The sequence below is a fragment of the Haliotis rubra genome, unplaced genomic scaffold (assembly GCF_003918875.1).
Source record: "Haliotis rubra isolate DU_JTF1 unplaced genomic scaffold, ASM391887v1 Scf1251, whole genome shotgun sequence".
In the NCBI taxonomy this organism is placed as follows: domain Eukaryota; kingdom Metazoa; phylum Mollusca; class Gastropoda; order Lepetellida; family Haliotidae; genus Haliotis; species Haliotis rubra.
The window spans coordinates 16,137-77,084 of NW_025765172.1; the positions used below are offsets into that span (position 1 = coordinate 16,137).

The window sequence follows — 60,948 nt, forward strand, 5'->3', positions numbered from 1 at the left end:
GGACATGAACATTGTTGTGTCGCCTGCAAAATGCTTTGTCATATATTTGTAAGTAATGCAACGTACATCTGGCTGGGAAATGTACAGTCGTTGTCTCATGACCTTGCGTGATATCAACTCGATGTTAAAGATTTTTTACCTTCCAGACGTTGCACATCTGCCATGTCAACATGGAGTTGAGCAAATATATCATGATATTGCATTTTGAATAAACGACAGTCAGCCTTCCCTTGTAAGCTCAGCTTTTACGTAGTGTATACAGAATTATTCAGGTTTTCAGTCAGTTGCAGCTTAAGTATTATATTTCAGTAACATCTGTATGGATTCAGAAAAAAATATGGTTCCATGGTTTGCTATGACTGAATATGAGTTCCCATTTCGAGAAGAACATATTCTTTTAAACCTATCACAACATAGTCATGTAGCATATCAAACGGCAGTTTATGATGCATGATGTAGAGATAATCACAAAATATGCTTCTAATTTCAATTTGGTGACATAAAATATGACATAATCATATAAATTAATCAAATATTTTCTTTCCTTCTTCGGACACCAACATCCTAAGCATTGGCCTATGTTAATGTAAACCGTGTATTCAATCAATGCATTCTCCCATTTCAAAGTATATACTACCATGACACACTTATGTAGCAATAATAGTCACATTAACCTTACCCGGGTAGGATCATATAGGCGTGCACAAGTGTCAAATCAAGACTACTAATTACAGTCAAGAATTGACACCTGACCACTCGTAATAAAATGACACAAATGACATAGAAGGCCAAATCTGCAGTCAATACAAACTGAATGTATTAATACAGGAGAGACAAAATTATATCACAGTAAACAGATAACTACATATTACAAGTAGGATATGACATTTCCAATATATAATGTGCACTAATGCTATTTTATTTAAACTTTTACATTGGTATAACTTGCATAGTCTCAATCAATCTGTCATTAAATCTTGAAGGAAAAAAATATGCTATTGAAATACAAGCTTCGGAAATCATTTGACATACAAAACACAAGCATTCATTCTACGCATGTTGTTTCTTAATTTAGAACCTAGAAGGGCTCTCGTTAGAGAACATGCCTCTGCCTTGCACAGCAATCTCCTTTCACTATTACAGTACCACTGTGTACTTGTAATTGATAAACGATTGATTTTGAATGTTTTGTCGATCATGATTGTCATGATGAGCTTGACTGTTATGGAACACAACTAAAACACCGCAATCATTGCTTTCCATGTGCAAAGCATGAGTACAACCCTATGTGACTATCAAAGACTTAAAATGCATCTCGCAAATTCATCCATGACCCTTGCAGTAAATACTAGATGAGAAAATGGGAAGTCCTCAACTGTGCCCACTGGAAGATATTACCGCTGGACAATTTACAAGCTGGCGAATCCAAGAAGAGTGTCGGGGCCAGGACCTTCAGCTAACAATAACTCTGTTCGTGGGATCGTTTTGTGCATTCCATTTCGACAAATGACCACCTTTAAGACCAGGAAAACCGTGAGTCACCACACCAGCCCAAGATTGCTACATCGGGGTAACCCACCTACGAGAGACTGCTATCGGTGCATCGTACATCAAACAATCCATACATCCTCCTTCCACACATGCGTTGGATACAGACACCTGTGATCGGCACATCTTTTTACATAAAATAGTCAACATCAAACACTCCACATCCTCCACCCATACATGCGTTGATAAAGACACCTGTGATCGGCACATCTGACATCGAACAGTCCACATCCTCCTTCCACACATGCGTTGGATACAAACACCTGTGATCGGGCACATCTTTACATCAAACAGTCCACATCCTCCCTTGCACACACATGCATTGAATACAGACACCTCGTGATCAGGCACATCTTACATAGAAACATCTTTACATCAAACAGTCCACATCTTCCACACCCACACATGCGTTGGATACGGACAACGCGTGATCGGAACATCTTACATCAAACTGTCCACATCGTCCACCCACACTTCTGCGCTCGAACACAGACACCTGTGATCGGGCACATCTGACATCAAACTGTCACATCCATCACTCCACACACGCGTTGGAATACAGACACTGGCTAAGATCGGTACATCTGACATCAAACAGTCCACATCCTCCTTCCACACGTGAGTTGATACAGACACCTGTGATCGGCACATCTTTACATCAAACTGTCCCGCATCCTCCACTCCACACACACGTTGGAATATGCCACGAACACCTAAGATCGGCACACATCTGCTGACATCAAACTGTCCACATCTTCCACTCCTTCCATAACACGCGTTGAACACAGACACCTAAGTGATCGGCAAGGCCATCTGACATCAAACAGTCCACATCCTCCTTCCACACGTGAGTTGGATACAGACACCTGTGATCGGCACATCTTACATCAAAACTCGTCCACATCCTCTTAATTCACACACACGTTGAATACAGACACCTAAGATCGGCACATCTGACATCAAACTGTCCACATCCTCCACTCCACACACGCGTTGAACAATAGGTGACACCTATGATCGGCACATCTTACATCAAACTGTCCACATCCTCCACTCATTAATAATGCACACGCGTTGAACACAGACACCTATGATCGGCAGCCATCTTACATCAAACTGTCCACATCCTCCACTCACACACGCGCTAAAGGAACACAGACACCTATGATCGGCAAATCTTACATCAAACTGTCCACATCCTCCACTCACACACACGCGTTGAAAACAGACACCCATGATCGGCAATATCTTACACATCAAACTGTCCACATCCTCCACCACTCACACACACGTTGAACACAGACACCTATGATCGGCACATCTTACATCAAACAGTCCACATCCTTCACTACCTACACACACGTTGAACACAGAACACCTATGATCGGCACATCTTACATCAAACAGTCCACATCCTCCACCCAAACACGCGTCTAATACAGACACCTATGATCGGCACATCTTACAGTTGTGATCAAACAGTTCACATTCCACTTGGACCAGTGAAGCATCATACATACTGATGTTAGAAATAAACGAATTTTTGTTTGCACAGCATATATACGAGGAAACAAAGCCCAGACTTTCACACCTATTACTCTAGTCCTGCCATGTCTTTCCTTCCCTGACTCAACAGACGTTATTGAAGGTCAATGGCTTAGTATCCACTTCCGTGATAAAATTCATCAATAGTTTGTCCTGGTTAGAGTGGTGTCAACACAAGGTTCAAAAGATATTGCTCATGAGGTCAAAAGTCTGCAATCCGTACATAACGCCAACAGTGTATTTTGATCCCCTTTCAAAATATTTCCTTCAACAAGGCACGTTAACAGTACTTAAAAGTGATGTTACGCTGGCTAAATGTGAATGAACAGGAAAACGAAAATGAATCACAGATATAAAGTGAAGTGCACAAATGAAACAAGAGACAACAGAGTTATCGTGCTATGTGTTTCCTGTTCATGCTGTCATGTATGTGAGTGTGCAGGAATAAGTTACAAAATGTGGTAAATGTTCCCGAATAATTTAACGCATCAGTGAGTACCTTCCACCAAGGTAAATTTACCATATCCAAACTTCTAACGAACAATGTATTCCTCTCATACACTGTTTCGTCAACAAAGAGGAATATAAAGAACGGATCTCCTTGTGACTTGATTCAGCGTATTGCACATCAGAATATAACGGTCAGCAGGTACCTATCTTCAGCTGGCGTTGTGATGCATGGACGTCCACTTTTTGGTCTGCCTACGGTGATACCAGTCTTTCTGTAGCGCTGAATAAGTTTCATAACCGTGATGCGGTGGCATCCGAGTGCGTTGGCAACGCATTGTATGTCGACTCCATCTGCAGCATCCCAATGGCTCTTTCTCTCTCTTCAGCTGTTAATGGTGGCATATTTCGCGTACTTGTATATCATATCATGCTTTCTAGGCCCTCTTTATACGCTACAGAATCATTCTACACGAGGAATTTATGCAAATACTACTTAAAAATAGAAAAATGTTACTTTGCAAGCATAAATGAGAACAAAGATAATTTTAGGTGTTCCTTAACACTTTTTCACATCAAAGACACGTTTTACTTGTTTACACTAATGCAAATCAGCAGAAAAGAATTAAAAGACTGAAATCATAGGAATAATTATTTTTTAATTTTATACACTCTACAACAGTTGTTTCTCGTTATAATAGTTGAAAAATGGTGACTTTAAATGATTTGTCCTTGTCTCAACGAAGAATATTATTTCAGCCTTTTCTTTTGGACATCTAAATCACTGATATTGGTTAATGTCGTCATGGTAGAAAATAGGACAATTTAACTCTTGAGAATAATATCCATTTCAACTAAATATGAAACTCAATGCATTTGACATTATCTTTTCCTGATTTGCATAAAGCTGTGTTCTTGAGCTTTCTTAATAATAATATTTCCTGCTCAGGACCAGTCACTTCCCACTCGTAATCGCCAAAATGTGATTCTTAAAGAAAATATCAATATGAAATGTCGACTGTGTAGTGAATTTACAGAGACTAACACCTTGTCAGTGGATGCCCTTCCTTGGCTCAAACAGCATATCTTAAGAGACATGATGGCATGGCTCGCTGCTTTTACTACCGTCTTCGCCATGCCTGTGGCGTTCACTCTGAGGTCCATCCATGGTACGACCCTGAACATATCCAGGGCGTCATGGAAAATGATGCTTTCAAACTTCTGTGGAATAGGCTCAGAAGATACAGCATTTTTCACCTGTAATCTGTAAAATAATAATAATTAATAAGGGCCTGGTGATGTACGCCTCTTTGTGGTGGGCCTAGATAGGGGAATTTTATTCCCTGAAATGAACGTACATCAGCCAGTTAGGGCTGACACCCCGAAGCTGGTTTTCTTACTGGGTTACAGACAAACAAGGAGCATACCATCTTGAACTCTGCAGCCCTGTCATCCTTCCTCGGGTAGTCAAACCAACCACACTTGAGGCACAGTACCCGACTAAGAATATCTTGGTCGAACCATCTGAAAGCCATACACCTAGAGTGTGCAAGAGCGACAGGATGGCCTGCAAATCAGCGAATAAACGGTAAGTCGCTTAAGCTGCATTGGGACAATGCCATGCCCATGTATGCTTTCCTGACGGAAGAAAATCTGCGAGATCAATTCCGGCGGCTTAAAAATCTCATGCCCCGTGAGCCAGTTCAACCCACAACTGGAGCAATACCACCCTCGTTCCTCTCTCAATCGTTTATACATGCCAATCAATTCTGGAGGTTGGGGTTTGAATAATGTGGAGGCTCTTTATGACAGAATTTTATTGTGTACTTTTGCACATATTTATTTATCGGATGATCCTCTGGTGATGCATGTCAAGACTCATGATGAAAACAAGGAATTCCACAGCTATTTTAAGCGTTTCATGGGAGTAAACCAGGTGAGGACATTCACCAAGTCTACCCAGAGTCTGTGTTTTGTGGAGAAGCTTTCTGAGAACCATTGCATCGTGTGTACATGCGGTGTGTTGAACAGAATAGCAATCCCACCGACTCCTTCGCCTGGATGAAGTCGGCTCATCTTAAATGTGAAACTGAGGGCCTCCTTTTTGCTGCTCAGGACCAGTCACTTCCCACTCGCAATCGCCAAAATGTGATTCTTCAAGAAATGAAATGCCGACTGTGTAATGAATTTACAGAGACTGTCCAACACCTTGTCAGTGGATGCCCTTCCTTGGCACAAACAGCATATCTTAAGAAACATGATGGCATGGTTCGTTGCTTTTATTATTGTCTTCGCCATGCCTGTGGCTTTGACTCCGAGGTCCATCCATGGTACGACCCTGAACATATCCAGGGCGTCATGGAAAATGATGCTTTCAAACTTCTGTGGAATGAAATGCCGACTGTGTAATGAATTTACAGAGACTGTCCAACACCTTGTCAGTTTCTTTTGGCGTTTAGTGTATGAATAAAATTGTTTCCCATATGCTTTTCTAGATCACGCCTATTTACACGAAATGTGTGAGTGCTTGCAAAGTACAAATTGGTTGTGTTCTAAATTAAAGCCTTCTGTGTGGGGTTGGAGAAATTGATCAATGGGTATGCATGAGTGTACCTTTGTCAGAATTTGTCAGTGAGAATGATATCGTTAACTCAAAACTATTGCATTTGTGTTGAATGTTTCATGAATAAAAATAAACACTGTCATCGTCTTCAGTGCCTGTTTCATTCTTAAGTAGTGTAGGTGAAACCAGGGATTATTTATATTTCGTGTGTAATTGAGTTTTCCTTTCAAAAATAAACGAAACCTATTTTCCACCAGGTGACGAGCAACTAAACCCGACGGTCTCACGTGTCGGACTTGTCTTGATCGCTTTCATTTGGTAACCATCCTCACTCATACTAGAATTACTTTCATTTAATCCAATCCACACAATTCATTTGCTGTATAAATTAGTTATGAATGAAGTTACTACAGATATAATACCATGAACCACACAGTTTCGCTATCTACGACAAATGATACATCATGGTTCTTATGGGTATGAAGCACCCTCCTATAATAGTATTTTAATGTATAATGTGAAGTGTGGACAAATGAAATCATTTATACCACACCCCCTTTTTTGTGCCTGAGCTATCGTCATGCATTTGTGACAAGGACGTTCAGTTGAGGGTCAACAATTCATCTTGCCAAAAAAGATTAATAAAAAATCGGTAGGTGTCATGAGTGGTGATCGATAGGACAATCATCCATGATTATGCTTACATCTCGATTACATGCGATGGTAGTGTAGCGATCGGAAACATATGGGTGGAGTGCGGCAGAAGTGTCCCTCCTTGTCATTATTTATTGTGCTGTTAAGCATTTCTAATTTGGGATTATCTGATATATTATTTTAAACTTTAATCCTCGCAAAGACACGAAGCCATGTGATGGCCAGTTGTGGAAGTGTCCAAGGCCTGATTTGACAATGACGTCGATCATCCTGTAGGTTTTCTAACGGGTTTAGATCTGGTGATCAGGAAGGCCATGGCAAGACATTGAGGTTAGAATTGGCAAGGAAGCGGACCGTAACGCGTGCTGTGAAGTAGCGATGTCTAGAGCAAGTCGGTCCGTCTGTCGGTCCATAATTGGAAGCATGTAACGTGCAGAGACTTCGTTAATGTACCGATTTGTTCTCACATTCCCCTGTATCACCATTAAATCAGAACTGTGTGTATTGGGTATCACACCCCACACCATGACACCATCTCCACCGAATCTGTCGACCTGTCGAATGCAATTAGGGGCCACACGTTCATTTCTCCGACGGTAAACGCACTGTCTGCCGGACTCTCTGGCTCCACCACAAGCAACTGCACCGATGGAAGTCTCACAAAACAGGGGTGAAAACTTGCCACCTTGGTCGAATCCCCACGCAATCGATTCCTAACACTTATGTCGGACATTCTCTCAAAATTCTTGGCAAGACGATGTGAGCATCCCGGATGTAGCAGTCCTTGGCTTAGGTAAACCTCGCACGGCCGCTTCTAGGCGATCTTGGGCACAATTGGTCCACAGGAAGCAATCCTGAAGGCGAGATATGGTGCTCCGATGAACGTTGAAATGTCAGGCAACTGCAGACAGCGACTCCCCCCAGCTTCAATGCGGTCTATGACGATGTTGCCATTGGCGGCACTCAATCGTCGTATTTCCTCTTTTTCAGGGCGAATGAAAAATCACAGTTAAACAGTCTGCCTTTCTATAGTAATCGATACCGCATGCATTTCCGCTTACTTGCACGTGCTTTACATGTTTTTTGTTGACGTTTTTGGCGAATGTTTCTTCAAATGCTTCTAAAACAAGGATCAAAACTATTAAAATTGCTGCTGATGCTGTTTACAATCACACACATATGACGTTTTGAAAAGACATAGTATATCTGTATTGTTTTGTCCACAGCCACATGTGTCCAATATTCTCAACATCATCTTTGGGTTATTGTAAGAGTGTATTAATTCAGTATACTACAGAATATCCTGGAACGTTTTTAGGGCTCTAAAACTGGGCGAGCGCCTGCCTCTTGAGTTTTACATCAGCATCAAGATATGTATACAAATCGTTATTTTATACCGAATGTGTTGATTCAAGGCCCACAGTACATTTCAAGGCGTCATAATCGGGAATACGTAACAGATGTCGTGTAAGAGGTTCAGGTGGTATCGTCGCCGACCAAGACGGTAGTTGCCGTTCTTGTAGCCAGTGGGATTTCACCTCGCATATAAACCTTAACAACCTGTCAATCTTTCCTGACTGTCGTGACAGTGATGACCCTGGTTTTACCGGTCACTAGTACTTCCCAGTTCCTACTGCGGCACACGCTTGTAATGTCACTGTGGTTAAATTCAGACCTTCGTATGAACATGTGTGCTGTATTGTTTCAAGGAAGACGTTGGCCCAGATATATATTGTCTTGCAGAACAGTTAAATCACAAGATTTTCATTTGAATCATCTTGTCCGAGTCAATAGGCATACTTAAGATTAGGTTCGTACTCTAAGACTGTTGAATGTATTTACTTGTAGTTACTGACTGATCCTAAAATGTTTCACCAGCGTTTCAGTGATCGTGGAAAAATATACCAGCGCCTTGAGCATGTACTAGTTGCCTCGATATGTGCGCTATATAAATATCCTATAATTATACAATAATCGTGTGTAATCATTCTGGAACTGTAATAATATTTACATGGAACGTAAAAGACTAGATGGTAAGGTTGCAGGGATAGGGTATTGTTCAGGGTTAATGACCCTTGAAGAGACAAGAAGTGACCACTGCATTCTCTCATTGTATTGGATAGGCTTATGATTCTGTATCTAACGGATGGATTCTGAGGTCACTTCAATGTATTGACCTTCCAGGGCGATTACATGTCTTACACCAGTCGTTAATGATTTGCTGATCGATTCAACTAGCAAGGGACGGTGAGTTCAGTACTTTTTAGAGGAACAATTCAGAGCGAATCTTTCAATGTTCTGTTTTTCTGTTTGTCACTAAATCTGTGATTTAGGTTCAACAAAGAGGAGGTATGTGACCCTGGACCTTCAAGACATCTAATCACCTTTAAAAGATGAGGATTCAGTTTGTCGGGTCCTTTTCAAAATGAGGCATCTATCTTGCTGAAAGATCAGACATACACTAAACGTCAACAGAAACGCTACCCATAACTATCAAAGATATGCTAGAATGTGTTAGTATACAAAAAAGTTTGACAACACAGTTTTATGCAAACCACGAAAATATATTCTCAGATGCATCCATTTTTAGGTGAAATGCATCGTTTTCTCAAGAGTTAAATTGCCCTATTTCGACCATGATGACATAACCAATAACAGTGATTTAGATGTCCAAGAGAAAGGATGAAATACAACTCTGCTTAGAGACAAAGACAGACCATTTAGAGTCACCATTTTTCAACTATTAAAACAAGAAACGTCTGTGTTAGAGTGTGTAAAATGGTAAAAGTCTTTTAAAACATTTTCTGCTGATTTGCATTCGTGCAAACAAGTACAATGTTTCTTTGACATTGAGAAAAGTTTTTAAGAACATCTAAAATGATCTTTGTTAACATTTTTTCCATTTTCTGTTTACACATAGCAATATCAATCGCCAAAACGAAGCAATATTCAAGCAGTATGTGCATCCATTTCACGTGTAAAATGATTCTGTAGAGCCTAGAATACATGATACGATACACAAGTACGAGAAATATGCCATGATGAACAGCTGATGAGAGGTAGAAAGAGCCATTGGGATGGTGCAGATGGAGTTGACATACAATGCTGTTGCCAACGCCCTCGGATGCCCCCGTATCACGATTACAAAACTCATTCAGGGCTTCAGACAGTCTGGGGTCACCGTAGGCAGACCAAACAGTGGACGTCCACGCATCACAACGTCAGCTGAAGATAGGTACCTCCGTCATTAATGTTTTGTATTGCGCTGGCGTGGATTAACAACATGACACGATAGTTAGCTCCTCTCAACTGTATTCAACTTCGGCGGCATAACCACATGGCGAGATACACACACACTGCGCATGCGTGCTTCCAAAAAATTATACAGGCAAATTCTTATGAACTGTTATTAAATGTTGGAGTTTAACCGAAACGAATATCTTACATGCCCTCTTTTTTATAAGCTCAGCCACTAACCAAAGAACAAATTATAGAAGTCCATTCTGTTATGGCTCAAAGCAGCTGACTGTTAAACATTGTCTTAACTACAAATAAAAAGTCACTTCAATGAAACAAAGTTCTTGCAGGTATACTGCCTCAGTTTTTTTAAAGTCATTCAAATCTTGATGGCTAAAGATTGCCCGTCCTCTGGATGAATAGGCAATTGGTTGTCGAAGGTCCACTGGGACCATAGGCTGAACTCTTGACTGTGGTGTGTTGTCCACATGTGTTGACTCGGTTGGACTATCGTTGCTTTTAGTAGCCAGATGATCTCCTGGTACATTGGAGATAATCTCATTGGTGGAATGCAAGTCTCTCTCGTTGCGACGGTACTCTGCACCATCATCAGTCTTGACATGGTATGAACGAGGTGTGTTTGCGTAACCCGTCACGGCACCTGGTATCCAATCCTTGCCTTGCCTCACTCTCACACTGTCATGTGTACTTAATGCAGGCCTCGGATGTGAAGATCTGTTATAGTAACACTTTTGACGCATTTTAGAATCCACCATTGCCTCATGCACACTTTTACAGCTGATGACTTTTGGCTTCAGTAAATCTGGATGACTGGGTAAGTCAGTTCTGAGACGTCTTGACATAAGTAGCTGGGCAGGAGAAGATCCCATCTCACTTAATGGGGTCGTCTTGACATAAGTAGCTGGGCAGGAGAAGATCCCATCTCACTTAATGGGGTGTTGCGATAAGCAAGTAGAGACCAATAAGGATCACCACCACTCTGCTTAGCTTTAAGCAGTAGTCGTTTCACAGTCTGTACAGACTTTTCAGCTAGACCATTTGCTTGTGGATACAAGGGTGAGGAGGTAATATGTTCAATGTTCCACTTTTGAACAACTTCTCTGAATTCCTCTGATGCATACTGTGGCCCATTATCAGAGACAATTCTACTCGGTACACCATGCTGTGCAAACATCGACTTCATGTGAGTGATCACAGTCTTCGACTTCGTGTTTGACAGCAAAGCAATCTCTATATATCGACTGTAGTAATCAACTACAAGCAGATAGTCAAGTCCATTCAACTGGAACAAATCAGTTGCTACGAACTGCCATGGCAACTTAGGAACTTCACTGGTTATCATCGGTTCCTTGCACTGTTTCATCCTGTTCTGCTGACAAGTGCCACAATTCTGAACAGTTCTCTCAATGTCAGCTGTCATACGCGGCCAGAATATGACATCACAAGCTCTTTCTTTGCACTTGACAATTCCCATATGGCCTGTATGTATCTTCTCTAACGTCTCCTTTCTCATGGAAATTGGAATAACAATTTTGTCACCCTTGTAGACAATTCCATCTATAACTGTCAATTCATCACGGAAATTCCAAAATTCTTTGATACTGCTTGGACAATCATGCATATTCTGAGGCCATCCGTTCATGATTATCTTCATAGGCATCAAATGTTGACTATCCTCACTACTTTCCTTTCTGATCTCTTCCATCGTCTTGTCAGATACTGGTAAGCTGCTTGTCACCATGTGTACATATGACTGGATATCTTCATCAAGAGACAGGTCATCTTTGTTTGACAAAGACTCTATGAAATACCGAGACAGCATGTCTGCTACAAGAACATCCTTCCCAGGTGTGAACTCTACATCTGCATCATAGATCTGAAGTCTCATTCTCATGCATTGAAGTCTCAGGGGAATAGCATGTAATGGCTTCTTGAAAACAACTTCTAGTGGTTTATGATCGGTTCTGACTTTGAAATTTCTCCCAAACAGATAGTAGTGAAATTTTTCACAACCAAACAGAATGGAAAGCATCTCCTTTTCTATTTGGGCATAGTTCCTCTGCGAGTTAGTCATTGCCTTCGATGCGAAAGCAACTGGTCCCTTATCCTGAAATATGACTGCCCCTAGACCATTCTGTGATGCGTCAGTCTCAAGAGTCACTGACTTCTTTTGGTCAAAGTACTGTAAAATAGGCCCTGGTGACTTAGTGATCATATTCTTGATTTCTTGAAATGTTGCTTCATGTTCCGGTGTCCAACAGAACAAAGTATCTTGCTTTGTTAGTTCACTTAGTATGTGTGTCTTCTCTGACAAACTTGGAGCGAATTGTGTCAGATAGGTAAACATGCCAAAGTACCCTTCCAATTCCTTCTTGCAAGTTGGAGTGTTCATGTCTCTCACAGCCTGAACTTTATCAGGATCTGGTTTCATCCCGTCAGATGTAAGAATTTCACCAAAGAATTTCACCTCTTGTTGACAAAGCTGAGTTTTATCTGGATTCAGCTTAATACCCTTCTCCTTGGCTCTCTGGAGTGTTTGTCTGAGACGACTATCATGTTCAGCTGAGATCAAAATGTCATCAACATTAGGTTGAGTATGCTCCAAACCCTCAAAAGCACTATCCATTCTCTTTTGAAAGATCTCGCTTGCACTTTTGATGCCAAAAGGTAATCTCATAAATCGATATCGTCCGAATGGAGTATTGAATATTGTCAGTAGGGACAACTGGGAGTCTAGTGGTATTTGCCAGAAAGATGACTTGGCATCCAACACTGTAAAATACTTCTGTCCAACCAACTTTGGTGTAATGTCTTGCAGAGTTGGCATTCTATAATGTTCACGCTTCACCACTTTATTCAAGTCAGTAGGATCCAAGCAAAGTCTAATTTCACCATTTGACTCAGGTGCAACCACCATTGAGTTTACCCAACTGGTTGGTTCATCTACCTTACATATCACACCTAAATCCTCCATTCTTTGTAATTCTTTCTGAATTTTTGTATCCAAAGCTAAAGGACCCTTTCGTACAGCATGTACAACTGGTACTGCATTTTCCTCAATCTGTATGCAATATTCATCTTCGATACATCCAATCACTTGGAATACATCCTTGAATTCCTTAAGAATCTCCCTTAAAGCTGATTCACAATCTGGAGAGTTTGTGATTGTCAACACAACCTGTATCAAGCCCATCTCTCGACAAGCTTTGAGTCCCAATACTGGAGGTGAGTGTACATCGTCATGATCCACCACGATGAAATCAAAGCTCTTTGACACTTCCTTGTATTGACATTGCAATGTTGTCAGTCCTAAGATCCTCAGTGGAACACCACCATAACCAAATAGTCTTGTGAGTTGGACGCAGCGGACCTGCTCTGCTACGAACTCTGTGAAACTCATCATCTGGTAAGACATTCACTTGGGCACCTGAATCAAGCTTCATGTTTATTTCCGCACTGCCATTTACAGTCATTGGCACATAAATCTCATCATTATTTACGTCTTTACCTTTCTCGACAGACCCAATAAAGAAATCCTCAGTAGACTGTTCAATTCCATGAACTCTGTTTGTTGGAGCATTTCCACTATTTCTGTGACCTTGGAATCTTCCATGACTATGTCTGGAGCGAAAATTTCCTCCCTTTGGAGAATGCCTATTGTCACTTTTACAGACTGATGCAAAATGTCCTATTTTATGACATTGCAAACATGCCCTCCCCACCAGCTGGACATGATTCCTGACATGAATGAAATTTTCCACACATTTGACAAGTCTGATTCTGATACACGTTACCTTTATCATGTTTGTCGTTGCCATGGTTAACAAAACTGTGTTTGTTAAATCTCTGAACACCATGTACATCGCACTGCATCTCCTTCATCTGTTCTTTACTCATTTCGAAACTTCTTGCTACGTCTCTTGCCTTTTGCAGTGTTAAATCTGCCTCTTGCAGCAGTCGTTCTGGAACCTGTTTATCCTTCGTTCCGCATACTATCCGATCTCGAATCATCTCATTCTCAATTTCACCAAAAGCACAGTGTCTTGCTAAATTCTTCAGTTCTGTCACATACTGATCTACACCTTCGCTCTGCTGTTGATTACTTGAATAAAAACGGAATCTCATAACTGTTGTGTTTTGTTGCGGTACGCAATGTTGCTCAAACTTGGCAAACAACACATCATTTTGTCAGTTCCGTCCGCGGTCAAGGTCCACGTATTGAATATATCTCTTCCTGTTTGTCCAATATGCAATAAAAAATACGCACACTTCTGCTTGTCATTCTTGCCTGACAGTGGTCCTGTCAACAACAACTTCATCGTCTGCTGCCATCGCCGCCATGCCTCGCCGACATTCACCGACTCGAAGTCCATCGGGGGAATTTCGATCTTCGCCAACATTTTTTGACTGAACTACTATTCCACAGGACGTGAAACAATGTCTAGTATTCGTGAGCCTTCACTTCTCACACCATATTTTGTATTGCGCTGGCGTGGATTAACAACATGACACGATAGTGAGCTCCTCTCAACCCTTTTCAACTTCGGCGGCATAACCCACATGGCGAGTTACACATATACTGCGCATGCGTGCTTCCAAAAACTTATACAGGCAAATTCTTACGAACTGTAATCAAATGTAGGAGTTTAACCGAAACGAATATCTTACAATTAAGAAGGAGGGTACCGTTTCTTTTGGCGCTTAGTGTATAAGGATCGAACGCTACAAACAGTGAACCACAAACGTGTTTGACTCCCCATTGTTCTTGGTGCCTACCAATCTGACATTGGGTACCTGGGGTTGCTGCCAGTAACACAGCCCTTCTGACATTCTGGTAAGATGCAAAGGATGCAATATTACTGAAACTGTGAACAGCAAAATAAATTGACCGTGTGTAATTCCATTTATAAACCTCACCCCAATGAAAATAACAAATATGCTGACGGTCGTATGAAACCACTATCGGCAAGCGACGTTCACAAAATAACGTACCAGGATATTAGGGAGGAAACGTTCGGGTATCGTATTTGCCTACGTATCTTACGTCAAATATAAATGTCGTTTTCTGATTGGCTGAGCCATAAATGTACCCCGCTTACAAGCGAGTAACATGTTCTATGTTATCCGCTGGAAATGCCGAATTGTGGGAATTCGTTTGGCACTTCGTGTTAGTAGTGTTTGGGCTGTTGCCTAACTCCGGTACTCCTTATTATGATCCAATGCCCGTCCTTCAGACAGTTCAAAATTAACATTGAGGTGTTCGGTAAGATCAATAATAAAAATAATAATAATGCATTTCTATAGCACCTGATATCCAACTGAAAGCTGCTCAGCGGTGCTTCACATAATTACAAACATGAAATAACACAGAAGTTAAAAGTTGTTCACTGGTCCCTCGTTGCCCATCGGTTGATGTACCCATGTCCCCCCTCGTGACCAGTAAACAACTCACAGTGTGACATGTAAGTAATCAGAAATCATTGTAACTAGGGTTAATAGTCAGACATAATTGTTAGCTGTTAAAATTATTGAAATTATTGTGAACTGTTAACGTTGTCCCTGATTTACCCATGGCGTCACGCTTGACGGAAATACTTATAACTTGTGCGCAATGGAATGTACCAAATCACTGAATACATTCATTTTTATTTCCTTATAATTCTTGCTACGACACTGTTACTTTGAATAAAAGTATATAACTAAGGAACACGTGTATGAAACTGAAACAGCCGGATCTATCTCAATATTAGAAAAGGCACTCAGTGTAAAATCTGAACTTTCATTTGCTTTCGAGAATTCATTTCAAACAAGTGCTGTTTTCTTAGCACTGTTTTTGTATACGTGTTTCCCGCGATTTCACCTTTACACTCGATATTGCTGACAAAGAACGGTGGTCATTTTATAGTAAAGGGTTGAAGAGGCTGGACATATATTTTACGATTCATGTAGTAGCAATCCTAGAATAAAGGCAAATTCACCATGTTCGTTTTTGGAAAGAGTTTCTGGATGGGTATCAAGTTTAATATTAGAAAATCTGGTTAGACTGTAGGCAGAGATATCAGCGTTGTAACAATGAATACGTGTTTGAAACCGTGACGTCATCACAGTCCAGAACAGAGCGGCACAAGAAGCCAACTGGCGGCCGGGGAAAAAGAGGATAAAAACAGTAGGCTGCGCTTCCAGACACAAGAGCTACATACCCTTACACCACGTGAAATAGGTCTAATGAGTTCTAAGGACGTCATTCGTATATCGATTGGCATCGATGACGTCATATTGCAAGGGACATAAGCCATGGTGTTTTGGGTTTTTTTTTGTTTTTGTTTGTTTTCTTTTGTTTGTTGTTGTTGTTTTGTTTGTTGTTGTTTTTGGGTGTGTTTTTTTTTGGGGGGGGGGGGGGCAGCATAGAAAATATGAATCGATATAACACACAAAAAATGAAATAGTTGCTTGTGATAACTACTGTTTTGGCTATGCAACAACAAGATAAATACTTGTTGTGTTGAACCACGGCAAAACGAAAGTGTGTATTTAGCTTCAATTGCTGCCTGCAACGTTAAACAAGCTTCCAGTCAGGTTACCAGTTTTACATCCTCCGAGTCTGTCACCAAAATGAGGAAGACGAAACGGAAAGCATGAATCAGTTTTAAAGGTATTAGAGCAACAGTCAGGGGACATACGCGGTGCAGAGGTCGTGGACTACACACTTGGGGAGAGTTTCACAGTAGGTGTACTATATTTCGATACTGCAGGAGCTGCTTTTACCATCTGTATTTCATTTTGGCACTAGACCTGTTAGCTTTTTAATATTATATGTTCGTGATGGTTCGATGTTTAGTCACAATCAGTATATATTGCATTTGTGTGTGTATAAAGTGTGTATTTCGTTTTCAGGTAACTATGTCATTGTGGTTCATCATCATGCTGATCTGTATGGCTGATTCGATACAAAATAAGAAAGACGAAGGTAAAGATTCTCTGTGTGAATATGTTAGGCTATGAAACAGCATTCAATGTGATTACTTCTCTATTTAGCCAATCCTATGTTTCCGACCATCAGCCGCTCCGTCCTGATGTCAGGCAGTAACCTCAGGGGCGAACCCAGAGAGGGGAGGGAAGGGGTGGTGTTTCCTCCTCTCCCACTCTCCCGAAAAAAAGTCCCTGAGGATTATTCCCCCTAACCTTTGGGCTTCATGATTTATGCACGCGCACACACGCACACACGCACGCACACACACATCTCTTCTCCATTATCCTGGATTAGACCCTGAACTGTCGATTTTTCTGCTGAAATAAACCAATCTGAACTCAGCAGTAGATTTACCATGATACTTCCATGTACCAGTTGTGAGTATGATGATGTGGATGTCCGTCTGTATGTACTACATTGGAAAGATTCCTGAAAATGATGATCTGACATGAGTGATGACACATGCATCAGAAAATGTAGGTAAGATTTACGAAAAGTCAAGTACTTTTCAAGACATGAGTAATAAGTGTGTGGTCGTGAGTTGTCATGTGTGGTCCGTTGGTCGTTTCGGGTTTTTTTTATATCTGAACGATCAAAACGTCAAACAATTGACATATGTCAATCAGATTCACTAATTACTGTGTTTATATCTTTAGTTGAGAATGTATATAGATATCCTATGTGGACAGTTTCTTTTTTGGGCCAGTAGTTTGCAGTAAGTTTTCAATTATACTGAAGTGGCACTGTACTGTAAAGCGAAATGATTGATTTACGAAATATTAAACAACAGTGGTCCTGGTAGGTTTGAGAAAACAAACCATACGTTACACAGCACTACCACATCTATTTTATTTGACAGGTGCTGCTTGTAAGGAAGGACAGCATTGCCTTGACTGCGATCAGAAGGGGGATTGCTTACAGGATTGTGACAAAGGCTTTTGGGGGCTTAAATGCAAGGCTCAATGCAGCAGCACGTGCAGATACAATATGTGTAAACTAGTACCAGGTAAAGGTACATACACGTGTACTCATGGATGTGTACCAGGATACCAAGGCAAAAGTTGTAACAGACCATGTGACAGTCACGTGGTAAGCTGTACACTGTGTCCAGGTGGGTGTGACGGGGAGTACTGTCAACTGGGTGATGCTTGTTTTGCCGGATGTCGAGATTCCAGGTACGGATCAGGATGTAAGACGTGTCCCAGTAGCTGCAGAACCTGCAACAGGATGACAGGAGTATGTGACGAGTGTGACCCGACACATTATGGAGTCAACTGTGAGAAGACGTGTGAGAACTGTGCAGGATCCTGTGAGTCTGACTGTGAATGTGTTCCTGGCTTCTACCGAGACTTCTGTGCCGAGACTTGCAGTAAAACATGCCGCCCCAAGTCAGCCCACAAGTGTCCTCCTGCTGTGACGTCAGACAGTTGTACAGGTGAATGTCACAAACACAGCGCCACGTGTCTCCATGGCTGTGTGGATGGCTGGTTCGGCCCGAGGTGTTCTTCTCCGTGTCATCCTGGATGTCGTCATCAAAGATGTAATGCAGCAGGTTCCTGTGCTGAAGGCTGTGAACTTCATCATTTCGGGTCAGCCTGTGAACCTTGTCCTGAGAACTGCGCCAACCGAACATGTGATCAGAACACTGGTGCCTGTGTCGATGGGTGTAGAGATGAATTCTACGGTGAATACTGTAATGAAACATGTACACTGTGTCCTCGTGGTGTTTGTGATCACAACACTGGTATTTGTGTCGAGGATTGCAGTGTCAGCAAAGAAGGAAGTGAGACTAACTGTACACTCACTTGCTCTGCGAAAGGATGCTCTTCTGGCCATCGTAACGCGAGTGAGTTATTCTCAAATCATATATGTGCTCTGTGTCTCATACTAAAGTGACGACAAAAGTAGAATAAGCTCTGAATACTTTATTCCTTCCCATAAGATATGTTTAAACCTAAATATTTACTAAATCATACATAACTCTAAAATGACTAATACAACTAACTAAACTAACTACCTGAACTAGATGCATATACCTTTATGGCCTACTTCTAATATTGCTAATATTACAATATTAACAATAATGCTTCTATTCGAACAAATATTTTCTATAAAAACACTGGCAACACTGCCGCTGGTGTAATACTAACAATACTACAAACTATACTAATATCTAATACCCACACTAATATACGCAATGACTAATTATAAAAGTGTACACAAAAGAAATAAAACAACAAGGACAACGCCACTCCTTCCTTTCAGATGATATACATATATAGAGGATAGTAAACGATCTTCCGTGTAATACCATTTTTATTAAACGAGTTAAAGATTTGGTATCAAACAAGCGAAAGCGAGGCCTGCCTCTAATACTGCCAACGAGCGAAAGCGAGTTTGATACTAAATCTTTCACGAGCTTAATTAAAATGGTATTTCCCGAAAGTGAGTTAAGTATTCTGTTTATTACTCTTCAACATAAATTGATAGCAACTGCCTACAGTTGGATGACTCTCAACTTTCTGCGAGTCAAGCAAGGCCTAACACCATTGTGAGAGAGGTAAAAGCATTGTGACGTCATGACTAACCATTATGACGTCATACGTCTAGCGGTATTACACTAGTGTAACATTGCCGTAAAAATATTACACTACAGTATCTTCCACGGGCGAGTAATAAATTCATTTATTACCCACGAGGTCAACGTATGGGTAGTTGCATACTAATCTCATACGTCACACGAGTGTCGTATCGCGTTGACTTGTGTCGTAACGACTTGACCTGAGATTCTAACGATTTGATTGGATAACCGATGACCTCTCAATTAGGTCATATTCTAACGTAACTATTGTTTCAGTCATAACGAACACGTGAATTCATTCATTCTACAACTTAAATGCATTGTGGGAATGTAAACATTGCGAACGTTGCCGTGTCGGTGTTTAATTGTGAGTCGAACTGAGACATTATATCCGTCGAAAAACATAAACGCTATGTTTCCACCAGTGATGTTAGCCGAATGAAGCAACTGGAAACCAAGAAACGAGGTGCTACGGAGTAGTTTACTGTAGAAGGCTGTACGAAGCGATGACAACTGACATGCATCGTGACATCAGTTACCAAGGCAGTGACGTCATTGCAATGTGACGTCATGCAAATATTGTACTACAGTACAAACTCTTCCGCAACCTCTTTATGAAACCAGTTTCGGTTTGAAACCAAAAACATAACAAAAAATACGCTATTTGGTCAATTTAATGCATGTAAGACGTGGGTAATAAATAAAATACCACACGAGGTTTCATTACATACGAATTATACGAAACTCGTGACCTTGCAAGTGCTTTCGCTCGGTCAGAGACCATAGGAAGGACACTCGTTTCGTATAATTCGTATGTAATGAGACCTCGTGTAGTATTCTCTATATACTCTCCGCCAAAAGAAACGCATATGTTTATACATAAATGGCTTTCAAAAACTCGATACTGATACATGTAAATTCAAAACATGTTTTTCAAAACTAGTGTTTGACAGTTGCAATTTTGCCACTATAATGCTGGCTTGTGTATCTGAAACGAATGAACAGCGCAAACACGTATATTCGGTAACTGTAATGCACGTTTACGTGTCAACTTGAATGAAACAGGAACAAACACTGAGTGAGTGAGTGAGTGAGTTTCCCTTCATATCGGCATTTTTTCTGTCAAATAGTGACGAGACAAAATGTATGCATTAATGACTATTATTTATAAACAGTATAAAATTATGATCTCAAAGAACAGTAAGCTAACTAGATAATCATCGATTTTTTTAAAAACTAGCTCAAGGGCACTTACTAAAAGAACCTATGAAGTAGCTATACAACCTAAAAAGGGGCAATAGATCACAGCAACTAAAGACAGGGACAGGGACAGGGACCGTGGGGACTTAATAAGTTGCACGAAGGAATTTTACCATCCATTTTTACAATTGTTTTGGGAAGTTATACAAATATTTGCGATTAAATACGGTGCTATTCTTTGAATTAACTGGACTTACATACTCCTGCGGGGGACAAAGATTTAGCGGTACTTCAAAACCCGTCAAAAATAATTATATACTACCTACCCATAAACATAGCCCTATGTACATCATAAATTTCATGTCTTTAAAAAAAATTCATTAAATACCTCATATTATTAGTATTGGGTTAATCATAACATCATGCTAGATTTCAAGCCCTTACCATTGATTTCCTGGTTAATATTCAACAACTCTGATATCGACGTTCGTGAATAGATGTTTGATACATAATTTCGAGAAATATTGGGGCCTACATATTTCTTTAAATAAGCTTTGCTTTAGTATTTAAAATCTGAAATAAAGTTCGACCTTTTTTCTTGCCTTGCTGGCTTGTTTGCAGTCATTGTTCAACCATAGTTTTCATAACATTTCATAGCATCTGAAACGTCCATGAAAAGGGGCATGGTAGGGTCACGCTGGGCGAGCTGGCTAAGGCGCCAGGCTAGTGATCGAACGAGCTTGAGGTGACGGGATCGAGAGTAGTGTACAACGTCACCCTGGCGCCTTTTTCAAGATGGCGGCGCCCATAGGGCGCGGCCATCTTGGATCCTGTCACTTCCGGTCAGGGGGAGATCACTCGGGTTCGGGTTCCGGTTCCGGTTCCGGTGGACGCGCACGCATGGCGATGACGTCACGACCGGTTCCGGTGGGTGCGCGCGCATGACGATGACGTCATCTCCGGGCCAAGATGGCGGACGCGTTTCAAGAGGGCGGGCCCATCCGGTGGGATCGCGTGAGATCTCGCGGGATCGCGTGGAGTCTCGCGGGATCTCGCGAGCGTAGACGCCTTTCAAGATGGCGGAACGGACGAGCGGCGGACGGGACGGGACGGGACGGAGAGGGAAGGAGAGGGAGAGGAAAGGAGAGAGGGAGGGAGGGAGAGGGGTGAGGCGGACACGATGGCGTGGCTAGACAAGTGTGTGTGTGTGTGTGGTTAAAAAACATTGTATATAGCATTCTTTCGAGACAGGTGGGTGGCCCTGAAAAGGGCCGTTGGTATGTGAATCAGTCAGCCAGGTTAGCATTCACACAGGAGTTGGAGACCCCGAAAAATAAATTTTCCGGGGCACACATCATCGTGTTGTTGCTGGCCTCTCTTGATGATGCCTTCCCCACAGTAGAGACATATGTAGAAGTCTGCTCCTGGCACGACATCAAAGCGATTGGAAGGATACGCTTTAAAACAGGTAGGGCAAATAATCAGCCGCCATTTGGATGACCATCTCGGACATGTTTTCGCTGCCATTGCTGGTGGTGGTGGCGCCGTGTCTCCTGTTGTCGTAGGTGGCGGTGGTGGTGGTGAGGCTGCCGCTGCTTCTGATGCCATAGGTGGTGGTGGTGGTGAGGGTGCCGTTGTCGCTGCCTCTTCTATTTTGATGGCAGCCTTCCCTTGTAAGGTAGGGCTGCACCGCAAACATTGCCGTCTACCACAGTTTTTCCTGTAAGGCGCAGATCGTATCACTTCCACTTTTCTTGTGTCCATGTTGCATGAAGATAGCTCTCACTGACCCATGCTGGAGTTTATATATGCGACGAGACAGCGATGACGTGTCGTCGATGACGTGGTATCGATGACGTGGTATCGATGACGTCATGGTCGCGCGTGAGGGTAATGACGTGGCACTGGTGACGTGGCACTGGTGACGTCATGATCGTGAGGTGGTGGCACTCCCATGGTCTTCGATTGGCTGAGCTCTCACTATATAGGATGAGAGGGATGACCGAAGCAGTGTTACAATCAGCAATCATGTCTGGAGAAAACTGGGATTTAGAGTTAATGGACACAGCATCCTGTTGTCCACCAATCCCAAGACCACTCGTTTGGGCAGTTGGCCTCCAATCAGTTGATCTTTGTGGAAATCGCGTCCTCCTCCTGAGATGTCGTGGGCTGTGACTTGGACTCGGGTCAAAGGATATTTGGCCATGACTCCTGGTGACATGTGTTTCACGTGTTGTTCCCGTATGGCAGGATCAATGTTGACTTGGCGCACGTAAAACTCGGCTTTGGTCAGTTCAAATCGGCACTCGACATCTCCAGCACTCATCAAGTAGAAATCACTTGGGCTGCGAATCAGTTCTAGTTTCATGGGGACTCCATCCACCAGGTACCGGTCTTGGAGAAACAGGTCACAGTGGAGACGTCCTGTCAGTTCCACGTCTCGGGTGGGTAGAATGACCCTCGCGTGCATGACAAGTCCAGCGTTGGCATTCTGGGCGACAGCATTAAAGTGATCCATTTTCCAGCTTCATCGGTGTACCATCCTGGACACTGGAGATGGGTCCCTTTGGCTGCCTTCCCATAACTCAGCAACGTTTCCAAATAGGCTCGGTAGGGGTAGATACCCATGGAAGGAGTAATTTCCAGTTGGTTGTGTCCCACTTGCACACGCACTTCACGTAAAGAGGGAATGCATCATGTTGTTCACCGTGGACACGGCGAAGCGGCCATCGCCATCATGAACTGCATTCGTACCATCTGTATTCTTGATTTTGAGGCAGATGCGGAGGTAACACTGGCTCAAATCGATGTAGGCATTCACAGGGTTAGCAATGTTAAATTGAGGGGCCTGCGACCGAAGAGGGGTGCCAGAGGGCTGTATCGAATCCACTGACCTTCTTGGACGGACGTCACCACAGGGCACCGAAAAAGAGATCCAGTTGGGCCTTGGAACATTCACAGGCATCCCGACGCATCATCTTGACCGCTGATCTGGACAACAGGTTTGCACAACAGGTCTGGACCACAGGTCTGCACAACACGTCTTGACCGTTCGGTGTCTGGTGTTGAACTGAACTCCTTTCCCATCGGGGTGGGTCTTTATCTCTTTCTCTCAAAACAAGGGTTTACGTTTCTTGGTAAATCCCACGGGCTGTTTCCGTTTTCGTTTGCGAGCAGGTGATCCTGGTGGTGGGTGCTGTCGCAAGGTGGCGAGTAAGGCTTGTTTTCCATGATGTTTCAAGCTGTCCCCCACACTTCGGCGTCCTGAACTGATATCTTGCACCAATCCCGGCAACATCTTGACGCCTGATTTGAGAGCTGATTTTCCCAATCGTCTTGAGGATGGAGAGTGCTGAACGTCCCAAGTTTCCCAAGATGTTACCGAAACCTCTCCCTCGTTGATGAATGCGCCCTCGGTACACGGTTAAGCTGCCTGCCTCGCTGCTGTCCACCCAAGCCGCTGCTGCTGCGGTGTCTGATACACTGGTGTCCTACCATGCTGAGAGCTCAGTCATGCACTCCAGGCGCAGCGGACGGAAATGAAGTGTCACGCATGGTCTTCCCAGTCTGGAATGGCACGAGACGCCCCACGCCATCCGTTAAATAGATTCGAATGGCATCCGTGGTTCCCTGACGCAATCCCATGTAGCGTAGGTGCTGAGGGGTTTTGATCACGACGCTGTCTTCCATCATCTGGCGGGACACGGGAACATACATCAGTAAGGGAGCCATGGTATCCCCCACGATTTGATCTTCCACTGCATCCGAGTAAACATACACGGTATCAAAACCAGCCAGATGGTGTGCTTCCTGTTCACCCACGACGAGAGGACGGTCAAACACAGCCACCTGGACAGGCTGAGCAGAGACTTGGCTTATTTCTTCTGTTTCGTCCACCATGGGGAGTTGTATGAATCCCAGCATACGTACTAAAGGAGCAGGCAACACCAACTGGGTGGTGTAGGCAGACCTGAAGGTATCGTGGTCAGGTTGACTTGCGGTTCTGCAGGAGGAACCCGTGATGGCTCTGCACATGTCTTTCGGGGTGGGAGCATAAAAGTTAACATGCGTTTTGCCACGCATTTCAAATCGGAGGTCTTCTTTGGGGTAGTTCACGGTGACGGTGAAACGGCCTCGAGCATCCTCTTGGTAAACATCTTGCTTATGCTTTTCCAACAGCCGTGCACAGATGTGTTGAAGCAGGATGTTCAGTCTCTGGACCAGTTGGCGACAGGAATACACTCCTTCTGGAATAATGACCTTTTCGCTGACGGCTCTGATGATGCCTGGGTTCTCTTCTGTCACAGTCGCATTGAGTTCTGCTGAACTGTAAGTCCGGGTCATGCGTTCCAAGTTCACATGAAGGACAAACCAGTTGAAGGGGTACGTCACATTGTACCATGTCATGGGGAAATGAAGTTCACTGACGCCGACTTCCCACTCTTGGCGATTCACTTGAATCGGAAAGGGTAGTTTGACTACGTAATGATTCACTCTGTTGTCGGGATGAACATCCATGGACGCATCGCTGGGTAAGGTCACGTAAAAGTCCCGCTTGGAAAACACAGACACCGACATCTTTCTCCCTTAGGGAACCAGGCTGGATACAGAGGGGGTTGGAGATGCAGTCGAGGAGGGAGGCAACGAAGATGATGACGACGACGACGACGACACCAACGTGGGTTGTGGGAGCAAGTACCCCAAGCCACTGGCCAACAAAGCTGTCCACAACTGTTTCTCACCGTGGTCCAATGCCAACTGAACCATGCTCATGATGACCACGCCATATATCAGAAACACTTGGGAGAAAAACACCACTTCACTTCGTGGCAAGTCCATGCCAAAGCAACACCAGCGTGGGGATGGCTTGCCGCTCTCCTTGCACCTTGAGATCGGTTTGCTCTGCATGATGGTGGAGGCTTCACTGACGGTGGGAGACTGGAGGCCTCGCTATTTAAAGACCAGATGAGCCGCAGGGATCCATGAATCAAAGCTGGCAGGGTATCCTGACCATCTCACCAACACTTCATCCTTTTTTTGACGACGGCATCGTTTCAGGACCTGATCCACTTTGTACACGTCATCCGTTTTCTGAATGGGTTGCAGTTCTTGCGGGTAAAAGGTGCCTGTCAGCACTTCTCCATGATCATCTTTCACTCGGTAGACAGGAGGAACACGTCCTTTCACCACCCGCGATCCACGGTGAACAGTTCGGTGGTCCAGTTGGGAAGGTACCCTTTGTCAAACGTGCCCTTGGTCTTGTTCAAACGGACACGGGTCCCGGGTAACAAGAGAGGGTGCTTCTTCTTCTTCTTCTTTGTCTTGCGTTGGCGCTGCTTCAGCTTCTGGCGTTAATCGTTCCATGTGATCCAACACCCGAATTTCATCGAGGGAGCGTGAGGACGTACATCCATCGGCGTTGTCCAATCGTGACGATGGGACGATGATTGTAGGAATGCATCAGTTGGGGTAAGGCCTTCAGGTAGTGGCGTGTTCCCTGTTGGGTGAAATACCGCCACATACGGTTTTCAACGTCCTTTGAAAACGTTCCACCACAGAGGCTTTGGTTTCTGGGTTTTGACTGGTGTAGAAATGAATACCCGTTTCTTGAGGAAGGCTTGAAAGGTGCATTGACAAATTCAGTCCCTTTGTCGGTCTGTAACTGGGATGGCACACGTCCTTGGCTTGTTTCAGGATACGTTGAAAGGCCTCTATCAAAGTGGCACCCGTCTTGGCTTTCATGGGCTGCACCCAAGCCATTTTGGAGAAAACATCAATGACACACAGCAAATACCGGTTGCCTTGGTTCTCTTTCTGATATGCAAGGAGATCACTCAGATCGGCTTGCCACAATTCATCCACGCCACCCACACGGTAATGATCCCTGGGAAACGAGCGTCGGGCTGGTTTGTGCAAGGTGTACGTGTCCTGGGTTTTCAACCATTGGCGAACCTGACGTTGGGTGGGCCTTGGTCCCCCAGTCTAGGGACTCCCATGCCTGGGTCCCCCCTTTCTGTGTCCTGCTTTGGCTTGATGTCCTGCTGCTTGCCACAAGGCAAGCCACCCTCCATAGCCTGCTGGGTGTTTGGGATCGTAATAGGTGTGGTGGAGCCATCGTGTCCATGCAGGAGACAGAGACGATGATGCTTTGCTGCTGTTGTTGTTTCTCTTTGGACGTCTCATGGTGACACTGTCATTGGCATCACCCTCTGCTCCCTTTTATTAAAAGTGAATCCACTGACGCACCCGGTTGAGAGGGGAGGAGGGGACCTCTCCCCTTTCTTCTTCTTCTGGGGTTCCAGAGGAAGGTTGGATGCGGGTGGTGTCAAAAACAAGTCAGCGGGTGGAGGGTGTTGACGTTTCACCGGGGTGTCAGGAGGCTGGGTGGATGACCCTTTGGTTTTCATCATCCAGGACCAACGTAGAGGGTTACCAATCAGTTCATGGGGTACATTGCTGGAAGCGAGATACTGACCCAGAATATTCCAACCCCGTGGAGGGTCTGATTTGGTACGCTATCGCAACAAGATCATTGATGAGATCCACCATGTGCGTCCCAGGCATGGGTTCCCCTTCCACCACGAATTGACCCGTCTCATTCCAACCCAAGTCGGGATGAGCACGAATACGGGCCATCAATTGCCTGGCCTTGGCCTGTAGCGTTTTGGGAACCGTTTGCACGACTTCATGCAGAATGGCTTCGACAGCATCGGGTTCTGAAACAGAGAACAAACAAACCATGAGCCACTGCTCTACGACCGGCTTTGCGGACTCCTTCTAAGGAAGGCGACCTCTACACAGGCACATGCAGATACACGACTCAGTAAGTAAAACCGTACTTACGGTGAGGAGTTCCAGTCCTGGGGGTGTCCGTCCTGGCGGTACCCATCCTGGGAGTGTCCGTCCTAGCGGTGCCAATGGCCTTGAAAGGTTTGACTGCGGCTTGGTCTTGAAACGCCAAGGTGTGTTGCAACAAGGTGTTATACTGCTGCTCTCGGTCCCTAAAGGGAACCGTGTCATCACGGACGAGGGTGAATCCATATCGTGCGGCGTGTTACCGCAGCACGCTTCTTTCAACAGGTTGGACTTGAGCAAATGCCGTTGACGTTTTTCTTCTTGCAGACTTTGCCATACCTCTTCTGGGACCATCACCACCTTCCGTGCATGTTTCATCTTGGTGGTAGGACGGTGCAGATGCAACTAACTCCAATCTAGGATGCGCCCTCTATTTATGATCTTCCTTGGAGGATCTTCCTTGAGGATCTTCCTTGAGGATCATCTACCCAACAGACCAGACACCGGGGCGGACCCACCACTGATGCCAAGGCAGACAAGAGACCCAATCCTCTTCCTTTCTGCTGTAATAGTTGACGTTTCTTGGACACAGACACCTTCTTTTCATCAACGTATGCATCAGTGACCCATGCTTTGTAAACGTTGACGTTGCTGTGCTGTCATAGGATGTTGCCTCCATACAAATTCACCACGCATTCACAGATGGCTTGAATCAGTTCCGATGGGGCCTGTTTCAAAATAGCCTGTCGCATGGCTGGTGTCGCAGAAGGACTACACACATGACAGAGCGCTTCTTTGTGACGTTTTAAACGTGCAGACATGATGATGGTGTCGTCCCTGCAGCTGCTACCGTTGAACTGACCTGGATGGGGGTGGGAGGCCTCTATTTATGGTAATGTCGCTGGAGGGAGTGGGGGTAAGGCCGCTGTCGTCTTCTTCTTCTTTTGACTTCGTAACACCATCCGGGTCAAGGCTGCACCTGGGGCTGAGGGTGAAGTGACCCTTTTCTTCTTCTTCTTCTTGTTCTCTTGTCGGGTGGGTGCCTTGCGACGTCCCTGGGGTTGCTTGGGGGCACGGGCGGCGACGGGCGAAGGTGCTGAGGGCTTCATGCTGTTTTTCCTGTAGGTAGGTCTGCCAGTTCAGCAAGATACTGGTCAACACACCAGCCAACGTACTCCACTTCCACTGCGCTTCATCAGGTAAGTCAGACGTTCATCCATCGGTAGTCGTGGATTCGCAATCTTGGTCAGCACGTCTTGGTGCCTCAACAGCCAGGTCTTGTGCTGCGTCTTCAAAGGAACACGTCCTGCTCGCAGATTTCACGCAATGACAAACCATTGCAACAGTCGATGACGTCCTTTGACAGCCACGCTTCGCCGAAGGCAGTCGTTTCTTCAGCATGATGGGTTTGACTTTTTCAAGGCGGACATGCTTCTGTGGCTTCCTTTAACATTAGAGGTGTTGCCCGGGCTGGGACGTTTAGCACCGCGGCGTTTCTTTTGCCGGTGCGTTGGAGTGCTGGTGGTACGCCATTGGGTCAATGGTTGAAAGGGTTGAATTAGGGTGGAGAGAGGGGAGACGATGGGAAATGAAGGGGAGAGGCCGGAAAAGAAGAAGGGGAGAGAAGGCAGCAGGAGAGGCACGATCGTACTGACAGGGACAACGCGTGTTCATGGTGGGTGCTGTGGGTACAGCTGCTTTAAGGAACGTTTGTTTGGAGGAGGAAGCAGAGGGAGGAGGAGCACTTAGACTCTCAGACAGTCGTTTGCACACCCGACCGATGTTGTTCGGGTGGGATCACGCACCTAAGGTGGTCAGGAGTGTTTTATGGATCGGGGTTTAAACAACCCTGTGGCAACAGCATGTTTGTGGGGCTGGGTCTGTTTCTGTCTGTCTCCCCATGGCAGCTCTGGGTCAACTGGCCGTAGGGGTAGACGATCATCTCTATTTATCACGACTTGGGAATGTAAAGGTGGTGGGGTTCACGAAAGAGATGGGACCGTATTACGGTGCTCTTTGGCCGTGGTCGGGTTTCAAGTCCAGAAACAAATAGGAATAAGGGAGCCAAAGTGGCATCCCTCATAGGCTTCCGAAGGAAGGCCGTCTGTCCTGAAAGATTTGTCTGGCCAAGTGATCCATTTACATGGTAAGGCCCCTCGGGTTTTAAACAGCACCATGTAGTGGGCATTTAAACTAATGGTGCGATGATGAGGCTGATGAAGCAAAGAGGTTTTATGGCCAAGTACAACACGGACATGTTGCGATGATGACTTTCTTGGTAAAACCATCGCAGGACCTTGGCTTCTTCCTCTTTGGTATTGTCGCCCAGCAAATCATCAATGATCAACCAATGGGGCGAGGCAAACCCTCCTCGGTCTTAGCCCCGACCCCTGCAGGTAACTGCGTGTTGGCTTCCCCATGGTTTGCACAAACGTCCAGGGTATCCCTAACCTCGAGGTCAGAACTTCCAAGTCCTCATGCATGGGGTTGCCATCTCACTGTACACCCACACGATGCCCTGAGGTGGAAGATCAAGGATCCCCGGTTGAAACACATGTTCCATGAAGGCTTTGACAAACGATGTTTTACCCGACCCTGTAGGGCCTGCAATCAACATGGTAAAGGGATGGCGTAACGTGAGTGGGGTGACCATGGCCTCCACCAGGTCTGAGTCTAACAGTGTCCCTGATAGTGTCCCTGACATACTGACACACGTCTTACCACCCTGCGGGTTGCACCGGAAATGACCTCCAAGAGCTACGATCCCTGAAGATATAGAAGACACAACCCTTTGAAAATGGAATTCACATTTTATTGAGGAACAACAACAACATGGCAAACAGATCAACAATGCATCCACAGATCAACAACAACAGGTCATCCACAGATCACCACCAGTTCAGGTGATCCTCGGGATTGCAGGTCGAACACCGTAAAAAGTCCATTTGACCAGGATGAAAATGGTTTTCATCATTAAACATGGGTATGTCGATGATGTCCACTGACTGCTCCTCCTCTGGAGCCGTCTCTGGAGCCGTCTCTGGAGTCGTCTCTGGAGTCCTCTCTGGAGTTGTCTGCTCTGCTTCCATGGTGGCAGGCATCGGGAGTAGCTCATACAAGGCTTGCAGATCTGGAGGTAACTCTGCCTGGGGGATCTCTTGGGGGCTAGCAGGACTGATATCCCACAAGTCGGTCATCTCCAACTGTTTCTTGGGAGTCTGGGGTGCTGTGAGACTCTTAGGCTTTGGGGGTGTCTTCTTGGTGAGTGTCTTGGGAGGGGGCGTCTTCTTGATGGGTGTCTTGGTGGGAGCCTCCTTGTTTGACTTCTTCTTCCCTTTCTTTGGAGAAGCCGGGGCCAGGGTCCCCTGGGGAGGTGGCGTCTTCTTGCTGGGTGCCTTGGGAAGGGGTGGGGTGGAGACCTTCTTCTTCTTCTTCTTCTTCTTTGGAGAAGTCTTGGCAGGCATGTCCTTGGGAGGTATTCTTTTTCGAGGCACGGGCTTGGGCGTCATGTCGGTGACCTCTGGATCGTTCGAAAACAAAGGGAGAGTGCAAGTGGCATATCGAAGATCATGGCTGGGTGGGTGAGGCCAGAGTTTCACCTGGAGTTTGTCCAGCAGCTTTCTGTACAGCACACCATGCTCGTAGCCCATAGGACGCCCATTCCTCAACTTGAACACGATGTGGAACAGCTTGCTGAGGAAGGTCTCCCCTGCATTTTCCTTGGCATGTACATCGTTGATACCGATGAGGATCAAGCGAACAGAGTTGTTGGCGCTGTCGGAGAGGATTTCTAAGTGGTCTTGGTGATACGCCATCCAGTAATAGTCTTCCTCAGTCAACTCACAGAAGCGACCCATCATGCCATACAGTGTTTCTCTTTTCGGCTGAATACCTGCCAGCTTGCGGATGATCGACGGCAACTTTTGTTCCATCACACGCAACCGGTCCTGGAGATCATTGTAGTTGGTCTTGTATAACTGGCTTTGAGCCATCATGGTGTTGCGGAGATGGGCCATGTCAGAAGCGAGGTCCTTTGCCTGCGAAGCCAAGTTGACGAAAGAAGAAGGGAGGTTGCCTGGAGATGCCATCTTCAACGACTGAACTGATGCAACTGATGACCCCGCCGATCGATCCTGCGTTTTTATAGGCAACAGCAGCAGCGCTGAGCTATGACGTCACTCAAATGACGTCATCGATCGTGTTGTTTCTGGATGGCCTCTTGCACCGCTTCTCTGAACTGTCCTAAAAGTGTCTCTCTTTCGATGAGATGCGCGAGCACAAAGAGCAGCGTGAACAGCATGATGACAAATCACGATGGGGCCAGAGTCTTTTTATATACACAGGATGACGTCACGTGGCGCGTGCATGGATGACGTCATGGGGAGTTGGTCCATGGATGACGTCACTCACACCAACAATGTGTCACGCAGATGCATGAGCGCTTTTCCCAACTTGTTTTTTCCCGGCCATGTCCAGGGTTTGTCAATATTCGGATGAGATACACCCATTCCTATTCCCCATCGTTGATCGTAGGGGCTAGCTTCAGCTAACGACTGAGGGTAGGATTGAATCAATCTCTGTTTCAAGTCCTTGTTCTGGGAAAATTTAGCCGTGATTGCCTTGGTCATCACCTCAAGACTGACCGTGTCCCACACTGTTTGAGTAAAGCCTTTCACACATCGCCCCAGACGTTTTTGCTTAGCTGGAACGGCCTCTTGCAGAATACACGTCGCACTGTCCAAATCTCCAAAGTACATGGCTTTAGAGTACATGTAACACTGTTCAACACAATTAAATGTAACGCCATTCAAGGTAAACACAGCGGGATGAAAGTTGCTGAACGGCGACTTGATTCCATAGAAGAATAACCAGGGGAGTGTCACTTGTGACTGTGCCTTGTCCGTGGGAGTCTTGAGACCCAGCAAGGTCATGGCTTCTGTTTCTCCACATTCCTCCAAAGCTTTGCAGAAGAGGGAGTAAGCTTGGGGTCCACGTCGGGGAAGCATGTCTAACAATTCTCTGACACGGTCAAAGGAGGTCCAAGGTTTTTCGATAATCTCTGCCTTCATGAGGATGGTCAGGACTTTAAACGTCATCAGTTTGTCGACCATGGCTTCGACCTGCTTGATAGCAAGCACAAGACCACAACGATTCTCCCTAAGCCTATCGCAGTGAATGGATTCCATCCTGTTTCTTAGACAACAGAATCTGTAATGACTCTGACAGAAACGTCTCTTTATTTATAGACCCAGGGTCGTGATGACGTCATAGGGGGTGTGACGACGTCAAACCCCACTTCAAGGGGTTGTATTCGCCACATAGAAAGAAAAGAAATGAGCAGAGCGTGGTTTCGATCCACGGGCCTCTGGGTTATGAGCCCAGCACGCTTCCACTGCGCCACTCTGCTCTCCCTTCTCTTCCCTTTTGTTTTGTGACAGTACCTATGCCATGGTAAACGTGACCATGGCCTCCACCAGGTCTGAGTCTAAGAACAGGGTACAACAGGGTTGAGGGTGACCATGGACTCCACCAGGTCTGGCCCTGAAGAGAGAGACGACATAACACAAGAGTACCATACAATCACAATTTATTGAATGATAGAACAACAACAAATGAACAAGGCAATCACAGTTTATGGGTTAAACATCCATAGATCAGAGCATGTCTGCAACAAAAGTCCATGGGAGGGATGTGTTCACTCTTTGTAGCCATAGGGGAGAGTTTCCCTGGGGACACCTTGGGGGTCGTACTGCACTCGGCGTTTGGTGTAGACCAAGCGATAGGTTTTGGTGGTGTCCTTGGACAGCAACACGTTGCCCTGGCGAAGTCCTCCACTTAATGATGCGGTGTGGATACGGGACGTGATGTTGGGTTGATCCCTCTGACAGACGAGGTTCTTCATGCTGTCAAAGTGGACATGTTGGCTCGCCCTGTGATTTAAAGTAAATCCTCGGACCTTGCTGATGCCCACACTGCCGTCAGATTGAGGATGGCGCAGCTTGTAGCCATAATTCTTGGGTCCTGCCGAGACAAAGGTTTGAATGCTGTTGCCCCTCCCAGTTCATCAGTCAGCTCCCCAAGGTATCTCCCAGTGGCGGGTTGTAACTTCGTGGACGGTGAATGTAGATGATACTGTCCATTATCAAAATAGAGGACACGACGATCCAACGGTTGCAAAAATAAGAATACAACTTGAGACGGGCTTGTGCTTTCACCCAGGCTGCAATGGCCACATTGTGGGCTGGATGAGGGTCGTGAAAGTCTGTCTGAGGTTCGTGGAGTGACACAGATGAGGTCTTCATTGATGATGTTAATGTCTTTCACCACACGGCGCTCATCCCGGAGGAGGGCAAAGTACCTCTCAGGGGAACTGATATATTCCGTCTTGGCAAACCCAACGCGTTGACCAAACTTGCCCCAGTGGTTGTTCAGACAGGCCTTGGCTAAAGGCGCACGTAGTCCTGGGTTTTTGCGAATGCGAGCAGGATCCAAGGTGACTCCCTCTTTCTGTTGTATCTCGTGGATGTAGGCGTTTGGGTCTGGGCAGCCTTCGGGGTAGCCACTGGCCTCTTGCTTGATTTTGAAGAAATTGTTGACATACTTGGCAAAACAGTCCTCCCTCTTGAGTGTCAGGGTCGTAGGTGGCGAGCGTGTCAAAGTGCCAAGCCTCAAAGATGTGAAGCACCTGATAGCCACACTTTTCAACAGCAAACTGAAGCTCCTTGCTGACGTAGGTACCGATCCATGCCCGGTCTTCATCCCCGTGGGGGCAGGGATATCCAACTGCTCTTCAGCACACGCACGCACAGCTGTGGAAGAGCAGTTTGCCTGGACACTTCTGTAAGGAACAGGATGATAGAGGTCGGTGGGTGGCAAGACTCGGCACTGGATCAGGCCGTGGAGCTCAAACAAGTCAGACACGGGAGGATGATCTTTGATCTCGGGATGTCCCACGGAAAAGTACCATACTTGCAGATGTAAGGGCATTACAGCGAGCAAACGTCCACATATTTGATTTCTTCATCTTCTTTGGCTTCAGTAGTACAGTTTGGTGGCGTTGGTACGACCTCCAAAGAAAGCATCTCTAGGATTCAACGGATCAGGCATGTAGGCATGGGGTCCTTGCAGGGTGGTCAGGAAGGCTCTCAGGTCACCGCGTTGTCTCTTCTGTTGTTTCAGAAAATCGCATTCCCAGAGGGTCACCACTTGGTCGATGTCGGGGATGTTGACGTAACACAGCCAGTCGGTACATGGTATGATGGTATCGTTCCCAAGGGGTGGTACCCAAGCTAGTATGGCGTTCACATCGGTCCGTCTTGTAACAGCTGGCAGTACATCCATGCCAGAAACAGCCCAAGTATTAGGTACACGGTAAGCGCGTGTCTTGGCGTCAGTAGCCATCTGCCATGTAACCACTTCCGTCAGCACAGTCAAAGCCTACTTCTCCACCATTCCGAGCATGTTGGATGTGAACCCCAGGTGTTGATGCATGACCCAGTTGAGCCAGTGGAGACACTGAAGCGAGTAGCGACGCTGGGGACGATAACCTCTGAGTAGGTAGGATGGCGATGGTGCGGGTTCCAAAACTGTTTTCGAAGGTGAGCATGCAAGCCATGGGTAGAGTCACCGCTTCATAGAAAGGGTCCACGTTGTTCTGTTGGATGAATATGTTGCGGAATGCAGCACAGCCTCGACGCGAAAAATGTCCACATCACTCTGACAGTAAGTTAACAATTCTTCATCCAGATCAAAGATAGTCCCTTCAGCCACCCATGCATCGTTACTCAGGCCAAGAAAGCTTTACGTTCAGCAGGAAACATGCTGTGGGATCGTAAGTAGACACGGGAGGATATGGACCCACATAGCCTTGGTGAGCTTCGGTGTTGAAGAAGTGAGGAAGTAGCCTTTCTTGAGTTCCGCCAAGGCAAACGTTTTGGAAACTGCTTCAGAGCCATCGTATGGAGGAAGTTGGTGAATCCTGAAAACAAGGCGTCCCACGGTCATCTGCAAGATGTGATTCCCTCGAAGTGTGACCTGGGGTGCTTTCACGAGATGTTGATGAAAGTACTGCTGAGCAAGTGTCCATCATACCCACGGTAGTTGTGAGCAATGACCAACCGTCGCCATCATCGAGGGTAGGAAGAAATGTCGCCTTCGGCCGCCTTGTTCTTTGTCGATCAGTTTGTTCTTCTTCTACATCATCATCGGGTTCTGGTGATGACCGTTTGGGTTGTTTCGAGGTAACGCCTGACGGCTGCTGCTGGGATGCCTTACGTTTCTTCTTCTGCTTCTCTTTCTTTTCCGCCAGACGCATCAGCCAGTCGCCCATGTCCTTCAAGGTCGTCGATCCCCGAAACACTTTGATGCGACTCGGCCCTTCTCCTTCCTTACGCCAGGGGCACTTGTCACACAGTTGATCCGAGGCCTCGGAAATACATTTTCCACATCCTAGATGCACCACGCACAAGTTGGGAACATGAGTCCCTTGATCTTGAGTACATTCAAAGTCATAGAAGATGAACTGACGTTGTTGCCGTTCTTTGTCTTCATCCATTTTTTCACCGTCTTCATTTAGTTTCGGGTGGTTCGATGACGGACATGTAACACTGGTGGTTGGGTTTCAAGGGTTCTTTGCAAATCTTGCAGTCCCCATTCGTGCCACACTGGTGGTAGGCCATGCCCTGAATTTTCCTCACGTTGACTTTGGCCAGACATCGATGACACGTGTGGATGGTGGAACAAGTGCTGGGATGCTTGGCGGAGGCCATCCGATGCCGTTCAAAGCAGGTCGGGTTTCGGAACCATCCGCCACATTGGAGACAGGAGAGCCCTCCCCTGACCACGTCGCCACAGTATCCAAGACATTGGCACCAGTAACATCGAAAGTCTCGGGTGCAGCGATGATCTTCAGCGTGGGCGTATCCTTGGTCACACGTTTCACAATAGTAGGGATACCCTGTAAAGGCAGTCATGGATGTAATGATATCATAATGCTGATGGTGATGATACAGGTGAAGGATCTTGGTGGGTTGAGCCACTTCACTCTTGTACAGGAGTCGATTCATCACATCTTGGGAGTAGACTTTGAGCTGATAGTAAGGGGCCAAACGTTGACTGAACAACTCCCACGTGGCACGCCCTGTACAAGGACCTTCGGGGGATCTTGAGTTGCCGAAACAAGGCCTTGGCGGCTTTCAGCTGCGCTGGTTTACGATGGTCACACAGGTATTTCCATTGCTTGGTCCATTCTTTGGTCACAGGATCGGGTTGGTGTTCGTGGTGACTGGCCACGACCAGGGCACGGGCAAAGCAGAGCTGATCCTCATTCTTGATTTGAACGATGCATTGTTTCTTTTCTAGGAAGGCGTTTAAGCCAATAAGGTGTCTGGGCCGTCCGTGTCCCTCACCGATACGATCAGGATCCTCTACATGCAGTAAGAAAATGTCCATGGTGTCATCGATATGTAAGTCGTGGTTGCTTTGTTGTACTTTTTCCACTTCGGCCATGATGTGTTCCCCCCTGGAGGTCACCCATCCGCCGAAACGTGATTCGAATGTCTGAATCCAGGGCGGGGTGTTCCAGGGCCAGTCCCACACGATCACCATCCTGTCCGCCCACATCGTCTCTCAAATCTGCTAACACGGCATCAAACTGTTCTCTGAGCACGACGGGGAAGGTCTTCAGGCTGTTGCCTCTGCAGCCAAGCTGGATTGAACGTCAGGTGGTAGCGCTGAGTATCAGTCCGGAATTTCTTGGCTGTTTTTTGGGCTGTCCGCTCCAACTGGTACGGCACAGGCTCCTCTTCAAGTTCTTCTTCCTTCTCTGCTTCGTTCATTCGTGGTGACGGCATGGTGAGAACTGGTCAGACCCACGCTGAGCCTGGTTTATATAGGTCACGTCACCCTATGACGTCACAATAGGCCGTGCTAGTGCGCACCATGAGCTCATGTGTTATTTATAGGAATGATGTCATACCCCATGACATCAGGATGAGAGAGTGGTGCGAACCGGATGCAACCGGTGCGAACCAGAGGCGTCAAAGTGACGTCATCAACCCAGCTATATAAACTCGAGGTTTTCCAGCTCTCCTCATCAGTTGCTCACTGAAACTGGAAGCATGCAGACGTCTCCCGCCTCCGCCTCCTTCCGTTGCCGGCTGTGTGAAACAGATGACCACAGTTATCTACACTGCCCCAAGGTGTCCTGTACCGAGTGTGGTGCTCAAGGTCATCGCCATTACGTATGTCCCAAGAAGACCAAGGACAACAGCAGGCACGATAACAACACCTGCTACAACTGTGGAAAAAACGAAGGTCATCTCAGTTACGACTGTCCACATCCCTGTCGCCACTGTGGTCAAGAGGACCATAAGAGCATGAACTGCTCTAACAAGACCCAGAAACGTCCAGCATCCACCCACCAGCCAAGTGAACCGCCAAAGAAAGTGAGTAAACTTGAAAGCCAACATCTACTGGCTCTACTCCATGACAAGGTCCTTCTCGTTCAAGAGCGCATAGACACCATGTACTCTGTACTTCAACGTATCTTGGAGTTTGTGGAACCCATGGATGATTCCAGCAGCACGGCCTCCAGTGCACCACCATCACCACCCTAGATACCTCGGTGATCTCTCACCCACCCATACCAACGGCCCTTTTCAGGGCCACCCACCTGTCTCGAAAGAATGCTATATACAATGTTTTTTAACCACACACACACACACACTTGTCTAGCCACGCCATCGTGTCCGCCTCACCCCTCTCCCTCCCTCCCTCTCTCCTTTCCTCTCCCTCTCCTTCCCTCTCCGTCCCGTCCCGTCCCGTCCGCCGCTCGTCCGTTCCGCCATCTTGAAAGGCGTCTACGCTCGCGAGATCCCGCGAGACTCCACGCGATCCCGCGAGATCTCACGCGATCCCACCGGATGGGCCCGCCCTCTTGAAACGCGTCCGCCATCTTGGCCCGGAGATGACGTCATCGTCATGCGCGCGCACCCACCGGAACCGGTCGTGACGTCATCGCCATGCGTGCGCGTCCACCGGAACCGGAACCCGAGTGATCTCCCCCTGACCGGAAGTGACAGGATCCAAGATGGCCGCGCCCTATGGGCGCCGCCATCTTGAAAAAGGCGCCAGGGTGACGTTGTACACAACTATCGAGCCCACTGGAGACCGGGTGCGGTGAGTGAGTAAGTGAAAAATTTAAAGTCACTTTGGCAATTTTTCAGCCATATCGTGACTTAAACAAGTTATAGATTAGCAATGCGTAAAGATAGTCCTGTCAACGAAGGACAGTAAAACAACCAGAACATCACAGATATAAATGCAAAACTAGTAATTAAATCTAAATCATTTTGACTATAGAGGACACGCAATATAAAGATAGGCTATAGGTCACCAACAACTGAGGTAGATCACCATACCAGGGACCATGGGAACTTACAGCACCTTTGCTACCTGCATGGACTGTGCAGACTCTTTCAGTGATGTAACAACCCTGTGCACTTAAAAGAACCCACAAATCCTTTGGTATATGACCAGATGGTGGCCACCTGAATATCTGCAAACACCTATTTGCGGGTACAGCAACGTGCAGTGAACCTGAACCGTGACTATGTGTCTATATGACTAGTTCACCCAGCTGTAAATGGATACTGGTTAGGATGAGAAAGTCACAACAACTCGGTGAACCTAGTGGCTGCAAGAGTTGTATGATTCCCGGGCAGTTGAGATTGACATCCAGTGATCGAGGGCAGAAAAATGCCAGCGCCTTGAGCATGTACTAGATACATGGATATGTGCGCTACATAAATATCCTATAATGATATGAAACTCAGTTATCCTTTTAAGAATTACATCTTGATGATGGAGAAACATAAAATCGCTTCATCGGTGTTCATATTGTAGGAAAATGGTCACTTCCACAAAGGTCATCATGGATTGACCATTCAGATTCAATAATTTATTAATCAAGAGCTTAATGTGTTTTTGTACCAGGATGTAAATATGCGTTTGAAACTCCGGTACATATGCATCTATCAGTACCTGAAAAGACCTTCTGAAGTATTTCACATTTAGTGCGAGTAAACACAGAGTGGGGTGTGCCCATTTAAATCAGCTAAAGTGATAAGTTTTAGCAGCTGGTCATAGACAGATCGATGGTCAGTCTTCGTAAGGTTAGACTGCGACGTTTATGTGACATCAGCAATATTTCAGCTATATCGTGAAGACAAAAAGTCATACATTAGGAATGAATTAAGTGTACATACATTGGATTTATATGGAAAACCTCATATTTCTAAGTATCTCTACATAAAGGTAGTTGAAAATGCGTATTTGTAGATTTGAAACTGGCTTTTGAATCTGTGTTAAAAATCGTATGCTTTACCCTAAATGTTAAGAAAAGAACCATCAGATTACTACAAATTACACATAAAAATGTTAAAACATTTAGCTATCTCTAGCTACAAGCTGGCAATACTGTTGCAAGTTAAGTGTCCGAAATGGATGTCAGTTATTGCCGCTTTTGTTTGCCTTGATAACAATATTGTCCAGGTTTTATCTGCTGATTACCGATTCGATTCGAATTTTTATTCAGTAAAGACTTGGGCTATATGCCCCTCGTCATCATTTTACACTGTATACATGATAGAATATGGTTATCCATTGAAATATGCATAATGTTTTACATTTACAAATGGAAGCTGGACAAAACATTTCGGTACTTACATGCATAACTTTATGTATTTACATACTTTTGCAATACTATCTTTAGATGGGTTTGTTAATAATTCAAAAAATTTCAACATACTTGGTTTCTTCCAAAATCACGGTTTAATCAGCTGTTTTCGATGTACTGTATGTTTTGGGCAAATTAAAACGAAATGGTATTCATCTTCAATTACATTTACATCATTTTACAGTAGAAACAGTATCTTGTACCAACGTTGTATTGACATTGATTTACTTGATTTTTTATTCACATTAATGTTTGCTGACGACATTTTCATGTTAGATAGTGCAAAGAATGGTTTGCAAAAACGAATTAATAAAATATAACATTATTGTGAAAAGTGGCTATTGAAAATTAGTATTGATAAAATCAATGTTATTGTGTTTAGGAAATTCCAGAAGGATATTACAGAAATAATGTCTTCATATAAATACTTAGTGTACATTTCACATGTTCTTGATCAACAAGCGAATTAAGCATGATGTGTGTTGAAACAAAAGGTTTACACGTTTTTTCATTTGGTAAATGACATGTTATTGAGGTATTTAAGCTGCCCTATTTTGTCTCTTTTACGACCATGAATGGATTGCTGTGGACATATTCTAAGCCGGGTCAACACGGGATATAACCATTAGCGTTATGCAGAGCTCATCACGACGGGTTACTCTTCACGATATCCGTGGGTATCTATGTAGACCACGGAAGGGTTATTAACGTATCTGTTATTAATTAATGAATGGTATGAAATGATCCCTAGATTAGTGTTCATGTGTATGTTTTTTGTTTTTTTTGTCAGCTCTGCCGGAGATGCCTCATATGAGTTCAGCCACCCTGATATGGGTTGTGGGTGCAGCAATCCTTTTCGGCCTGGTTGCAATTTCCGTATGCTGTGTCTGTTTCCTCAAAGGCCCGTGTATACAAAGGTAAGTTCCACTGCATTGCCACTAACAGTCAGTGCTTATCACAAGGCGGTAAATATACTCCCCATCAAAAGTTTAGACTCACTAGTGTAAATGTAGCCATTTACTTAAGTCAACTGTTCTAACATAAATTTTGCAAAACTTTCCATATTGTTTACACGTGAACTGATGTACTGTAAAACACGTTTGTAACGCTGAAAAGATTATTGTCATGAGTTCAATAAATGATGAACCTCAGTGAAATATGACGAATTCGTAATAAAACTTTACACCAAAACGCAGCTGTTCACATGCATGATATCTGCACATGCTTTTCAGCAATTTCATGCATGATCCTCGTGCACTTCATCTGCATAAGGTTTTCAGTTGGTTCCCCCAAGTTAGTGAAGAGATTCATCTTCGATGTAACCATAAATGTTATACATAACACATAGTGAGTGCTTTAAGTGACTCTAATCTTCTGAAGGGTAGTATATTTCTCATTATGATGACAGGCAAATGAGAGTTTTGTATATACGATTGAGCAAATGTTGTTTTATGAACGCAAAATGAGAAAAGATCTTACCAGAGTTAATTACATTAATTTAGTTAAATGGCAAGAAATACGCTTATCACTAAACCTGACCATTATGTGATCGGTTTGGGTCAATGCATTAACAAAATTTAACATTCTGTTTTCAATGGCATATATTAAAGCTAGAAAAAATATAAAGCAGAGCCACATTTTAAACAATCTTTGTTTAAAACCACATGTGTCTAATGTATCCAATTTAACATTCAAGTCTTTGCAATTTGAAAAAAATTGTATTTTGAAAGCTTCCTCGCATAACATTATTTGAAATGCTGGACGTCCTCACGGTACAACATATGTTATATTTGGGATTACACTTTCTTAGTCAAATGTCCTCATGGTAACTTCGCTACTTGTGTGGCAGGAAGCAGACATCCCATGCGCACTAATTGGGTAAATAGTTATAACTACGAAACCATTTCTATCATCAAAATGAATACCCGCTGAAGGCGAAGCCCATTGTACGACTACGATTCTGACTATATCCTGAGCATATGTTTATAAATCACTTGAATATGTTAACTACATTAACACGACGAGTTATGATGCCGTGCGTTCCTTGAGGCGAAACAGATGGACATTTCTGTCGCATGAGTGACAAAAATATTGTCTGTTGCAATTCTCTATTTTGACTTTTTAACTTTTTAGGTACCCGATTTTGTTTCAGGTAAACAAATGACTAGTCGATAGAAGTATAGACAATGGGGGTATGGTACATATTGGGATTTTGAACAACAACACAGATATTTATCATGTATAAAACTGAGAGAAGTGTAAAACTATATTCAAGTAATTGTAAAATAAACATTAACGCACGAATTATGTCAATCATCACCTGCATATCATAATATATAGATATTTAAATATAGATAAAATGTTACAAATAGTGGAAATCCATGAAATCTATCTTTTTTGCATCTGTGAGGGTTTATAGTGCAAGTACATATCAAACATGAAAAAATGAAAAATGAAAAATAAAACATTCATATTATTAAATTTCAATCTCTATAGTACATGACACTGCTGAGTGTTGTAAACATCAAATGATTTACAGTTTACTACATACAGCTTTCCTTCACAATAATCAGATGGTTATAATAGTCATGAAAAAGCTCATATTTTGTTTTTTAACCTAGTTTTTTACGTTTCCTTGCTGTGAAATGGGTTTTTTAAATTCTCACCCCAAAAATAATATTTATCTTTATTCCCCTTTACATCAGTTGTGTTGAAGAATGTTGTAATGTTATCTGATATTTGTGTATGATATTACACTACACATGCATGACATAAGTATTATCTGTTATATATGTAAACCATGAATAATGCATAAGCATATCAACATTGAATGTTTATGGGGATAAATTCGAAGTTATGGCATCAAAACTATATTTGATTTTAAACACATTTTCTATGTTATGGTAATTCCTAACAAACATAGATAATGCTACGGATGTCCTTGAGAACTGTTGATTGAAAATCAAAATACAAAGTTAGACAGTACTTGGTCGTGGAAAATAAATTGTCAACATATTGGTACCAAAGTGAGTGAGTGAGTTAAAATTAAACGTCACCTCGGCAATATTTTAGCAAAATAGTGACGAGAAAAGTGCTACATACACAATGAATATAAGTTATTAAATAATCAGTCATTGAAGGACTGTAACATATCTAGAATATCACAGATGGTCTAAAACTAGCTGGTAAATGTTAAAAAAATATTTCATTTACATTGACAATACAAAATAAAAATGGGCTATAGGTCGCCGACAACTGAAGATAGATCACCATATTAGGGACCATGGCCATGGGGACTTTCAGTGCCTTTGTTACCTGCAATGACCCTAGTTGGATTTACACCATCCCTTCAGCCGCTGGTGATTGTATGCAATATTTTGCCAAATTTAAAAGAAGAAAAATACTACGTTCAAAAATTGGTAAGTTAAAATTTAACTTTGAAAGTTTTGGGACTTACGTACCCTCTCAGCACAATAATTTTACGATACTTTCACCCCCTTCGAGGATACAGCCACTAGCAATCACAGTTGCTAATTTATACTACAATCTTATTGGTACCAAAACAAGAAGATAATATGCAATTTAATTTCATCATACATATCCCCTGAGGTAGTGAGTATTATCTGCTGTTTGTTGAGACAAATGTCCGTAATATACTGCTTATTTTAAGAGCTTTAAATGGTATAAAACGATTGTATTAAATGGATCAGTAAGTTAACACATACAATTACTCACAACACTACCTGATGGAATCATTCTTTAAGAGACAGAGTATTGTGGGTAAATCCTTTTTTTTAATCTATGATGACAGATATCTCGGCAATAGTTGAGGATTTGTGGTTGGAAATACCAAATGGGATGATAAAGTGGGTTTTCATTATTTCATCAATGCTTTGACACCGAGAATTACACTGTCTCGTGTTCTGTCATAGAAAATGTCCTGGCAATATACCGATTGTTCATGGGGTTTTCCCAAATGTATTGCTGGTTTGTTGTTGATTTTTAATACATGACACGTTTTATGGATAACAACTTCCTTTTTATTCTTACACGATGTTTCAGAGCTAATTCTTTCAGAGCTAATTCTCTAAGAGTGAATATATATAGATAGAAACATGTTTACACAATACAAGGAGGGAGAATGTACAAAGATAACAATATAATTACGAAGCCAATTATTGATAGATAGTCTTTATTTCCTTCAAAATTAAAGATACATATGCATGGTTTAGCAGATATTACATTTTACAAGGTACAAGTGTATGAAAGTTATACAATACAAAACATTTAAAGATATATATGGTGGGATGTGAATCTAGTAAAATGCGATGAAAAACCGTTTCCATTCATGAACAGCTTTACTCGTGATTTTCATACATTGAATCCATAGATCAGTATTTGTCATTTGGCATTCCTCCAAGAAGAAAACTAGTGCATCATCAACATCATTCCAAACACTTACAAAGGTTGTAACATCCAATAGATCAATGAGGGAGCTAAGTAGTCGCTCTCTGTTACATTCCGTTTGTGGACAAAAGAGAAATACATGTTTTACAATATCATAAGCATATGTGCCACATAAGCATTCTTTATATTGTATAGCGAAAGTGCCGACACGGATAAGGTAGGATATGTCATAGAAATAATCTGAATCATTAAGAGCTATTAACCAAAGTTTATTACTAGCAGATGGATTGCGTAGGAGAGCGTATCTTTGGAGACTGACTCTGTAGTTAAGCTCAGAGGTAACGACGTTTGCTTCAAATTTTGAGACTTTATCTCTTACAAGATTTGACCATTGATACAGATGAGTTACGATAAATGTCAACATATTCAGTAAGATCATATTTACAGGTAAGATATAACATATGGTGTAAAGGAGAGGATTTACACTTCAGCATGTTTTGCATACTATCCTTACAATCATCTTGAGCTATTCTATAGTGAAGAATTCGTTTGAAAATGAAACTAATATCAGTGTTAAGCAGTCTTCCCATGAACAATAATGCTCTCTGATCAATATACGCACGGAGTGATACAAGTCCAAGACAGTCTCTGGCAATGACTGAGCACGTGCGTTTAGAGAACCCTTGAACTATTTTACAGAAGTATTTTTGCACACATTCAAGCATATCGTATTCTTTGGTTGATAAGTTACACCACATATTACAGGCAAATAGACCACAGGGTAGCACAATACGTTCCCATATGCGTACAGCATGCATAGGGTGAAGACCACCAAAATACAATCCATGACTGTGGTTAACATTGACTAGCTTTCTAAGCTTTTCACATATTAAAACAGTACCACTAAGGGTAGATTTAGCAGTGTTTGTGTACAGGCCCGCACATACGTCATCGGTTTTGCGGTTAATAACATGATCACCCCAAAATAGCTCTGGGCATTCGTGTTTATGACTGACTGACTGACTGAGTTTAGTTTTACGCCGCTTTTAACAATATTCCAGCAATATCACGGCGGGGGATACCAGATATGGGCTTAACACATTGTGCCCATTTAGGGAATCGAACCCGGGCCTTCGGCGTGACGAGCTAACGATTTAACCACTAGGCTACCCCACCGCCCCTCGTGTTTATGATAATCACCAAACAGAAGGAAGGCACTTTTACCAGCATTAAACCTAAGGTGCCATGTTTTTGCATAATCAGATATAACATTTAATAAACATTGAAGACCATCGGGTGTGCAACTTAATAGGGTTGTATCACCTGCAAGTAGGATACCAGGGGTAGTGTCCCAGGGCAGGTTTAAACCTCTTCCTGAATTATCAGCAGCATTTAACAGATCGTTAATGTACAATGTAAACAACCAAGCCGATAGGACCCGTCCTTGCCCAACACCCTGATGTATTTCAAAGGTATCCGAAATATGTCCGCCAATGCTAATACGTGATTTCATTGATGAGGAAAGTATGTATAAAAGTCTCCACATTTTACCTTTAATTCCAAAGTTGTGCATTTTTAGGAAAAGACCATTAAGCCAAACCCGGTCGAATGCTTTTTCATTATCGACAAATGCACAGTATACTGGCGTTTCTCTTTCATTGTAGTAAGCAATAGTTTCTTGGTGCGTAAATAATGCGGTCTCTTGTTTAATAAAACCAAACTGAAAAGGGTGAGGAAAATTCTTTACTTCTGTTGCCCAGCTTTCGATTCTATTCAAAAGCAATCTTTCAAAAAGTTTACCTAAAACTGGAGAAAGTGTGTTGATTCTGTAATTAGAAGGGTTATCCTTACTTTTACCATGGCCTTTGTGGATTGGGAGTATATTCCCCACACTAAACAACTTAGGAACATATTCATTAGAAACAATATCATTATAAAACGTAAGAAGGTGGTTGATGAGTGATCTTCCACTAAATTTAACATGCTCATTTACAATATGATCCGGGCCTGGGGATTTATCCGCCTCCAATGATTTTACAGTTTTCAATAGTTCATCACCAGTAAATGGACATAAAAGATTCATACTGGTGTCATTACAGTCATCAACGTCTTGTCTTGTGACAAGATCTTCAATAAAACTATTAACAAAACAGGTAAAATCTTGATCAAAAGTGATATCTTCATACGGCTGGGAGAGATCCCTAAAGTACTTAGCAAATAGGTTACAGATACCTTCTGGAGTGTCACAGGTCTCGTTCTCATACACACGGGTCTTAACTCGTTCTTTATTGCGTTTGTACTTTTTTGTAACCCTGGTATATGTATACGTTAGCACCCTCCTCAAGGGTGATATGGATTTCAACGCTCGAGCCGTCAGGCGAGAGCGTTGAATCCATATCACCCGCAGAGGGAGGGTGCTAACCTACTTATACCACGTGGGCGCCGAATGGACTCGTACATTGCTTGTTGCACGTGCGTTTCCTGCACCACCAAGGTTGTTATCCATATATCAACCTCTGCACGTGCAGATAGAAGGTTGATACACAGAAAATCAACCTGCCAGAACAATGGACATAACATACCCTAGTGGTATAATCCTGAATATAAACTTCGTCTGCTTCATAAATGTCCCTGAACTTTTCATCTTGAAGTTTAGTTTTTGATCGGCGATGTTCCTTCCGAAAGATTCTCATATCCTGCTTATGTTTTACGTAGTGAACATCGTCCTTATTTCGTGGATTACCCATATGGACCCATTCTTTACGTGCGTGTTGCATATCGTTATGACATGGCTTTAAATTATCCCTCTTCCAGTAGGGTTTTAAATGGGATTGAAATTTTGAAGCAGGAATACTGATATTGGCTGAAGCATGTAATGAATCAAGGATGAAATTATGGCAGGCTTCAATATACTCCTCTGGTGTATCTAAACTGACATTTCTGAAATAGTTTTCAGTCTCATAGCGATAAAGCATCAGATCAATGCTGTTGGCCTTTCGCCAGTTTAACGTTTCACCTCCATAGTGATATTGACGTACATCATCAGTTACATGCATACAAATAAGTATAGGGTAGTGATCTGAGACAGAGTACGGGATGGAATAGTCAATATCATAGCAAACAGTGCTACTTCTACAATCAGTGTTAACAAAACATAATCGATCATAGTTTTAACCTGTCTACATTTACTAGTGTAGGTGTAAGCATGTTGATTGTCTAGTGGTACAATCGAGATCAGGTCACGTTCCTTCAAAGCTCTCTGCAAACACTTAGCTCGAGGTTTTAATGCTGAGAGAGTCAGAAGGTCAGTATTAAAATCACCAAGTATTACAGTTTGTCCATGATATGAACAGGAATCGTATACATCCATAGCATTATGGAGTTCTTCTCCGTGGACAGTGTCCATGACATTAGACGATGGGAGTCGCACTATGTACACTGGAATGACACATTAAGTCAGCTTAACACCAATGATGTGTTCACTGTTCGGTATATTTAATATCGAGACACTACAACTATCTTGCTTCCTGATGAACAATGCAACTCCACCAGCTCCCCTAGGTGAAGAATGGTTCTGCTGGCATTTGACATACACATGGAAGTCGTCATGAAGATCAGTTAGAATTGGTTTCTGATTGTCATTCAGCTAGTGTTCACTTAGGAACAGTATATCACAGCTATCCAGTTTATACTTGAGTTCCGGCAAACAATTTGTAACACCACGAATATTCCATGTAATGACTCGGGATAATAACATTACAAGAATCAGTATGTATAAATTGCAAGACATATATTACTGTCCGTTACCTTCATGTCCATTATCGCCGTACCATGTATTATTCGGAACCCATTCCCGACAGTTCACGTTTTCAGGCCAGAAAGAGTCGTCATCCATGATGACGTCAGCAGAGTCTCTAGTGACTGTAATTCGAATGGTGTATGTCGGGTTACGCGGACTGTCCCAATGCTTCATCAATCTGGTATGAGATATCACAACGCCACTGTCTTTAGCGTAATTCACTATAGCGACTTTGTACTGACTCAGCATTCACCTGATGAAGGAGCAAGATTTAGCTCTGAAACGTCGTGTACATAATAAAAAAGAAGTTGTTATCCATAAAACGTGCCATGTATTCATGTTCATCCAACTTATAAATGCCTTTCAAAAACTTCAGGTTTTGTTGTTTTTTTAAATTTATTTTAAGGAGGGAGAAGTGAAAATGTGTGTACATATTCTAATGTAATTATTACCAGCTGTTCAACTTAAATTTTCAAATGTATATGCATATTTCAACATAAGAGTTTTGTTGTACTGAATATGCAAATATAATATTTTTCGAGCTACATTAAATCCTAAAGCAGAAAAACAGCGTGACAAAATGTTTAATTTTTGTGTAAACCTGCTCCTTAAAGAAATATGAGCACCATTCCCACAGGCACGAATAATCCATACAAACGGCATGCATACGAACGTATTTGTGTTGAAATATGGGGTTGATCCCTCAACGGATTGGTGCTTGCCAGGAGTTAATCATAGTTTGGGCTGCCGATAAGTAGGCCGTTATAAGCCAACAGCCTACTGAAAACAATGGGGATATAAGTATTCCACGCAAAATTACGTTGGATATTATGGCCCTCAAGGGCTCAGAGCTAAATGCTAGAAACAAGGTCAAAGTCACCAATACCCTTCATTTGAAACGTGGCAAGGTAGTTAATGGTGAATCAGTCAAGTTACACGGGGGAAGGGTTATTGAGCATCTGGTCGAAGATCAGGCCTCCACCTATCTTGGAATGCATGTTCGAGACAAGCTCTAGAATGCCCAGATTCAAGACAAACTTCAGGCCGACTACAAATATCTTTTAAAGAAAATCTGGAGCTCAGAGCTAAATGGTCGAAACAAGGTCAAAGCCACCAATACTTTTGCTGTGCCAGTCCTCTCCTATTCCTTTAGAATCGTTGATTGGACAAAGCAAGACATCCAGAGTCTTGACCGACTGACCAGAATGATAAAGCTCGCTTATAGAAAATCTAGAGCTCAGAGCTAAATGCTGGAAACATGGTCAAATCCACCAATACTTTTGCTGCCATTCCTATATTTTTCCTTTGGAGTAGTTGATTGGACAAAACATGATGGCATGGCTCGTTGCGTTTACTACCGTTTCCGCCATATCTGTGGCTTTGACTCCGAGGTCCATCCATGGTACGACCCTGAACATGTCCAGCTTCTGTGGAATAGGCCCATATACAGCCTCAGAAGAATTATTCTAGCCAACAAACCTGATCTTGTCCTTTTTTAATAAAGCCAATGAATTTATTTAGATCACTGAATTGTCTGTCTCTTTTGACAGCAATGTGATTGGCAAGATTCAGGAAAAGCATGATAAATATGCGGAAACCTCGCCTTTGAAATGTCTCGCTTGCGTCCCAAGTACACTGTCGTCAGGCTCCCCATTGTTCACGGTGCCCTTGGTTTGGTACCTCCTGATCTCTTGGCGCAGATCAGGAGAGTGCCCGGACTCTTCCCCAGGAGCGCAGCCCTTCTGACACTCTCGGTAATGCAGAATGCTGCAGTGTTGGGAGCCTTCACATTCTCCGGAAGGTTCTTGGTGGGTTCGACTAGTGTGTCCAGAGAAGTCCCATTCGCTGTCTGGGCTGCGTGTAGAGGGGGCAAGGGCCCTTAGCTGATGATGAGCTTTACCAGCCTGACTGTGCCAGGATCACCCAAATCCTCTCTGCTGCATACTATCTTTAATCTGTTAAACATAATGATAATAAGTGCTTGCCACTAATATGGCAATGTCCCCGCTGCTAAAGAATGGAATATTTATAACATATTTGCTACTTTATATTTTTTGGTCACATAAAAGATGCCTGAAATTACCAGTGTGTGCATAATCACCCAATGTACATGTAGGCTGTCAACATAATTGAAGACATGGGTGCAACGGTTTATGAGATATCACATTTACATAAACTTAAAAAGTGGTGAAAGTGTCGTGGTGGCCTTGAAGATAAGGTAAAGGTGACCAAAATCGACTTTAATGTGCGTATTCCCCCAGTGTGGTCCTCTGATGACCTTATGTTGTATATAATTGATTTCCTTGTACATATTCATACCCCAAACAGAAGCACTGTACTTAATTTGTAATAGAAAGGAGTACAAGGTCAGTAGGACTGAAAAGTCAAAAGATGTAATAATCTATTTTAGTCTAATCAGAAAGATATATTAGACCTAGTATATTAGACTTGGAAAACCCGGATTCGATTCCCCACATGGACACAATGTGTGAAGCCCATTTGTGGTGTCCCTGCCGTGATATTGCTGGAATATTGCAAAAAGCGGCGTAAAACCAATCTCACTCACTCACTCATTACCGATCAACGAATTGACACCCGGAACTTTCACGTCGCCAGAAATCAGGTCTGAAGTCAAATTCACAAAATGGAGAGGAGCAGAAGAATTGCCACCTATACCCTGAAGCAAAACATCCGAATTCGCTGATGACTCATCAGAAAAAGGCAAAATATCCTTCAAAATCAGAGATTGAAGAGCTCCAGTATCCCTCAAGATAATAATAGGCCGTGGGGTAGGATTACCTCCCATACGCGACACAGAACCCTAGGAAACAAAGGGCAAATGCTCCCTCCGAACTACTGAATCTGGGGACTTACACTCACAAATAAAACTCTCCTCAGAACCACCTGGAAAGAAAGGCTTAGGTGCAATAGACAGAAAAGCATTTGGTGAACTTGCAGCCTGATTTTTAAACTGGAGTTTGTAACATGCAGACATCAAATGACCTGGCTTTTTACAATATGCACAAACAGGATCAGAACCACTGGTAGTCTTAGGCTTAGACTGAAAAGAATGTGACTGCTTGTCAGAAGAGTTTGAACCTGTTTAACACCACTGTAACCTGCATGTCCTGAAGTCTTACCCAGGGAAAAGCCCTTTTGGCCAGAAACCTTGGTATTACCCGTAGACCTAAAAGAACTCTTGTGAGTCAAACAATAACCATCTGCCAACATTGCTGCCTCATGTAATTCATCACCCTTATGTTCACCAAAATAAGTCTTGAGTTCAGAATGAACACTCTGCTTGAAATGCTCCATCAAAACTAACTGTCTCAAACCATCAAAATCTGTGACTTCCCTAGACCTACACCACCTATCAAACAGTTTCCTTTTCTCCAGCAAACTCTACAAAAGTCCTATTGTCCCTTTTATGAGCATTTCTGAATTTCTGATGATAAGCTTCAGGCACTAACTCATAAGCTTTCAAAAGTGTCTTTTTGACAAGATCATAGTCTGAACTTTGCTGTATCGACAAGGCCGAATAAGCATCCTGAGTTTTACCTTTTCAAAATGTAGAAAGTATTTGTCTACTTTCTTCTCATTAAAAGGGGGTACAAGTCTTGCGTGCCTTGCAATGTCAGAAGAGGAATGGTTTTGAGGGATGAGTAGGGTTTTCAAGCTTTTTCAGTTCAATCTTTCTGTCAATTACCAACTCCGAGGCGCTATCAAACACAGCCCACACTCAAAACATTGTGACCCATAATAGTTATCACTTAATCAATGATATCACTAATTACAAAAAAGACACACTCTCGTAACACATGCATAAACAACACTAAATGGGACCACAACCAAGTGTTGATAATTATATGTACACAGCATGTTCTGACAACAGCTTAGTTGTTGTTATCGACAAAGCTGTTTGCTTCATTATTGACTCACCAACTTGAGAATGTCGATCAAACAACTAACTGATGATTATATTTTGCTATGAGTACTGCCTTTTATCTTGCAATAAGTACGTCTCCGATTCAGGAAACAACAACAAATCTTTGATTTACATTCATTATGCTTGTTGTGACATAAAATATACTGCCAGGGCAATACTACTGATGTGCTTGATATGATATCCTTCTGCCGGTGAAGTACACTATCTTTGCAGTTTCCATAAGGAGTGACGCATGTCACACTGAGGTTAAAACATTAAGTAAAACCGGTAAGTCTATTTCTATAATCCTCAGAAATCACGGCTAGGAACAAATGTTGTTTGAAGGCTGTTGACACCAAAGGTTGGACATGCTGGAATACATTTCTCGACAGTAAGGGGAAGTAGACTAATGGAAAATTGAAGTCGTACTCTTGTCATAGAGTCTTGTTGCAAATATTAAACCATTTTACTGGGTTTTCATCTTTATTTCTGGGTACTTGTTTGCACATAAATGATTGGTATCATAGTACACACATCATACCTGAAGTGTGAATTCAACGTCTTGGCCAAATTTTCTTGTTTAGATTTGACCATTCCGAGCAGACATTCCGATTGATATGCACTAAGCACAGATCAGTGAGAAGGTCAGATGACATTTGATTTCAGTTTTGAATATTGTCCTAAACCTTTGGTGAAAGCTGAAAAGAGAAACGCCCTCAGCCTTATGAATGAATAAATGAATGAATGAATGTCTTTATTTCCTCCAGATAGGTCCGAAGATCCTCAAAACATCATGGTTATATAATTATATAAATAACAGAATACTCAACAAACATACACACACACATATATATATATACATAAACATACATAGAATATGGGAACATTTCCCCAAATATATACAGGTTATTAGCAGTCAGGTATTGGCTAGATTATTACCACAAGTAATTGAGAATATCTTTTAGTTTATACAGATACTTTGAGAATTCTAAAATAGTGAAATGCCTTGTTATTTCATCAATATCATTGTTATTGGCACCAAGAAAGAATGCCAGCATGTCATGCTCTTCCATCATCTCTATTTTGATATACATGTCAATATCAAGATTATCGATTAGAGTTGAGAAAAATACATCTCTCTCTGAAAGTAGAGATACACAGTTTAGTAGAACATGGTGATAGAAATCGTTAGCGAAGGTATTACATTTTTTACATTCTTTTGATAGTTTGCTTCCGGATCCAATCCTTATTACATATTGCAATTCTTCTCTCAGTTCTGGATATAAAAATACCATGCTGTATAACACATGAGGTGAAAGTGATGTATGGATTTTAGAATATCTAGACAAGTCAGCTCTGCATGATAGTTTATATTTCCAAGCTTCTTCCTCGTGGTTACTGATTTCATTTACTACAATCTTTCTCCACTTATGTTTCGCCGGGAATTCTCCTGTGCAGATGTAGTCAAATACATAATGAAGTAAGTTATATTTCTTAGCTGTTGAAAGAAGTACTCCACATAAACTGTCTAAGTTCTTGGTATGAGAATAATAGAGTGAGGTAGATGCACAAAAGATTGTTTTACAGATTGGGACACATGATAAGTTACAGAGACGCCCAAGCAGCTGTAGTCTGCATTTATCTATATAGCCGACCATGCTCCAGAGTCCTAGATCAGCAATGGTGGCGTCAGTAGGAGAGCGTTTATCAAAACCTTGTACAATCCTGGCAAAGTAGCGCTGAGTGCTTTCAGTTAGTTCAAGGCCTTTACCATGGAGATTGGGTAGTAATTCACAGCCATAAAAACTCGTTGTTAATATCATTCTTTTCCATATCTTACTACTTGAATACTGATGCAAATCCCTACTGTTTAGACCAACAGAGAGGAGGGAATTAACAGCTGCGCCTTGCTTTAGTACAGCTCTCCTCAATATATAGTTTAAAAGAAAGATTACTTTGGAGAAGAACACCCGCGTACTTTACACTATCAGACAGGGGTATGTCATGATCTCCAAGATGATAAGCATGCATACGCATTAGTTGCTTCTTTTTTTGAAACACCACAATGTTACTTTTTGATGCATTATAGGTTAATCGCCATTTGGATGCGTAATTAACAACTGTGTCTAAAGCTAGTTGTAGACTTTTAGGGCTGTAACTAATAAGTGTAGTATCATCAGCAAGTAGTACACATGGCAATCTAACGTTATATATACATATTCCAGTGTCTACCTGCCGGAGCTCAGTTATGAGGTCATTTATGTACACGAGAAATAACCAAGCTGAGATAACTCTACCCTGACCGATGCCTTGTTTAACAGAAAAGGTATCAGACTGTTCACCCTTATACTGGACGCAAGCATACATAGAAGTGTAGCAGTGACGTAGCAGAGACCACATTTTACCTCTTATACCCAGATGATAAAGCTTAACAAAGAGACCCGATTGCCATATTCGGTCAAAGGCCTTCTCGTTATCTAGGAATGCTGTGTAGATACATGACCCCCTATTAAGATAGGTTTGCACACATTCAATAAGGGTAAATAGCGACATGATAGCGCCATGTAAGGCAGTAAGGGGAAGTAGACTAATGGAAAATTGAAGTCGTACTCTTGTCATAGAGTCTTGTTGCAAATATTAAACCATTTTACTGGGTTTTCATCTTTATTTCTGGGTACTTGTTTGCACATAAATGATTGGTATCATAGTACACACATCATACCTGAAGTGTGAATTCAACGTCTTGGCCAAATTTTCCTGTTTAGATTTGACCATTCCGAGCAGACATTCCGATTCATATGCACTAAGCACAGATCAGTGAGAAGGTCAGATGACATTTGATTTCAGTTTTGAATATTGTCCTAAACCTTTGGTGAAAGCTGAAAAGAGAAACGCCCTCAGCCTTATATTTGACATTATTTGATAAACCAGTCATATCAAGTTCTTTTATCAAAAATTTACTGTCATATAAAACCTCTCTGCGTGAAGATTAGAAGAGACACCAGGTGAACATGTTAATCTTTGCCTAAAGTACGTTTGAGTACGCAAAGAATTTAAACTAGATTTCTGAATTGTAAGAACTAAATAATAGAGGAGATCGGAATTCAAGCACAAAGAAGTGTTATCCATAAAATAGTTATCGTTATTTTGGTCACCACCTGCTAGAATGATGCTCAAACAATGATTAATTCTTTTTCAAGGTTCGTTTCAGAGAATAATATGTAGTTGCATATGTTTCGGAAATGGCATACTTTGTATGTATTTGTGTGTTTCAGAGACATGACAGCGGACAGAGAAGGTGTCAAAGTACATCTAGGTTCACCAAAACCCCCTTCACATGATTACTGCGATGTCGACGAGGGTGACGATGGTCCAGTAATTGTGTACCTTTAGTACAGGATCCAATAAGAACAACGATTGAGTACAGCGCCGGAGAAAGAGGATATGTTGGTGTTTGTTTCTTCGTGTAATGTGTGTTTGTTTTTTATGCCCCCGCCATATATAGAATTTTGTTCTATTCAGCCGGTTCGTGCCATCCAACAGGGGATGTACGTTATCCACTTCTCCTCAAAAACTACTTTATGGAATTCATTTAGATTACACATGTGCTTTATAGGGACTCTAAAGGCGTGCATCTCATATTTTGATTTTGTATTTTATTTATTTTTCCAATTTTAATGCCCTTTGAACTTAGATACATTTTGTTGAATTTCTCTCTGAATATAGTGTTGTAGGGGATGAAGTCTATCCACTTCTCCACAAAAGCTGCTCAACAGAATTGATTGAGCTTCTACGTGTGTTTCATTGGAACTCTAAAGGTGTGCATATCATACCTTGTTCATCCAATTTCTTAATTTTTTCCTTTTACATATGTTTGAACTTAGTTTATATTTTGTTCTATTCAGCCTGTTCGTTCCATCCAACAGGTGGTGTACTTTATCCACTTCTCCTCAAAAACCACTGCACAAAACTCATTTAGCTTACACATGTCTTTTATAGAGACTCTAAAGATGTGCATCTCATATTTTGTTTTTGTATTATATATTTTTGGGTATGTTTAGAGACATTTGAACTTAGATAAATTTTGTTGAATTTCTCTCTGATGACAGTGTATTTGAATCTCTCATCGTCCGTGGCATTATCCTTATTAGAAACATCACATGAGGAAACACAATTCAGTTACCTATGTTCTTTGTACTTTCAAAATGATGATATATATTTTTCATGATTTTCTAAACAATGACATAATGCCCAATTTAAGTATTTGGATTATTTTTATCGAAGCACCGAGATCATTACTCGCGTTCTGATTGATTAGTCGTATGGAGACGGGGACTAGTCTTCTTGGAGGTTAGGGTTTAGTATTTCACCGATAAATCTCGGTAGGTTCTAAAGAGCTTTCACGTTTTGTGTGGACAATAACCTCATAAGTGTATATATTTTGACTACATACGCTAGTAAGCAATTTGTAAGTATACAATTCTGTTTTAATGAAGGCATTTGTAATGCCCTGAATTCCGTACCACGGAGGGGCACGCTCAAAGCGCTACAATCTGATTATTATTACCCTTATAACCCAAGCTGCCGGTGAGGCGCTAGAAGGTTAATAGTCACATGACTTATCCCATCGGGTACCCATTTTCTCCTGGGTGTACAGAGGCAAGTTTTGAACAAACTCACATGCCTAAGGTGAGACCACATGTATCACATGTGCTTCGTTGTGGGGCAGGACTGAAGTCCAAGAAATTCTCAGGAGTCAGGCGGCCAAACACGCTCACCCATCTACCTCTCCGCGCCCAAAAGTTGCTTAACCGATTTGTGACCTGAGCTCTATACACAGGACCATACGACACACTTTCACCTTTAACATCAATTGCATTTTAACATGAATAAATTCTTTGCATTATTCCAAAAGAAGCTTTTCATTTGGTAATTTATAGCTGGCTGCACGTTCTGGATAAATGGGATGTACATACATGTATTGTTTTTGTTTCGTTTTTCACTTTTTGGCCTTTCTGTCAAAGTAACCTTTTTTGCTCAATTCCATGTTGCGAATCCATTCTTATAGGGACTTTCCGTAGTCTGGTCTTTCTCAGCAACATGTCATGTGGTGGTAAAGGTAATAATGTTATAGAACAAGTGTTAGTCCACATTTAATATAAACTAGTGCTCCAAAGAAAGTATACAGTGTGGTCTACCAAACTTGAAAAGAAAGCATATCTGAATGAACATCCGTTTAATGTCAAAAGAGTATTCAATTCTACAGCAAATTTGCACGATTTCACTTTAAACAAAGTCGAAAGTGCCGTTTGAGTGAAACTGACAGACGCCTGGTATCACAGTCCGAACATTTACACAAATTAACAAGGCGGTTTTTCCTGCATAATGTCATCAAATGTTGAATCAATAAGTGAGTTTGACCACCATTGGCTTCAATACAAGCCAAAATCACGTCGACGTACTGATGACATAAGACGACTACTGGCGTTAGGCATGACCCGTCACCATCCCTGGAGGAGTCATTGTTCCAGTCTTTGAACGGTGTAAGGTGTCACCCGTAGTCTTCTGATTTGTTGGTCCATGTAGTCCCATAAGATCTCTATCGGATTCATGTCAAATCTGTTGACAGTTGATTCTCATTCTTTTTAGACCTTTGGGCTGCCTTCGACACCATAGACCATGATGTCCTGTTTAGAGTTCTAGAGAACAGAAACATTGTCACAGGAGCTGCACTTAACTGGATCAGGCCATACACGTCAGGTAGACAGCAGTCAGTGTGTATAGAAAAGGCTGATCTCTCATTCGGTGTACCCCAGGGATCTGTCTTAGGCCCTGTGTTATTCACCATATATACAATCCCCTCTAGGTGACATTGCAAGAAAGCACAACCTACAATATCATCTGTACGCTGATGACATGCAGATATACATTGCTTTTCAGCCTCTCCAAACACAGTCCGTTAAAGCATCGTTCCAGAAAGTCCAGGAATGCGTTGAACAAATGGATGACATGTAACTACCTCAAAATGAATGAAGACAAAACAGAACTGTTGACTCTCTGTCCTAAACATCTTCGACCAAGAATTTCACTGCTACAAATCGAGTTTGGTGTTTGTGAGATCACACCACGCTCTGAAGTACGAAGCCTTGGAGTCATTTTAAACAGTCAGGTCAATTTTGAGTCACATGTCAACCTCATCTCCAGCGAGCCTACCATCACATCCGCAACATTGGACGTATCAGGTGATATATCAACAACCACACAGCTGCATCACTGACCCAAGCACTGGTAACATCACACCTCGACAGTTGTAATTCTCTCCTCTTTGGAATCACAAATCAACAACAACAAAAATCAGAAACTACAAAATGTCCAGAACACTGCTGTCAGGGTTGCTAGCGAAACCAGGAAGTTACCAGTGAAGTACCATATTCAGTATAAGATACTGGTTCTGGTTTTGAAGGGAATTGTTGGATCAGCTCCCTCCTACCTGTCCAGTCTTATTCACAGATACCAGCCACGTCCGTCGCGCAGATCCAAAGAGGGGCTTCCACTAGAAGTACCAACATCACACACAAAGACCTTAGGCGAAAGAGCCTTTGAATGTGTTGGACCATGCCTGTGGAATAAACTGCAAATCCATATCAAATCCCAGACCACTCTCACTTGGTTTAAATAAAACTCAAGACACACTTTTTCAACTCAGCTCTAGATCAGTGAAATTCTTTTTCTCAGACACATCAGCACTTTTCCTTGATATCAGCGCTTTACAAGTTTTAGTATTGATAGATAGATAGATAGTTTGGGATTTGGCTGGTTTATCGCAATGACAGCATCCATCATTTGATCATTTAGCTTATGTAGCTTCCGGTCACTTTCTGCTGCTGATGTTCACAGCAAAAATAACTTGGTTTCTGCAATGCGGAAATCTTGTGGAAAGTGGACTGAAACTAAGTTTCCACCTAGAATCCAGTGAGTTTCCGTTCTTTTACATTGAGTTTCTGCAATAAGGGAAACTTACAATTACCCACTTTCTAAGGGTTTCCACAAGGTTTCCGTTACCCACACTCCAACAGGTTTCCGCAAGGTATCCGTTACCGACACACCGACAAGTTTCCGTTGAGTTTCGGTTAACTTTGAATCCATCAGGTTTCCGCAAGGTTTCAGTTATTAATAAGACTCCAACAGGTTTCCGCAGAGTTTCAGTTACCAACAATCCGACAAAGTTTCCGCATAGTTTCAGTTACCAACAATCTGACATAGTTTCCGCATAGTTTCAGTTACCAGTTTCAATTTCAGGTTCACAGGTTTTTTATATAAATTTCAAAGAGCCAAATTTAAACATTACTCATTATTCATATCATAAACTCTTGTTAAAAACAATATAAGCAATTCCTCTTTCCTGTGGACAGACTAGATTTTCTAAATCTTTCCTACACTGTTATTATCTTGAAATAGCATGTTAGATATGAATTTTATTTCTAAAATCATGATAATGGTGAAAAATAACATTAACATACAACTTATCACAGTAATAAACCATAGCTGCATCGGACATTTCTTTGCACGCCTTGGCATTCAGCCACACACTCTATGTCTCAACTATCGCTAAACATCCACTATGATATACATCATACAATAACACAACATACAGCTTACAATACAAAAATAAAATAAAATAAAAATTACATTATGAAATTGAAAATAAATTCAATTATATACAAGAGTTGGTCAGTTAGCCCAATAAGGGGCATCCCTGGGCGGAGATCCCTCCGGTTGGTTGGATGCCTCATCCTCGTCCTCACGTTGGCCATCACGAGCAGTGGAGGTGTAGATTCTTTCCAAGTCCAGTGTCGTCGTGTATGTCCTAAGCTTGCTGGACTCCCAGACAAAGGGGACGGAATGCAACTAATTGACGTCATCTTCGTCACTCACGACTGGTGATGTCATGTCTATGGTGAGTGTTGTCGCTACCTTTTTCTTTCGTCTATCTGGCCAGTCGATAGATGCAAGTCTGTTTAGGCCTTGTGCAAGTTTCTGAAAATGGCAGGTAATAACGAAATACTAGGTTATTTTGATAAATTACACAAACATCAATCAACAAAAAACTGAAAATGCCAAGGATGATTTAAAATGAGTAATCCAAAAGGAAGTTTGAATAAAAGAGAGTTTAATTGAACAATTACACTTTGCACTAGTTTTCTCGAAACTCAAATCATGCAATTCATACACTTCATTGACCGAATGAAATATCTTATTTTCTAAAGAGGACACACAATCTATACAAAATTTGCTCTGGAGTTACATGCTTCCCAGTCCAGAGGTAGTAATACGTTATATATATCTGAACATTTATTGCATTTTCTATATAGTAATAATGGTACTAGTAATAGATTTTCATCAAATTGCTATATTCAATCTCTTACAGTTCGTACTGAGCCCATTTCTGGTGTCCACCTCCGTGATGTTGCTGGAATGTTGCTAAAAGCGGCGTAAAACCAATTGTTGAAGGCACAGGTA

The 60,948-nt window shown here is 42.8% G+C and overlaps 2 protein-coding genes and 1 long non-coding RNA gene across 3 annotated transcripts; 1 reads left to right on the forward strand and 2 right to left on the reverse strand.

The window, feature by feature from the left end:
- Positions 1-10,889: 10,889 nt before the first annotated feature.
- LOC124266387 (uncharacterized protein K02A2.6-like) lies at positions 10,890-14,415 on the reverse strand. Its single transcript, XM_046701192.1, has 3 exons — positions 14,285-14,415; positions 13,877-14,117; positions 10,890-13,418 (listed from the first exon to the last, which is right to left on the reverse strand). Exons 1-3 carry the CDS (start codon positions 14,413-14,415, stop codon positions 10,890-10,892), a joined length of 2,901 nt encoding a protein of 966 aa, XP_046557148.1.
- A 2,259-nt stretch (positions 14,416-16,674) lies between these two features.
- Positions 16,675-19,540, forward strand: LOC124266388 (cell death abnormality protein 1-like). Its single transcript, XM_046701193.1, has 4 exons — positions 16,675-16,739; positions 16,910-16,982; positions 17,845-18,669; positions 19,476-19,540. The coding sequence occupies exons 2-4, from the start codon at positions 16,916-16,918 to the stop codon at positions 19,538-19,540; spliced, it is 957 nt and encodes a 318-aa protein (XP_046557149.1). The 5' UTR covers positions 16,675-16,739; positions 16,910-16,915.
- Positions 19,541-37,880: 18,340 nt separating this feature from the next.
- LOC124266382 lies at positions 37,881-59,097 on the reverse strand. The gene is made up of 3 exons (XR_006895753.1): positions 59,086-59,097; positions 56,387-56,388; positions 37,881-38,286 (listed from the first exon to the last, which is right to left on the reverse strand). It is a non-coding gene; the product is annotated as an uncharacterized LOC124266382 (long non-coding RNA).
- Positions 59,098-60,948: the final 1,851 nt, after the last annotated feature.

Bases quoted from the DNA above. Each gene is read 5' to 3' on its own strand.
- LOC124266387 (XM_046701192.1), bottom strand. From the start codon at position 14,415: ATGTTGGCGAAGATCGAAATTCCCCCGATGGACTTCGAGTCGGTGAAT. The intron at 14,118-14,284 runs GTGTGCGTATTT...TTTTTATTCAAG, and splicing joins GGCAAGAATGACAAGCAGAA to TAATCAACAGCAGAGCGAAG. The intron at 13,419-13,876 runs GTACATGGTGTT...ATGTCTTACCAG, and splicing joins TGAAGGAGATGCAGTGCGAT to ATGATGAGTTTCACAGAGTT.
- LOC124266388 (XM_046701193.1), top strand. From the start codon at position 16,916: ATGTCATTGTGGTTCATCATCATGCTGATCTGTATGGCTGATTCGATA. The intron at 16,983-17,844 runs GTAAAGATTCTC...TTTATTTGACAG, and splicing joins ACAAAATAAGAAAGACGAAG to GTGCTGCTTGTAAGGAAGGA. The intron at 18,670-19,475 runs GTGAATACTGTA...ATAAATTGATAG, and splicing joins GTGTAGAGATGAATTCTACG to CAACTGCCTACAGTTGGATG.